The sequence below is a fragment of the Lepidothrix coronata genome, unplaced genomic scaffold (assembly GCF_001604755.1).
Source record: "Lepidothrix coronata isolate B3197 unplaced genomic scaffold, Lepidothrix_coronata-1.0 Scaffold46, whole genome shotgun sequence".
NCBI classification, from domain to species: Eukaryota; Metazoa; Chordata; class Aves; order Passeriformes; family Pipridae; genus Lepidothrix; species Lepidothrix coronata.
The window spans coordinates 4,637,707-4,705,996 of record NW_016690226.1 but is presented as its reverse complement, the minus strand read 5'-3'; the positions used below and the strand labels follow the sequence as shown (position 1 = coordinate 4,705,996).

The window sequence follows — 68,290 nt, the reverse complement described above, 5'->3', positions numbered from 1 at the left end:
TGTGGTTTAGCTTATCAGCTATGGATAGCAAAGTTCATGCTGTGTGGCCAGGCAGAAGTGCATCAGGAAGTGAAAAAGGAGAAGAAGCAAACTGCAGCATGATGTAGAATCAGCCATAGCATTGTAGGGGGTAGCTGTGATTTGGATGAATAAAAAGCCAAAGAGCCTGCCTGGTTCTGTTTTGATTCAAGCTGCTTGCAGGTTTGGTGCCTGGATTGAGACCTCAGCAGTGGCGGCGACCACCAGCCAGCGAGCTTGTGTGCACCCTTGGCTCTTCAGCAGCAGAGAGGTAAGCCAGATGGAAACATCTGGGGAGCTGGATGGTCTGGGCACCTTGGGTGCTGGTCCCCATGAGCTGCTGTGTGTGTGCTGCCAGACCTGACCATGCAGCGCTGGGGAACATCTGCCCCTCTTCAGTTGTCCAGTGGACCTAGAGGCAAATCTCAGTTCAAATGGAGGCTTTCTGTGGGGATTCTGTGATGCCAAAAGCACTGGCAGCCTGAAGAGCTTATTTAACAAAGTGCCCACAATGGAAGCCCATATGGCCCTCAGAAGATGAAAGGGGGGTGACAACTCTAAGGAATAGCCAGTAGTGTGACCAGACCTCATGAGTTAAATACGAAGGTCTCAGTTTTAATATCATGTATCTCTCATTAAGAACAAGGCATCCTAAGTCTTTAATGTCTTTGAGGTTTTAATCATCACAATAATCTAATTGCTTGGGTAGAAAAAAGGCAAAAATCAGGGATTAGATGTCACTGACAACGGGTAAAAAGCATCCATGTTTATGAAAAAAAATATACCTTCAATTTCTAGAGCAAAGCTGAGTGGGGTTTTTTTAGGTTTGGCAAGCTCTTTGTTATTTCCTCTTTGTTTTCAGACTTACTAAGCGACCTTACACAGTTTGCGTTTTCAGCTCTGCACCCCAATGCCACATTTTCTGTCTGCATCCCCATGGCAGCCACAAGGCTCCCATGGGTTCAGTGACAGTCACTGTCAGAAACACTGACCCTTCAGCATGATCAGCAATATATTTCTAGCGCTTTTTTTCCCACCTCAGTTCTCAGCCCCATACTCAGATTCTTCATAATTTTTGTGGTGCTAGGAGGCAGTGACTCCTAGTGAGATAGTGTCAGGAGAGAGGATTCCCAGGACCAGGAAGCAAGACACCAGGCATACATCCCATCTTGGGGCATGCCTGCCCGTTCTGGCCCCTGTCTGCAAGCACATCTAGGGTTTCTCACCCTGCAAAAGAAAAAATTAAGATCCCTTTGGGTTTTGCAAGTCACGGTCTCAGCAGATGATGGTATTCAGGGACTCATATCGAAGAGGCAGAAGGATGCTTCCTCCACCTCTTGGGACCCATAAGGTCAATCACCAAACACAAAGTTCCTTCAGGATTTAAAGACAGCTTCTTGTTGTGAGGAGGAAGATTATTCAGCTGTGGTACCATTGCCTTCTTACACAGCTGATGGCTTGATGGCAGCTTTTGTGCAGGGCAATGAGTACTTGAGGTTCTTTTAGAGGCAGCCACAAAGAACATGCCCTTTGCCTCTCAGACTTTAACCAAGGATATTCCAACCAATTTCAGCTATTCTGTTCCCCTGCTGTCAGCCTGCGTGAGCTACCCATACCTTTCTTTTTCAGTGAGGAACAGTCAAAACAGTACCTCCAGAGCTCTTCAGAGAAACGCTCTGGTCCCACAGTTTCATTGTTCCAATGACTCTGCCTGCATACGTTTCATTTCAGGTATCTGAGGTCTTGATCATAGTATCTGTTACGGCAAGTTTGAAACTATCAGCTTAGTTTCAGTAACATCACCGTAGCATATTCTTTCTTCTGTGTTTCCATCTACCCACAAAAAAATATCCCCTCAAAACCCTCAATCTATTTTCTGCTCTCAGTGATCTTTGCTGCCAATTTGGAACTCTGCTGTTTATTGTCTTAAAGGCTGAAGGGCTAGAGTATGTAAGGAAAGACCTCTTAAAAAAGAAAGAAAAGGTGATGGTGGACAAAAAAAATGGACAGGTTTCTCTCACTGGTGTTCATGACACAAAAGCCTGGGAGATTTTTGCAGCAGAAACTCTCTTTACAGGAAAATTCATCAAAGGACTGTCTCTGATCAAAACAGCAGTAGGAACAGCTATGGAGAAAGATGTACTAAGCAGTGTCTAAAACCATGTGGCTCCTACCCCAGAGGTCTGAAAACAACTGGAGGGTGGAAGACCTGACTAACTGTAGTGTAGAAACATTTGCTTAAAACTGTTTTTAAAGGCTCACTAGCAGACTCAATTTGAGAAAAGGCTCTTGGGGGTTTCTGACCAGGCAGCTTGATGTTTTTGCTGAACAAATTAGTAGAAGCTATAATAAAGGGGGAAAAAAATCAATTGGCATGCAGTCACATTTAATTACTGGGGAAGAATCATCATGGCTTTTCTAAAGAGATGCTGTGTCCCACAGTTCTTCCTTAAAAGAGTCAAGAAGCATGTGAACGGTGGCCCATGTGGATTTCCAAAAGGCTTTCAAAAGGGTTCTCACCAATGGCACTTAAAGCAATTTAGGGAACAGGTTCCTACCTAGATAAAAAGTGCCTAAAAGATGGGAAGGAGAATGAGGGTAGATGGTTGATTTTCCCAGTGGAGTTATAAGACACCAGTGCTGGGGATTGGACTGTTTGACTTATTCATGAGAGATGAATAATAAAATAACAAATCTGTTGGAGACTTAAAATTATTCAAGTTAGAAAAGATGAGGGTTGGCTGAAAAGAACTGCAGAGATTAAGAGAAGCATGAGTGACTGGACTTAAAATAAGAGCTGAAATTTCAGCTAGCTAAGTGATGGGAAAAACCAGACTGGACTGACCATTACCCCTTGCAAATGAGATTTGAGCCTACACAGTTCAGCGCATCCACACCATCAATGTCATGTACATTTTCAGTACCCCACTACAGGGCTCACAAAAGCAGCAGCAGAAGTGGAAGGGTGCTGAGAAGGGCACCAAGGATGCTCAAAAGTGTAGAACGGCTCCTCTGTGGGGAATAAGTATGAAGACAAGGACCCTTTAGCCTCAAAAAAAAAAGTTTACTGAGTGGGAATATGGTAGATGTTTATAATATTATCAGTGATAAAGTGAAGGTGCATAGAGATGTTGTTTCCCTTGTCGCTTCCAGCACTAAAACTAGGAACTGAATCTAGCAGGTGGTGAATAAAAAATGTGTACATGGAAGTGGTTCTTCCCCTGACACGTGATTAAGCCATGTAACTCCTTGGCACTCCCGGCACTGGATGCTGTAGATGGTAGATTTTACATCAACTCAAAAAGCAACAGAAAAAAATAGTGAAATAAAAGTTCCCTGAGGACTACTGAATTCAACTTGATTCCCTCTGCCTCAGGAAATCCCTGGGCTGCTGTATGCTGGAATCAGGAAGAGAACTGGAGACAGCATAGCTACACAGTTGCATTGCTCTTAACATTATCCCTTCACCATCCACATTTGAGATGGAATACTAGTTGTAGATAGCCCACCAGTCTCATACACATGGACTGTGCTTACATATTATACTCTCTAGAGTGTTTATCAAATACCTCTCAAAAGCTTGAAAAATAGGTTACCTGTGGAGGTAAGTCCCTTTCTTCTGACATCTATCTGGTCTGAGTACATATGTTAAAGCAGGTCATGGTCTCTCAGTGAGTCTCAGTCTCACTAACTTTGTCTCAGTCAAGACAAAGGTCTCAAATCTATTCAGTCTGCATTAATTGCAGAATTTTGGCTCTAGCAAAAACTGACGTTCTCCTTGAGATTTTTTGAAGCATTCAATCATTTCACTTGAAATCAACAACTTCATACAAAGTTTTCATTCACCAAGAAGGGTGAAGTCCACTCAGATATAGCTTGACAAACCAGTAGAAGCTTCTCTAAGAAACCTGTCTTGGTGGTGGATCTGCCCAATAACACTAAAGGATGGGCAAGTTGGCAGCTGTTTGCTCTCTCGTGTTAGACTTCCACTTTTGTTCAACATATTGCCAGAAAAATATCTGTGAGGTCAGCACATGTTTCTGCCTTCAGTAGATCCTTCCTCTAGATCAGTGCACTGCCCCACAATCCCATCCAGAAGATCTGACATGCTTGTCATACCTGTCAAGTTGTTGAGTAGCTTCCTCTTACGGTAATATCAAACTCACATAAAGGCTTTCTCTAGACAGAAAATTCTACTTTCCTTTTGAACTAAATCACAATTGACGTGGACTCTGTGAGGGAGACCCTACTTAACCCCTGCAAACCGTTGAGCAGAACTGTGTCACACTTACCAACCCCTAGTGTGTGTTTCTTCCATGGGGTGCAGTCCTTCAGGAACAGACTACTCCAGCATGGGTTCATCATGGTCTTCTCCAGGGGCAACATGGAAATCCCTGCTCTGGCACCTGGAGCACCTCCTCCCCCTCCTTCTTCACTGACCTTGTGTCTGCAGAGCTATTTCTATCACATATTCTCACTTCTCTCCTCTGGCTGCAGTTGCTGTTCTGTAGTAACTTTTTCCCTTTCTTAACTACATTATCCCAGAGGTGCAACCACTGTTGCTGGTGTGCTCGGCCTTGGCTGGCAGCAAGTCCATCTTGGAGCCAGCTAACACTGGCTCTATTGGACACAGGGAAAACTTCTGGCATGTTCTCACAGAACCTGCAGCCCTGCAGCCCCTGCCACTACTAAAACCTTCCCAGGCAAACCCAATGCAGGGAGGCTGATACCACCTGGAGCCTTCTCTGGTCACAGCTATGTTTGTCCACATGAATCCCATGGCTCTTCCTTTTTTATTGTGTGCTCCCTTACCTGGCTATGTTGGCTGTGTTTGTGGGACATGAGTTGCTTCATGTTTCATGGTGTTATAAGCAGCAGAATGACCTGAAGACATGCAATACATATAAACACCACTGGTCCCATGCAAGGGATTGTAGGAATGTAAGCAACATAAGGAACTTGAAGTCACTGGGACTAAGGTTTGCATGTGTTGTTTCACATACGAAAAGGAGCGAGGGTGGAGTCAGATCTAACTGTGGTATAATTTTTTTTTATCTGAAATGGATGTACAAAGTCCTGTTTCTCTGATATAAAACAGTACCATGCAGTTTTTATTTTAAGTTCCTTCCAGTCAGCATTTTTCCTTCAAAATGCTGCTCTCTTCCTTTTCTTTCTCTTTCGCTAGAGCCACCTCAACTACTTTCCCTGTGTGCTCCTGCTGTCCCTTTGTTGTACGCATGTGCTCTCAGTAGTGATCAAAGAAATGTGCATTTTCTGGGGCTGAGTGATAAATACAACCACCTTCTCCATGCTCTGTCTTCTTCTGCCCTGCAATTACTCACTCTTCTAGTGTCCATTTTTTTTAGTCTTTCGATTTCTTTGTGAGTTCTTGCTGCAGAAGCCATCGGGGTGGTATTTTAACATTTCAAGAGATTTTCTCCTCTAACTTAAACACTTCTGTCTTGGTCTTCCACTCTGACCAGGAATTGTGCTGACAACTGGCAATGATCCTCCATCGCATCAGCACCCCCATAACCACTGGAAAGAATTGCTGAACTAGAGGCAGAAGCTGATGTGATTACAGTACCATCCCTGCCAGATGACCACAGACCAGCAATCCAACACAGCATCAGCCAAGAGAGAGATGTGCTCATCTACCTCCCATCTGCAGATGAGAGGAATGACCTGTCTGTAGCTTCTTAGAGGGGAATGACTTCCCTCATTGCTTTTCTTTGTGCCTCCTTAGCTCATCAGCAGGCTCAGCCATCTCAGTGAGACCATCCCCTGATCCCCACTGGGCATGTCAGATTCCAATACGTCTCAGACGTGCAAGGATTATACCTTCAACCACCACCTCCTCCTGCCTGGCTATATCCTGATATTCATTACAGGCTTGATACTGAATGTGGTAGCCCTATGGATATTCATCCGATACCTGCGCCTGAAGTCTGTAGTCATGATCTACATGTTCAACCTGGCCATAAGCGACCTCACCTTCACACTCCCTCTGCCACTGCGACTCTACTACTATTCCAACCACCACTGGCCCTTTGGCAGCACCCTGTGCCAGGTCTCTGGCTCTGTCTTCCAGATCAACATGTATGGTAGCTGCCTCTTCCTCATGTGCATCAACCTGGATCGCTACATTGCCATTGTTCATCCACTTCGCTGGCGGCACCTGCGGCGTCCCAAGGTGGCCAAGCTCCTTTGCCTGATGGTCTGGGTTGTGATCTTCCTGGGTTCCATCCCCACAGCCATAGTCCACAAGCGCAACCATTGTAAGGTACAGAACCAGAACCAGACCATCTATCTCTGCTTTGAAAGCTTTAGCGACAACATATGGCAGAATAACCTCTTCCCTCTAGTAATCCTGGCTGAAATCTTGGGGTTTCTCCTGCCTCTCAGCTGTGTGACGTACTGCTCGATTCGGATCTTTCAGGAGCTATGCCAGTCCAGCCAGCCAAAGACCCTGCGACAACGGAAGACTGTCCGTCTCCTCCTGGTCAATCTAGTCATCTTCATCATCTGCTTTGTGCCTTACAACACTAGCCTGGCAGTTTATGGGATGATAAAGGCCCGGGTGATTGAGGTTGAGAAAGAAACTCAGGCCTCGGTGCGCCAAGTGTTAATTTTAACAATGATGATGGCCAGCATGAACTGCACGCTGGACCCCTTGATCTATTACTTTAGTACTGAGGGTTTCCGTAACACCTTCAAGAAATTACGGCGGGGACAAGCCTGGGACTCAGAGATGGGGACGCTTAAGCATCAGGTTGTGGAGAATAAGTCAATCCGAGACCAGACTGTCTCAAAAGTAAAACTGTTCCAATCTGAAAACTTTGTCCATCCCAATGAATCTTCACCGTCACTTCCTACAGCAGTATTTTTGAATGGCCCTATTGAGGACTCAGAAGTTTAACCACAGAAAAGCCATTGCAGAGTCAGCCATGTAATAACTACAGCAAGCCTGCGGGAAACTGCTCAGGGTAACCTAGCAAACTGTTTGAGGGAGCAGAGCAGACTGTAAGTGGGTGAACATGATGATGCAAAGCTAAAGGATGAAAGGTTGTTTTGAATAAACAGAGGTGCCTTGGTGACATGGTCACAACTGATTCTTTTGGTACAGGAAACAGTAGGGTGGAACAAGGACTTGAAACAAACCTAGCATGTCTGGGGGTGGCCAGCGTAAATTCCTATAGCAAGTCCATTCTGTCTGAGTACCATCTGCTGCACTGTAGCTTGAAGCAGTTCTGGGGATCATCAGAACACAGATATGGTACTCACTGCTGACAAAGTGTATTTAGTAGCAATGGCTGAGGGAAACTTTTGACTAGATGTTTAAATTTGAGTCATAGGTCCAGCTCAGGGCACCTAAATAAATATCTTAATTTTCCCAAAGAATTGAAGCATTTAGCAACCCTTATGGGGGTCAAGGAGAAGAGCTGAGTTTTCAGTACTCTTGCAGGAAATATGTTCCTAATTGTATAGAAAGTCACAGACCTTAGCAAAACAATCTTCAGGAGATATGTCAAATGTGCTTATGCAGCTGTACACACATGCAGCACAATGGCTATACGTTTACCTAAAGCAAAATGGCTTGGGAAATACTAGCATATTTAAAAATAAAACCGACATTCCTAATGGCCCCAGAAAAAAAGAGAGGATACCAATATTGGTATCATGTCTGAAGCTCATGTTAATGTTAGTTCTTTGCACTCTCCTGTTGCTGGGCCCCTATATAGGATGATTGATTTCAGGTCTGAGTAATTTCCACTGTTGAAAAGAAATGATGTCACAGGATCTGGCTGTGGTGAAATATAGTTTGTACTGTTTGTACATGTTTTTTCAGCCTGCACTGTATGTGAAAGCCCTATAAATCTCCTGAAAAGTGAGAGATCCAGCTGTATACAGGCAGTGCCAGAGGCCCCAGTTATTCACTCCTGCTAGTGACCAAGGGTTGCCTTTCCAATTGCACTGCAAAACAGCCTCTCTGTGGCTTCCAGCAGGTTTCAGACTATCCCACAGTGGATCCATTATAGTGGTTGGTTTGGGTTTTTTTTAATGTTAAGGGAAAGGTCAGGAAAAGTGACAAGAAATGCAGTTCAAAGTCCTGGTTTTTAGACGTCTAAATAATCAATGAATCTGTTTTCAAGTCCCTACCTCATGACTGCTGTGGGAATAAATGTATCGTAAGGCATCATGGGTTTGTGTTAGGAGATACAGGGGTTTAAATCCATTTTTCAAGTCTCCCTTGAAGACCCTTAGATGCAGGCCTTCAAGAAGACCTATAGAAGATGATGAACCTCTCCACAGAGACATCCTTGTGTTACAGCCTGCCTTGGGAGACATATGCCCTTGGTAGGCCAGCTCTGTCCCCTTGCTCAGCCCATGCATCACCAGCAGACCAACCCTGAAATCTATCTGCAGATGAAGGACCTTTAATGATGCCTGAGAGACGCAGGGAGAGAGATGGAGGAGGGTTTGCAGGGCAGTAGGTATTTCTATTTTGAAAATTCAGGACTGCCATGTGAATGTGAATCATTTGTGACACTGTGAAGCTGGAAAGGAAACAGAGCTGTGTGCATGTCTTCTGCTAGGGTCTGATGCTACCCTTTTGTCCTGGGATTTACGGGATAGTGAAGTGATATTACATCAGATGCACTTCTGTCCATTTCCACATCCTCCTCCACCTTCCTCCTTCCTAGACCCTTTTCCTTGTCCCTGTCCCTCTGAGCCTTTCTCCTTTCCCCAGATCTAATGCTCCATGCACCTAAACACCGACACAATGCCTTCACACTGTGTTTTCTTCCCTGTCCAGAGAAGTTGATTTTTTCTTTCTTTTTAACTTGGCTAGAGTGGTGTCATAAATTCACAGAAAGATTTGGGTGGGAAGGAACATCTCAAGATCTCTACCCCAACTCCCTGATCACAGCAGGTTGTTGGGGGCAGTGAGGGCTGGCTGCTCCCTAAAGGAACACAACAGCTGAGAGCCAGGCAGAGGAAGAAGCTTACCCAGCAAGGGGAAAGAACCTGAGCAAGTTCTGCAAGGCAGGCATGGGCAGATAGCTGGGTTCAACTGAGAATCCAGATCATCAGACAAGCTTGTGGTGATGAGGCATGTCCAAGGTCAAAATAAGAAGTCATGTCAGCATCACGTTCAGCTCTGGAGGCGGTAACCAGAGTGAGCCACAGTCCAGAGATTGCCAGGCAAGTCCATTGTGACATGGCAGGTCTCGGGTCAAGCCAGGAAACCTATCCATGGGTCTAGATCAACACAAGGCATGGTCAGGCAGAGGCAAGACTGCTGAGACAGGAGCCAAGGACAAGAGCACCAGCTTAAAAACAGCTCCTGGGGCAGGGGGTCAGCCCTGGCTGAGGCTCCAGCAGAGCTTTCTAGAAACTGTCCCTCCACCAGAGGGAAGAGGCAGCCCTCTACTACTACAGCTACACTATCTCTGTCTCTGACTTGTCCCCAGGCCCATACAGCCAAAGCCCCAGAGCCAGAGAGGATGCACTTGGGACCCCAAGTTAGTTCGGGTTGCTCAGAGCCTTGTCCAGGTGTCTTCTGAGCACCTCCAAGGATGGTATTTCCTCAGCCTTCTGAGGTATCCACGCCAGTGCTGAAACATGCCCTGGGGAGAGGCTTTTCCTAACTCTCACCAGGATTGTTGCAAGTCATGGCTGCTGCCTCTTGTGCTTTCTCAGGGCCACTATGAGCAGAGTCTGGCCCCATCTTCTCTTGGTAAGCTTGCCAAGTATGAATGAAATATCAGGTGGCAGATGTGACTCCTCTGGAAGAGGCTGCTCCTCTGCTGAAGTTACAGTATCCTCCCCAACACACAACACATAACTTCTCAAAAAGCACATCAGAAAACATAATCTTTACTTATAGTTTCATTCCTGAAAATAGTGGAACTATTTTTACCTGGAACATTTCATAAATATTCCACCACCTTCAGAGGAAATTTTAGCTCAAATATTTTGACAAAATTATAAATAAATGAAAAGCTGATCTCTTAATGAATCTTATCAACCAGTTTAACAATAAAGAGGGCTGCTGGTCATGCTATACGCAGCAGAAAAAGTTCCTGACTTTGGGTTTCTGAAGGCTTTTCTTAATTGTTATATATAGGCAATGGTGTGCCCAGTGTGGGCTGTTGTGTTTTGTCCTTTGGGCATTCAATCTTTTTCAGCTTGCATTAATTTTCTTTTATTTTTGAGGATTCCAGTCAAATTTAATCGCTTTGGATTCTGGAGGGGATTTGAGATATTTTTCATGTCTGATAGATAGAATTGGTGTTAGCTAGCTCTTCCGCTTCTGTGTTTTTGCCATTGTAAGCCTGATTTTTTTTATTCCATCACGTGGTGATAAAGAAGAGCACGTGTACATGCTGTCTTTCAGTGAAATGAGTCACTCACCCTGTCTAGCTTTATATGTTCTGTTTAATAACTATGTATAAAAAAAAGCTAAACAAATCTGTAAGTCCTAGGGCATGATGGTGTTCAAGAACACAAAACAGAACCACTTTAAAACTTGTGCTTAGAACAACAGGAACTACGTGAAGCAGTGGTACTCAAGAAAGGAAAGTTAAATAGTAATATAAGCTTAGCAAAGCCTTTTCAACCTGTCTAAGTGACCCTCTGTATCCTACTGAGATTATTCTTGAATTAGTATTCTTGCCAAGTATATCAGGGGTAAAAGATGCCATTCGCTGCCTCCCTGCACTTTGTGTCATTTGCAGATGTGAACATTAAACAAATGACTTCTTATCAAGTAAGACTAAACAAATGAAAGGTCAGAGAGATGGTAAAGGCACACAGATCCCTTATTCTGTATGGACCAGACAGGGTGTATGCAAAAATGCACACATCCATTAGGATTTCAAGTCTTGACTTTCAGAACGGACATGTCAGATGCTTCGGGAAATGGTTCCCTACTTGGATGATATATAAACGTACTGTTATGACTATTAATCATAATCTTAAATGTATTTTATACTTTCCAGAAACCCTCTGATGTTCTGAGTGCTGTAAGTCAGCTTGAAAAGATGTTCCAGAAGTCCCAGAAAAAGCCAGACTTTATCTTCAAATTGCTTTTATTACTGTTTGTATTCCTTCCACCACATACTGGCTGGGTGCTTCCCAACGCTTGATGTATTCCTCCAATAAAACATGTATTTTGTATTACAAAATGCCCTGAGCAACTTAAGCAGTGCCTGCTCTGAGTTTGGGAGGTTAACCCCTGCATTCCGCTCTCCCCCAGTCACTGGGAGCTGAAATGGATGTCCTCCAGAGGTCCTTCCAACCTAAATAATTGTATGGTTCTCTGACCTTGTGTTTTAGATGCTGATCTCATACCCCAATCATTTTTTCAGCTTCTTCATTATCTTTCCCCCCTGGAGTTGTTCTCACTTGGATTACACTTTACATGCCCTGCCTGCCTTCCAGCTGCAGAGTCCTTGATCCCGTGGCTGAGCGCCGTAAAAGCTCCACATTTCATGCACTGCTTTTGAAGCCTTTCTTGCAAACTCGTGTATTCTGCAATGCTCACAGCATCTCGGCAGAGGCCAGGCTGCCACTGTGCTGATATACATCCCGCTGACCAAAACCATCTCAGGGCTTCCTTGCAGTTTCCCACGTTTCTGTGTCATACGCTGTCTCTGCTCTTATGCTGGGAGATATCTTTGGGTGTGGATCGCTTTTTTGTTTGGCTTGCGTAGCACCCTGCACAGCAAGACAGCGATCACTAAGGGCTCACAAAGAAAACAAGAAGAAATAGTGTAATGTCATGGAAGAACCTGATATGCTGATTTTGTTTGTGGTTGTTAGACAGTTTGGACGTGCTAAAGCCAGACATAGCTACCACTGCTTTAGCTATTTGGCTCAGGCAGCGACAAGGCTTCCACACTAGCTGTAAAACCTCCCTGCCCCTCAAACACTGCCGCCTGAAGCACGGGCATCACTCTCCACTTCAGCCCCTAAAATATGAGGGAACAAGGAAGTACTTTTCACTCAGGAGGGTAAGGGGTGTGGGGAGAAGATCAAACTCTTCACCTCAAAGTGATGATGAAAGAGCGTTTCTGACTGTGGGAAGTAAAAAAAAAAAAAAAAAAAAAAAGGGGGGGGCGGTGCTGAGTCGGGCAAAGGAGGCTCCGCTCCCGCCCCGCTGCCGCTGTCGCTCCCCGCGCTCTCCGCGGCCAACAGCGGCCCCCGGCGGTGCCTCGGGGCCGGACCGGCGGGACCCCTGTCGGGGGGCTCCGGGAACGCGGCCCTCGGCGCCTTCGGGGAGGACCCGGGGCTCCGCTCCCTTCAGCACTGGCCCCCTCCGAGATGCACCGGGGCAAAGCAGCTCCTTTCAGCCTTTGGGGGGAAAAAAAAAAAGGTAATTTGGAAAGAAGAAAAGAGAATGGTAATAACTGAAGGAAATAAAGGTGTGAGTGCTTCTTCCTTGGGAGTGGGGGGAGAGAGGGAGTTAATTTTGTAGCCAGGATAGCAACATCCCGGTACGAGGTCGGAGAAGCAACGACAATAAATGGATTTGGAAGTAATCTTGCCCATTACATGGCTCTGTGTTTACCTGTTTGGAGCCTGGTAAATGCTGAACTCACACATTCAGGGCAGCACTGCGATAAATGAAAACACACCCCCACCGAAGGTGTCGCAGCCCTGCTCTCTGAGTTCAGAAATGCCAGACTTATTTTTCTCCTTGTGGGCTCCTTGTGCATAGGTGCCACGGTTGTCCTTGGTTACGCAATGACAGATTGTTTTCCTGACAAAGTCCTTTCTTTGTTCCCGGTGTAGGAAGAGCATCGCTCACAGAAAGAGAAAAAAAAGTAGCTATTTGCTATTTTTCCTCCTTTTTTTTTTTTTTCTGCGTGCCGTATAACAAATCCATCAGCTATCTACTGCACATATCTGAACTCCATTCTGCAAACAGGGCTACTGATCTTCAGCTTTTCTGTAGTATTTATCATCCCTGCATCCAATGGCTTCATAAATTTGAATTAACTTCTTCCTCAAGAGGCCCATTAGCCGACACTGTTACTGCTATTTTATAGGCAGGAAACTTAGTAGCTCAGATGTATGTTCTGAACTACTTCGGACGTCACTTTTCAGAGTGCTACATAACACATATCCATTGTGTCGGTCCTGCTGATGTCAGTCACAAATACAAGACCTAAGCAATTCGGTGAACCAAACACCAAAGACTCACGACAAGAGCCTCTATAGGAAGGACCAAATGAGTGGTGGTTTTTGGTGACAATTTCTTGCATGTGCTGGTGCCCAGGATCACCTGGGACAGAGGCAGGGGTTGCAAAGGTGGTGGCAAGGGGTTCACAAACACTGTGTTGTGATCAGATTAAGTTTTTTAGATGTTTCTATATCAGCATGTGACATCTAAATAATGAGCAAGGAGAATTAGACATTCTCATTGATGAGCATGCATTTGATATAATTAGCATTACAAAAACCCGGTGGGACAATTTGCATAATTTCAGCATGCTTGAGTCCCCAGTTACAGCCTATTCAGAGGGGACAGAGAGGTTAAAAAACCAAACCAAACAAAAAAAAGAACTGTTGGGGAAATGTTCCCCTATGGCTGAGGGACAGCAGACCCTGCAGTACACCTGCTGAAAGCATCACACTCTGCCCAGAAGGATGCAGAGCCAGAGGGTGGCAGGGGAACACACACACTATGGGAGACCTGCATCTGGGTGCTATGAGAGACCTTGCAACTGGGAGATGTGTGGGAGACATCCTGCAGTAAGGATGCCTCATTAGCACTTGCCAAAATTACTGGTGAGAATTTTTAGGCAGGGAAAGGATCGGCACTGTCACAAACCAGCTTGGTTTGGAGGCATTTTGCAAAGGGTGGCCTGGGAATTGGAGGTTGTCTTCTTGACCTGGTTGCCTTATTTGCACATCTGGAGCTTAACATGAACCACCAACAAGCACACTTGGTGCTTTTGGTCCGAAAGGGAGGGAAGTGATGTAGGGAGTTAGTTGGGAAGAAACACAAGTGATAGAAAATTACTAGTGGATCTGGTGTTTGGTGGCATGAAGTTTATTACCTAGACAAACAGCCCAGGGCTGTAATCAACAGGAAAATGACATCTTAGTCAGAGGTAATATGAATGAGAAATTTAGAAAGTAAAAGGGTAAGACAGACAAAAAAGTGACATAGGTCATTCTGTCATTCTGCACTTTGTACTTTCTAGTGGTGAGGGAAAGGTATAGCCATGGGTGAGACAACGTCACTTACTGGACAAGGAAGAATTAAATATAGGAGAAGCAATAGGAAAATTGCCTGGCTACTTAATTTAGAAATGGTATTTATTGACTTTAACTGTTTCAGAGTAACTGCCAGTACAATATATCGTCGGTCTGGTAAGTGGATCATTGCCACAGGCAGGGTGACATCAGTGTTTCAAAGGGCTCATCACTTGAGCTATTTTTGAAGCTTTTGAGGGCCCATCATAGATACCATTCCCTGTTTTGCTTTCTTCAGACCTGACCCTGTGCTACTCTGCTCCCTCCATGCTATCCTTCCTCATGTCATTTTCTGGACATGCAATCTGAAAGTACTAAGAAAAATTACTCTCTTCCAAAAACCTGAAGCACTTTGCACCAAAAATGCAATTCATCTGGGAGAGCAATTTCCCAGGACACCAAAACATGGGATGAAGCTGATTGTGCCTGCCTTTCTTCCCACTTCAGCTTTTGTCCTTGGGTTGACTTCCATATTCCTCTGTAGGGGGTGGTCTTCACTAATTTAAAAAAGTAAAAAGTAATTTTTTTAAAAAAAGTTTCCCATTGGCTTGTATTTTGCACAGAGATAGTGTTAGTGGTCCTGAGAAATAACCTCCTTAGCGCTGACGGTTTGATCTGTCTGAGCTTTGTACTGCTTTTCCTGCCTGTCAGGGTGAGCGGGGTGGTGGGTGGGGAATCTCAGAGCTTGACAGACAGCTCTTACCCATGCAGAACTTCTGGAAGCAGCCGAGTGCTGTGGAGGGTAGTTGTCCTGCCTTATGTTTCAAATTGTCAGGGCTGCCTATAAGACGTCAGGCTGCAACAACACCTGAAAGAAACAGGAAAGGCTCTGAGACCTCCTGGAGGAAATGCCTGTGCTTCTCCTCACCAGAGGAATATTTCAAGTTGTCTGCAGCACAGTGACCCAACCAATAACACAGGATGTTCATAGCACTGGCTCTGTGCTTGGATGCCAGGGAAAATGTCCAGAATGGCCTTTTGTTTCAGCTCTTTGGACTCATGCCACAGTGATGGATGCTTTTGGAAGCTGAGATGGGGCTTTGCTTGTGTCTGAACCTGCAGCCATTTGGAGCTTGCAGCTTGCTGATCTCACGTAACTCGCGAGTGCCAGTTGATACTCCTTGTCCTGCACCAAGCCTGCATCAAATACATCTCAAGTTCCTTCCCCAAATAGATTAGGGAATTATTTCCATGCTATAATTTTGAAGAGAAATCTGGTCAAGGAAAGTCAGCATCTCTTTCTTATATTTTGTTGCTTCCACACTTCTCCGGGGCAGGGGGAGGGGGGAGGGGAAGCATCCATAAAAGGGGTCAGATTACAAAAAGAGATATTCCACTTGCCTGTGCATGTAACTACTGCAGGGTAAACTAGAAACTTTGTTGGAAAGGTGCGATATCCTTGTTTTGGGTATCTGGTGGAGTTTATTTGGCTACTGACTAAAGAATTGTTTTTAAAAATATGGTAAAACTTGAAGACTAACTTTAACATCTGACATTGTCCCTATGTGCTGCTCTGGGGAGTTTCTTAATGCCATCCTTGTTTCTACTTCAAGTCTCGGGGGACTGCATCTGTCAGCAAACATACCAGGTATTGCTGTAGAAAGAGACAAATGTTTGGGAATGGCACACCACATATGGGCCCAGTCACTCTTAGCCTGTTCCACTTCACCCTCCATGGCTTCACAGATTCTGAAGAGGATGGGTAAAGGAGAAGAATCACAGCTTCCAACAGGTTTTGGATGGACCACGTCCAGATCTGGCATCCCTGTTTCCTGCCCCATCAGCAGTTCTGGTGAAAGCCCCTACAGCCTGGGCAGCAAGTATGAAGGGCAGGTATGGTAACCATAAGGGGAAGTAGGCAGAGAACATAGGAATTAGGAAGAGGTACAGCACAGATCTTGGGAGCAACTTTCCCTTTTTATATATGAAGAGCTTTCTATCTGGCCTGCTAACTCCACATCCCCCTCCAAAACCAAAAAAAAAAAGCACACACACTTGAAAATCAAGATTTGTTAGCCACAGACTTCAAAATAGACAGCCTTCATTCACTTTTGTCCAGTCTCTGTGAAATTATCAAGGAGTCTGGAAAGGGAATGAATGAGGATGTGAGGATCAGGAGGGATGGGTTTTTTGCCCATAAGATGGTCTCAGGATGTCATGTATGAGCCGGTGAAGGAGATAGACCTTTTTTAAGAGCAACTCATTTGTGGTTTTTTTTCATGTGAAGAATGGCAGCTCAGAAGCTGTTGTAGAATTCCCTCCCTCTTATTCTGTTTTTTTTCTTTCTCTTCCTCTCTTTTAGCACTTCAGGATAGCAGTGCTACCAGTCTCAGCATTCCTGAATCATGACTCAAGAATGATGAGATGCAGGAACCTGCAGGTCTGCTTGTGCCCCCAGAACAAGTGTAAGGACCGGATCTGAACAGGTAGACGTTATTGCTTAGTCGGCTCCTTGCCTACCCTCCTGCCTCAAGACTTCTTGCTCAGTTATCTGAGTGCTCTTCCGGCTCTTTGGTTCCTCAATGAGACTAGCACAGTTTGTTCTTTCCTTTCTCTGGGTCCAGTGTTGTTATACCCCTCCTATCACTTTTAGCTCTCCTTTTTCTCTTCATTGCACTGGCTCAAATACTCCTGCTTTCTCCACAGCTCCCAAGACTAACTGCTTGCTTGTTTAACTTGTCCTAGTGTTCCCTCTCCCTAGGCCCCACTTCCACTACAGCTATCACTCTTCACTTTCATAACCCCATGCTCCAATTTTCAATCTAGTTGTGTTATGCAGACAGTCAAGGTTCTTTTCTCCCATTTCCATCCCTTTGTTTTCCAGTAAATCCTTCTGTCTTTTTTCCCACACCAGTTCTGGTATCATTACGCTCCTTGCCCTAATCTATCCTTTGGGCTTTCCTTCCTCAAGTGATTTGCTGTCCTCCTTTCCCTCAGCTGCTCCTCCTTTCCCCTGCCTGGCCCAGAGCAGTCAGCAGTAGCTGGGTGCTTGCAGAAGATGGCTGGCATTCCCACATCCCTACAGTATGCACACAACCTTATCCCACCTTTGTGAGGCAGTGGTGACAGTAGATCTTGGAAGAACTGCACAGTGAAAGTCTCCAGTGTCCCTCTAGAGCATGTGTGAAATAGATTTTTTTTTTTAATCATTTATCAAAATTTGGCATGGATTTTTCTGGGAATAGTGAGTAGTGAGTAGTGTAGCTCTGACGCATGGACAGCTCTCCTTCGTAGGCTTCAGCTTCCTCCTCCAAAGCAGTTGGGCAAAAGACTGTTCTTTTTAACATACACGTTAATGTTCAAAACCAAAATGTTTTCCTCTGCCTTTTTTTTCCCCCCCTGAATAGATTCAATATTCAGGCTGAAACCATATTTAAAGAGAAAAGAAAAATTAGAAAAAAGTCAGACATAGGCAGACAGCCAGAACGGAAAATTTCAGCTCCAATCATAAAAACTATAAGCAAATGAATGGTTTAGAGTCTAATTCCAGCTCTGCTGGTAACTTTCTCCTTGTAAAAACCTCCAGTTTGAAATTGCCACTCTGTGATCAGTCACATCACTGTCCCTAGTGGCTTCAGAATAAGGCAGGAATATAGCACTTGCTTTGCTACAGATCATGCCTTTTCAGAAGCTTTGTCTGAATTGCAAGGCAGATGCAGAAATGAGGCCTGATAGCTGGAAACAGCAATTCACACATAAAGCCTGCAATATTTCTTTGGAAAGAGAGAGTAAAAAGTGAAACCTGGAGTTTTCCAGAATATAGTTGTTCTGTTAGCAGGGTCACCAGTGGTAAATCCATTTAAAACAGTCTTGTCACACCTCTATACACAGCTAATGTGGACATGTTCAAAGCCTCACCTAAGATGGAACATCTTTTGATATACACTTTTGAAGTGGTATAATTAAATCTGGTGTGTTCTTAAAGTAGAGGATGAGGCACCTGTTCACTGCGTGCAATCAAACTGAGAGCCTGCAGGCTGACGTGGCTCGCTGCCCAGGAGCTCCTGTGCCCGCTCACAGCACGCAGGCGCCAAGTGGCAGCTATTGCTCCTGCAGAAATACTGCTCCTGCAGAAATATGGCTCCTGCTCTCTGGGACAGCAGCCTGGCTGCAGCAGTCGCCCTGTTTTGCCTGTGAAAGGTGCAAGATGACAGAGGCTGCACGGTACAGGACCTGCCATGGTGGCTGAGGAGAACAGGAGGAGAGGAGGAAATGGCTGCTGGCAGGGCAGGCAGGCCCTGAAATGTGGGATGTCCCAGTTGGGTTCACCCACAGCTGCTGAGGTCAGACCACCTCCCTTAGGTCAGCCTTCCTCCTACAGCTGTTGTGGCGTGAAGTGCTGGACTTCACACTGGAACAGGCAGCAAGCAGCCACATCTACTCTGTCACCAGAGCCTAGAGAGGAGTAACATCTACTGCAGGAGGTCAGTAGTGAATGACCAGGGGACAGGAGTACCCAAACTGTGATGGATTTCCACTAAGCACATGCCCAAATCACAGGTCTATCCAATTAAAACCAGACTTGGAGCAGTTTAAGTTCCTCCTCTGCATTAGGCATTCTTCATGTTTTACTAAACAGGTGTAACATTGCTTTAAACACGTCACTGCAGATGGTACAGTACGAATCATACGCTGCAAAGTAGCTCTACACTACCTCAGCCTGGCATGATCTCACTTGGCCCTTCAGCTACTCTCTATGTAAAAGAGAAGACAAACAGGTATCTTCCCGAGGACACAGGCTGCAGATCTACTTAGTGGCTGCCTAAGTGCACAGAAACCTGAAAAACAGTGAGTGGGAAGAACTGTCAAAAGTGCTTCCAGGCTCTGAGTCCAGAGCTCCTTCTCCCAGCCAGCAGAGTGCTGTGTATGTTCTCTTGGTTGTTTCTCCCCAGTGCCAGAAGATCATCCGCAAACAAAATGTTTGACAGGCAGAATGAAACGGCACTTTGCAGGCTCCATTCTCCGACGCCTTGCACTCCCCTGCAGATGCCTTCCCTGTTAAACAGATCTGCCACAGGGGGACTCCCTGTGAAACACGAAGTTTGCAAAGAGGGCTCCTCCATCCGCTGCCAGAAAGCCATCAGACAAAGGGACCACACCTCGCCAGTAGTGACAGTGACCACTGCTGGGGCTGCCGGCGGACACACAGCCACGGGCTGTGCTCCTGGAACATCCCTTCTCTAGCTTCACCAGGATGAGGTGCGATGGAGAGCCTTCCACCTGGAAACAGCAGCAGCCGTGGGTTTCTTGCAGGGAAAACAGAATGCTTCCCGCCCTTCCTTGCAGCAGTGCCCAAACTTGCTGCTGCTTCTCTGAAACCTCATCCTTTTGCATGTTCTGCCGGGATCTGACTGAACAGATGCAAGTGTCTTTGCTGCATCCCGCCCTACAAGGAAACACCTCATTCCCTTGTCACCATGTATTACTATTTCCCAGCCCACCTTTTAATCCACGAAGTCTATCATCTTGTAGCTTCCATTCAGAGTGTGGGAAATTATGGGGGTTTTGGTTCTTTTCTGCATATCAGCCTTTTACACGTTAGTTCTGCTTCTGGGGCTTACACTTTCTATTCTTCCCTTAGAAATCGGACACTTTTGCTGGGTTAAACAAGAAATAAACATTGCAAGTGCTGAGCTGTAATTGCAAGGACGGGTAGTGAAACAACCGAGCAGCTCAGAAAGGCTCCCAAGAGCCAATAATTAGCACTAAATCCAATCGGGGCACAAAAGCAGGGATGAGAATGAAAGCAAAACCCAAAGACAATGGTAAAAATTGCCTTCAAACGTAAAATAACTGCACTCATGTGAGCGGAGGGCAAGATGCAAAGTTATCTTCCATAGCAGACGGGCGATAACGCAGATGCAAGCAGATAGCAAAGCTTCCCGTGAGCCGATCGGAACACAGCACACGGTGGCTGCAGGCGAGGAGCAGGAGGCCTTCCCAACGGCAAACTAGGTCAGGGCTCAGTGGTCACGAAGGCCATGCCAGTGCGGCCCTGGGCCCCCTGGCAGCAGGGGCTCAGTCTGCACCAGGCACGTGACCGTGGTTGGGCACCACAATGCAGCGCTTGCTCCGGCTTTGTGCTTCTCTGCTGACTAAACAGTGGCTGGGCCGGTGGGCAGCACCCAGGCTGGGGGGTGGACACCGAGGGACGAGCGGGGAAGGCGCCAGGGCTCTGGGGGTGCGGGGCTGAGGCTGGCAGCTGGGGCGGCAGTGCTGGCAGTGCTGTCAGGTGAGGATGAAGCCATCCCAGAGCTGGATGGCGAAGCCTGGGCAGGGCAGCTTGGTGGCAGCGGAGGGCAGGCAGGAAAGAGGAGGTGGAGATGTGTGGGTGCTGGTGGGGAGCACGGACTAGCAGAAGCCATGCCCAGACAAGCAGGGCCTGCCACACTGAGCCCAGCTGAGCCTGAGCCCAGCCCAGTCAAACCCAACCAAGCCCAGCTGAGCTGAGCCCAGCTGAAACCAACAGAAACCAGCCGAGCCATGCCAAACTGAGCCCAGCTGGGCCGACAGGGGCCAAACTCAGCCGAGCCGAGCAGAGCCAAGCCAAGCCCCAGCGAGCAAGGCCATCTAGGTCTGGCCCACAGGGTCAGGTCTGAGCCGTGGCTATTATGGGATGGCAAGCGGCAGGTATTATGGGATGGCGAGGCCCTTCTGCGGCGGGGGAGGGGAGGGAGTGAGGGCGAGCCTTAACTATTATGGGATGGCGAGGCCTCCCGCGACCGGAGGGGGGCAGGTGGGTGGCAGGGCATATTATGGGATGGCAGGCGCTCCTGCCGCCGGGAGGAGTATTATGGGATGAGGAGGATGCCCCACAAGGGAGGGGGGGTGGGAGCGGGCAGATATTATGGGATGGCAGGGCCCGCAGCAGCCGGCGTGAGGCGAGAGCATTATGGGATGGCACCATTCCCAGCGTGGTGTGACCGGGCAACTATTATGGGATGGCTCTACCTTACAGCTGGGCTCCCTCCCTGGGAAATATTATGGGATGCAGCGGGCGAAAGGAGGGGGGGAGGGGGAGCTGTTATGGGATGTCGGGTGGGAGGCTGTAGCCCCAGCCAGGCTTCCAGCGGTGCCCGCCGGGACCTCCCCGCGGTGCCCCCGTCCGGCCCCAGCCCCCCCTGCCCGCAGCAGTCGGGACCAATAAAGCCGGCAGGATATTATGGGATGGCGCGGGGGTGGAGTGGGGGGTGGTTGCCATGGAGCGTTTCCCGTGGGTGGCTATTATGGGATGGAGTCGTCTTTGTGAACTATTATGGGATGCGGGGTGGGGCCGCCCGAGCCCCGCCGCCCCCCGGGGCAGCGCGGCGGGAGGATGGGAAGGGGTGAGGCACCGGGCACGGGGGTACAAACCGGGGGAAGGGTTCTTGGCTGCCAACCGCACGTGGGTTCCATAGGAACCCTCGGCTGGATCCCCAGCATGGCGAGGCTGCAGGCTCCTGCTCGCACTCGCACTAAATTCTGTCCCCAAAGTAGTTGATGAAGGGGAAAAAAAAGTCCTTCAGACTGGGGCTGTCATCCCAACGACTCGCCTAAACATTGGTCCCAAGTGTATCTTTTTTGGGAAGAAACTTGCCGTCTAAGTCGAAGTGCCACAAAGCTCTGAGCTGGCGACTTCAGGTTCAAGAAACATGCACGCAGATGGCACAAAGCAAGACCCATCCCTGCACGGTCCATCCCAGAGCAGGGGATACGCGATCATTGGTTTCTGCTCCGGGGACACAGACCCAAAGTACCCGTCTGGTGGTTGTCTGAGGTGAGAGAAAACCTCCACACAGGTGACTGCGGCAGCTCTGCAAACCTCTGCCCGGTTTGGAGCCCAAGGTGACTTAGTAGGTTTCACCATCGAGATTTAAGTCTCCTCTGGTCCAGCCAACCCAAGTCCATCAGCTCTGCTCAGTAGCAGGGGGGTTCACACCCAACAGAATGGGGAATGCAACCTCCAGGCTAATTAGCACTGTTCCCTGGGGTTGTTGCTGGGTGCAGCACTGGAAACGCCTCTCCCAGATCCAGCTGGAGGCAGGAGATGAAGGAGAGTTCTGTCCCAGCTTGTTTTTTCAGTATTTCTGCTAACTGAACCCAAGAGATGTGTTTTGGTGTTAGTGATTTTTGCTGGCATGCACCAGCTTTGATACAGGGAGTAAAAATAGGTACATAGGTGTCACAGAATTGCAGTCCAGGCAGCTCAACCCACTGGGTCGTTGTTGCAGCCCCTTTGAGACCACTGGCTCCTTCCCTGGCTGAATCCAACTGTTTGTTTCATGGAGAGGGGAGGGGAACAGGACATCTCTAGAGCGCTTAAGGGAAATGGGAATGTAAAAATGATAACTAATAAGCATTCTTAACTCTCAGGTATTGCTTCCAGCTTTTGTTATTTATTATATATATAATTCTAAGTTAAAAGACTGGTAATGTGTCAAAGTCAAAATTTTATAATTTCAAAATAACATTTGTTTTTTTATCTTACTAAGTGCCTCCATCTTCAGGGGGAAAAAAAGGTGAAAATAAACATGGAAAATTCAAATCTGAATATCTGATGACTGGCAAAGTTCTGAGTAACTGAAAACAGACTTGTGATGGAAAATATCAAGTAACCTTAACTATAGGTGTCAGTACCAAGTATGTGATGTTTTTTAAAGCAAGCAAACCAGCGAAGCACACAGAGATAGAGATCAGCCGTTCTGATTTCCAGGGGGCTGAGCAACCCCCAATCTTCTCTATCTCACCCCCCAGCCTCCCCGCCTGCCTCAGTTCTCTGCTGCTAGCTCTGCCTCCTGCACCGTTCACGTCTGGCTGACGCGGTGCGGCTCTGGCTGCACGGCCACGACACTCACCCTGCCCCCTCCTTCCCCAGGCAAAACAGGAGACGAGGCTCATGACGAGTGCCGAGCGAAGTCTGAACTGCTGTTCCTCTAACGGGAAGTAGATGCAGAGTCACGCTGGCATATGGGCAGCCCTCACCTAGGTGGCTGCCTAGAGACTCGATCCTCCATTGACAGTAGAATGTTGTTCTCAAAAAAGAAGCACACATGGTCTCTTCAGTGATTCTTGATCTTATTCTGATTGTATGCTCCCAAATTCTCTGTGTGCGAGTCTCTCTCTGTCTCTTGTTCCAGTGGTGTTTGTTTGCTGCAGGAGCAGTTCCTTGCACCTGACAGGAGGGGCTCTTGTCTCTTCTTGTGTCATTTTCTTCCATGTCTGACACCAAGGTAATGATACTGCCATTGTGCTAAATAAGCCTCTTCTCTGTGGAAGAAAGAAAAATACTAAATAATTAAAAAAAAAAATAGAAGGGGAGACCATTGAAGAAAGGAACAATGAAAATGAATCATTTAGATTTCCTTAGCTTGCCATGAAGACTTTGTGGAAGTGGAGTGGAGAAGAGTATCCTGGGCAGAGGAAAGAGCTTTGTAGTGTTGGGGAAGACATGCAGAATTCAGGACAGTTGCTGGTGCTGGGGTTTCTCACACTAGCCAAATTCTCACAAGATAGTTTAAAATGGGGGAGGGTGGCATGGGTGTTGAAGAGGCACAGACTGGGACAATAATCAGATATCGAGTGATATCTGGACCAGTTTCTTACTAATTTAAAAGTTACTTATCTCAGAGTTTGATACTCCTCCCCTCTCAAAAATTGTCTAGGGCAACATTTTCTGTGTTGCCAAAGGAAAAAAACAGAAGGGCAAGACTTCTCAGAAATCCTGGGATCTTCAGGATTCTTCGACAGAAGCGGTAAAACCCGAGTTCAGAGTCAATACCATCCAGAGAGCCTACAGGGCTGCTGAATGGAAAACACAAGGGGTGAGTCCATTCACATTAACTATAAATGGTCAAAACCAGGTTAAAGGAAGAGGTGAAATGTACCTGGAGCCTTTGCAGAACAGCATGACATTCAGGGATACTTCAGGTGATACCAGTTTTGCACAGGTGCTGAAAGATATTTTTCATGTTACTAGTTGTGTGTAACTTGACAGAATGGATATAACAGCCAGTCTAGAGCAACCCTCAGCAGGAGAACAGCAAAAATGAGGAGAACAGAAGTACATCTGTATCCCAGCATCCAAAAGAAGCAATACAGTGTAGCATCACAGAGCCCCGTGTCAAAATCCATTAGCACCTGTCCGTCCTTATTGAACGTAAGAGTAGCAGACAAAAAATAACCTGGGACCATAAACCGACCATTCAGATCACATTATCTGCAGCACCAGCACGTCATGCTTATAGTCTGTTATCTGTGTCCTACATATGAACAGTTCACACTAGTCTGGAAAGCCTCCCCTCTTTCCAAAATGCTCTGGAGTTTCTTCCCCACCCCCCACCCCCCATTGCCTCCCACACTGGGCAGCACTGAAACACACTGTAAGGATGTCACTGGCCTCCATCCACTAGTTCCAGAGTGAAACAATGTCACAAACTTTGTTCTTCTTCTTACCTTGGAGAAACATGTTTCTATCAAAAATGAAACTGAGAAAAGAGCTGTGAGCCTGATAAAAGCCTGGGCAGGGGTGGCTGCCCGTGAGGAGGAGGAAGACAGGGCAGAACTCTCCTGGGTCCCCAGGCAGGGACCTGACCCCTGGCTAACTCAGACCATGCACAAAAGTACAGAAATAATTTAGAGGCCACCTCAGCATGCTGCTGTGGAATACAGAGTCCACGTCACCTGCTTGTCATTGGAAGCAGAGCTGGGCAGGGGTGTGTGGAAGGCCCTCTGGTTAGTTTGGATTTTCTTAACACAGGTGCAGCACCAAAGCAAGGGATGTTGCACGCATTTTCCCCAAGGGAAGTGTGCTACAGGGTTGTTTGGGCCATTGACACCCACCAGCACAGGTATGGAAGATCATATTTTGCAGATCTTGCTGCAATTGTTTCCAAAGTCAAGTGCTGTAAACTGAAAAGCTTCAATTAAACCAGGTAAGTAATCAAAACACAGTAAGGTACAGCAACTTCCAGGTTTAAAGCAGCCAAATAAATCTATCTCACAGTGTTATCATCAAAGGAAAACATTTAGAAGTCTCTTTTTTTTTTGAATCTATGTAATCTGCTCAGCCCCTATAAACAATAAAAACACCCTAAATCATGATCATGTTTGGGGGTTTTTTTGCAGAAAAAATTAAGGCTTCTGCTGAGTAAGAAACTTAGTTACAAACTAAAAAGCCTGATAAAAAGGTGTTCAGGTGCGTGCAGGGAAAGATTTCAGGGAAGTGGTGGTTCATTTGGAAGCTTGGTGCTTTAGTGACCGAGGCACTGGGGTACGCATTGCCTAACCAGTAACAACAGCTCTCTCCAGACCGTAACCTTGCCAGCAGTAGTGTTGGAAATCACCTTCAGAGATAGCTCCAGCAACTAACTCCCTTTGCGGGATCTTCACTCACATCGTACCTCTCACCCTGTGGCCAAGCCACTGGAAAAAAGAGGCATACGTGGAGTCTGCGGGCACCGATTGGGGCTGGACTGCTCAGCATGGGAATTTGCCGTGGCTGTCCGCCTGGCTCCTATTAGAGAGGATTACGAACAAAAAGTTCAATGCACAAAAGAGGGAGTGAAAAGTCCTGCAGAGGTCCACGTGAGTTTGGTGGTGGTGTTATCCACCCCACGTTTCTGTAGCACTGGATAGCCTGCTTGATCAGTCCAGAGGATGGATAGCGTGTGTGGAAGAGTAGCACGTCTCTTTTTCTACTGCTTTTCCTCCATGCAGCTGACAGCATTGTCATCATTCAGGCAAAAATATGTACAGGGATAGCATGGTGTGTGTGCTGTTGATGACTGGAAGAGTAGTTGGATTTCTATATGTGCAAGAAGGTGGATAACACAACAGCCTCTTGAGACGTATTGGTCTCGTCTTTGCTGGCAAGGCAGGAATGAGGGCACGGAAGTGCTGTGGGGTGGCTGCACATGGATTTTGTGTTGCAGAACCACACTGGAGCACACCGCGGAGATAGGAACACGAACGAGATGGTGGAGCCTGATGGTATCTCAGCAGAGAGGTGCTGGTGTGAGGAGGTGGGTGGTCAGGGCCTACACATACAGGTGTGGGAGATTTTGCCAGAAATTAGAGACACTTCAGCACACAGCCAAGGTGATGGGATGGTGTTATGGAATACCTGCATGAGCAGTGTACGTGTGGACACATTTTCAGTGTGATTTAGCAGACAAAGCACAGGTTGTGTTACAGGATCTGTAAATAACTTGTTGCAGTCTGTAACAGTAAATCTTCCACTCATGTTCCAGGATGTTTCACTGTGGTGGGATGAAATGTGCACATGCACCACCAGGTGCAGGACAGAGCAGGGTTTGAGGAACAATCAGTGCAGTTGTGGAGACCCAAGTGTTTACCGGGAGAGATGGATAGTACTGTGCCTCTTTGTTAAGATTAATAGAGTTAAGAGAGATGCTCAACACAGGATAGGCAGTATTATGGGATGTGATTTTGTTTAATGGGAAATTAATGATACAGTTGCATGTGCATAATCGGGGTATACTTATACCTATGGACCGTTCATGTCTGTGCAAAGCAACGATGAGTTTCCTGGTAGAGGGCCACCACGGGGAGCTGAGTGAGAAGGAGCAATGGAATACAGGGACATGCTGCGTATCACAGAATCAATTAGGTTGGAAAAGACCTCTGAGATCAAGTCCAACCCATGACGGAACACCACCATGTCAACTAGACATGGCACTAAGTCCCATGCCTAGTCCTTCCTTGAACAGCTCCAGGGGTGGTGACTCCACCACCTCCCCGGCCACTCCATTCCAATATCTGATCACCCTTTCTGTGAAGAAATTCCTCCCGATGCCCAGTCACTTGTCACTAGTTGCCTGGGAGAATGTGTATCCCTGGGGTACGAATAGTTCTGCAGGTACCAGCAGCCAGGAGAGGAGGAGGCCTTGTGTTGCAGGAGGGGCACTGAAGTCACCGCGGGCTCCCCACACATAGGCTGGCAGTGGCAGTGCCCACGCCGGGCACGAACAGCTCTAGAGGGGTCCTGCGGCCCCGCGGGCAGAACGTGCGGGACAGGCACGGTGGGCCGGGGCAGGGGAGCGAGCGGGGCCAGAGCCCCGGGGCTGGGGGGGAGGGAGGGCGGTGCCCAGAGCCTGTGCCCGGGGCTGGTGCCAGCGCGCGGTGCCACGGCCGGCCCCGCTCCCCGGGACCCCAGGCGGGGCGGGCAGGGCCGGGGGGCGGCGGCGCAGCCCCGCGGGTGCGGGGCGGGCGGCCGCGAGTATTATGGGATGCCGGGCTGGACGGTGGCTCCCGGCGACTATTATGGGATGCCTGCTTGGGCGCGGGGGGTGTGGTGTGGTGTGGTGTGAGTGACTATTATGGGATGTGCGCGCCCGGGGTGTGACTATTATGGGATGTTCTGAGGGGGGGTCTTCACACTGTGCCCTCCCGCCCCCCCCACCGCGCGCTCCCCGCGGGAGGAGGACCCGCCTATTATGGGATGGCAGCCCCGGGGGGCGCGCGCGCAGGGTCGCGCCGCCGGGGGGCGCCCTGCCCCGGCGCGCAGGGTCCCGCGCGGGGCGGGGGGGGAAGGGGCAGTATTATGGGATGTGGGGGGGGCAAGTATTATGGGATGTCGGAGCGAAAGGGTGCGAGCATGGGGGACTATTATGGGATGTTTCTCGGGGGGGGGGGAACAGTATTATGGGATGTTCCCGGCGGGAGGGGTGGGTATTATTATGGGATGCCGGCCGGGCAGTGAGTGGGAAGTTCTGAAGGGAGGGTGAGTATTATGGGATGTCTCGGGGGGGGGTGTTTGCCGGGGAGACGGGGGCGGGGCCTGTTGCCGGGGTCCCGGGGCATATTATGGGATGTGGGCGGGAGGGGGCGGGGCCTAGCCGGATTTTTTTTTTTCCCCTTTAAGAGGCGGTGCCGCGGTCGGAGCCATTTTCCCTTCAGCGGCAGCGGCGGCGAGCGAGGAGCTGGGGTCCGGAGCCGGGTGAGGAACCGGAAGGGAACGAGGGCGGGCAAGGCCGTCTGTCGCCTCGCGGGGCGTCCCCGCCGGCAGGCACCCCTCTCCGCCGGGCGCCCCGTCGGTCCCGGCCGCAGCTGCCCCGGGGACACGCCGTCCCCGTGCCCGGGCGGCCGCAGGACGGGTCCGGCCCCTCCGCCGCCGCCCCGGCGGTGCCGCAGCCCCGGCCCGCGGCGGCCCCCGGGGAGCGGTGGCCTCTCGGCGCTCGGCAGCCGGACTTCCCCGGCCCCGCCCCGCGCCCCCCCCCCGGGAGATGGTGCCCCCCGCCCCCGCCCTGCGCCGCGCAGCCCCGCTCCGGGCGGGGGCGGCGGAGCGGGGCTGCAGAGCCCGCCCGGCCTTTTGTGTGCGGCCGACGGCGGGGCAGGGCAGGGCAGGGCCGGCACTGCGGTGCCAACTCGGGGCTACCGGGCCAGGCACCGCGCTGACAGCCGGCCCCGGGGCTCCCGTGGGAGCCCGACTGCCTCGCCTGCACCGCTGCCTTCTCCCAGCCTAAGGCAGAAATAACCGAGGGCACCCGGCTGCAGAGGACGGGAGAGTTTTCCTTTAGGACAGCTGTTTTGGCTTCCTCGCCAGAGATGAGTTGCTGACTCAGTTTAATATCTGGTGTCCTCAAAGCCTTCTCCATCACAACTCTAAGCTGGTACTTGCTGCCAGTGTTTCTGTTTTGCATGGGCTCTAAATCCAGTAAAGTTGCTGTCTAAGCTTTCTCACGGATCCTCTTGGTAGCACTATTGCTTGGAAAAACGGAGTTCGGATCTGCTGTAACTTTCTCTTTTTCTCTTCAATGAAGTACTGGCCGGACTGGCAAGAAGACGACACTCTGTGTAAGCCCAGGCCTCCCCCAGCTTGGAGGACATGGCATCGGGCATTGGATCTCCGTCACCGTGCTCGGGGGGCAGCGATGATGATGAGATGGAGATCCTGTTGAACAACGCTATCCCCCAGCATCTAGGTATGGCGAGCCTGCAGGGCATGCATGTGGAATGGGGAGAATGCTGGTCTCAGGTTGAATGTGTGAAATACGTGATTCGTTGGGGAATGTAATTTTTCTTTTTACTGCAAGCCATGTGTATGTCTTTGATATCCAAGTCCCAGGGTTACTTCAAAGCACGAGGCTCAGGGCTTTGTGTCAGGTGGAACCGACTTTGTTCCAAGGCATTGCAGGTTGTCGGGGCCTGTGCTTTGAGGAGGTGTAGAGGGTGGAGGCAGTATGTCCAATTCTGATGGGGTACCAAAATGCCTGGGAATTTGATATTTCATGAATGGGGAGGGGGAAGAGCGGTAATATGTGAAAGGGCAGGTTGCCTGGCTTGCTTTCATCTGGGAACTCAGACCGGCTGACGTCCAGAGAAAACTGCCCTGGGCTGTTGCGTGACCCACTTTCCTTCATCACCACACCCAATTATTGAGGTTTCTTGTGATTCTTGCTCTGTGCTGCTTGCTCACCTTTCCTTTTCTTGTAGTCCTTGTATCTTTTCCCTCGTTTGCATCCTCATCATCAACGTGAGGCTTGAGTTAGAGCCCTGGGAACTCATGTGGTATGGGGTTTTTTTTTTATTGCTATTGTTGATGACCTGCTCTGTGGCCACGTACCTGGATTCTTCATTTCCTTGTGGAAAGGAATAATATATAAACAGATGTGTTGGATTGTAAGGCAAGTTTGAGTTTTCATACTAACTCATGCTGTAATGTTGTAGCGTCATATAAGAGAAGTGTTGTAACTGGAAAGGGAAGATGGTGGTGTGGGTTTTGGGATTTTTGTTCGTTTGGCATTTTTTCTTAAGCTTTGACTCTAGGGTTTTCTGGCATCTCTGAAATCTTGGGCAGAAGGGGACTGTCAGTAAGGAAAATCTTGATGAAGAAAAACTGTTAAATCCCCTACAAAGTAGAGAGTATATGTAGTACCTTGGTGGGTCACCAAAGGCTCTAAGTCAGAACTTGGAGTAGAAGAAGAGGTGTGATCCCTGAAGGACCTGGTGTTATAGGACCATGGGAGTGAAGAGACATCCACTGGTAATACGGCAGGAGGCAGGTGTGGGACCCCAGGTTCTGAGAGCTTGTCCTCTGCTGTTTCACCCCTGGCTGCAGTAGCTCCTCTGACCTGTGGTTTCCTTCATCCTGTCCAGCTCCGGTGGTCAGGAGGCCATTTTCCCTTGGAGGGAGAAGGAGTGACTCTGGCTGTGTTCGGTGGGCGGGGCGGCGGGGGAGGGCGGGTGGCCGCGCTGCTCCGGCAGCCTGCTGCCACAAAGGGAAGGGCTGCCTGGCTGCCCGTGCCCCTCAGGCTGGGGGCGGCCATGGAAGGGGGCACACAGATGGGAGTGTGCAGTGGTGGTGGGGAACTGGCATGTGTTCTTCTGGTCAGGCAGTGAGCTTGCTAGCTGTTGGGGCTGGGGAAGATTCTGTCAAATCTGGATCAGAATAGAGTTGCTGAGTAACAACTTTGCTGTGGAGGAGGAGAAGTAGTGGCTTACCGACCTGTATTTTGCATGCAGCTGCAGCGTGCTCTGTACAGCTGAAGGGGCTAGATGATTTCTTTCCTGAAGACCCATGAACTGAAACAGTATCCTAGTCAGGTTCTCATGTGGCTACCTGTTTTACACTCTTTCCTCTTCTTGTTGGGTTATGGCAAACTTCTTGTCCTTAAGTTCTGAGTGTAACTCTGCTTGGAGAAGGAATATTGTGTAAATAGGAGGTGTTAGGAGGGGGAAAACTCTGTTCAGTGGTACCTTAGGATAACAATTTTGGAGTATCTGTTGTGAACAGTAAGAGTTATAACTAGTTCTGTTTGTATGGAGCAAGTTTGTATGGACAAGTTGATCTCTGTGAAGTGGGCTATACTGTAGTGCACAGGTGTGGTTTGAATGAGACATGTTGCCTCTTCACATCCAGAACCTGAAGAAGAGGCAGAAGAAGAGCTTCTGTCAGAGGCTGACACCCCCAAAATCAAGAAGAAGAAGAAGCCCAAGAAACTAAAGGAACCCAAAGTACCCAAGCTCAGCAAGCGTCAGAAGAAGGAGGTAAGGAAAAGGATGCCTAAGGTCACACTGAAATATGCATATGTAGGGGGGTGCTTACTGACGTTGGTCTATGGCAGCAGTCCTTTGTATGAGTCCTCTAGAGCATGGGGAGAGAGCGATGTTTAGTGCTTCTCCAGGGTGTTTTCTCACAGCTGCCTGATCTTCTCCCTCCCTCCCCAGCTAGGGGACAGCTCTGGTGAGGGGAATGAGTTTGTGGAGGAAGAAGAGGAGGTTCTGCGTTCTGACAGTGAGGGCAGTGATTATACCCCTGGGAAAAAGAAAAAGAAGAAATTAGGACCTAAGAAGGAAAAGAAAAACAAAGCCAAGCGCAAGGAGGAGGAGGAAGAAGAGGAAGAAGATGATGACTCAAAGGTGAGAAGCTACCCTGCTGACTTAGTGCTTGCTCTTCATTCCCAGGTATCTGATTTGGGGGATCATTGTGCTCTCCATTTGCGATGGCAGAGGGAGTTGGGGCTGTTTAGTTTCTTCTTCCTCCACTAGACCTGCTTGACTTGACCTTTTTCCCACCTTGCATTCCTTCCTGTCTTTTACTTTAAACACACATGGAATTTACATTGGATCCAAAGATTTTTCCCACCTTCACTGTCTTCTGTTGAGACTGTGTCTTATGGTGATAAGTGGATGTGTGTGGGGGGAAATTCCCTGGGTCATCTGTGGAATATGGAAGATGTGTGGAAGTTCTACTCTTCCCTAGAGCAGAACCAGAACATTTTCTCTGTAATTCTCTCTTCATAGGAGCCAAAGTCATCTGCTCAGCTCCTGGAAGATTGGGGCATGGAGGATATTGATCACATCTTCACAGAAGAGGATTACCGCACACTCACCAACTACAAAGCTTTCAGCCAGTTTGTCAGGTGAGCTGCAAGCCTATGCCTGAAAGGACTCTGGAACAAAAAAAAAAAAAGAGATGGGACAAAAACTAGATTCCTTGATTTTTAGAACCTCAGGTGCACATTAGAGACACTGGTGTCATACCTAGAGCAAAAACTGAAGTAACAGTAAAATAGTTGATCCACAGCTTTTTTGTTGCTAGTCATCGAGATGATGCAAGTCCTCACTCCCAGTCCACTTTCTTCCCTACTATGCTGAATTCTGTTTCGTTTTCCAAGCCCCTGAGTATTTGCATCTTCCCCATAGAGTGAAGGATGGGAGTGGAAAGATTCATTGACTGTTGAGATCAGAGATTAGAAAGGAAGGTAGTTTGAGATAGATGTGCTGATGGGGGTGGCAGCAGGGAGAAATAATGTAGATTTCAGGGTGGTTCAGTAACCCTTCCTTCCTTCCTGCCTTCCTTAACTGCACACAGGCCACTTATCGCAGCCAAGAACCCAAAAATAGCAGTGTCGAAGATGATGATGGTACTGGGAGCCAAATGGAGGGAGTTTAGCACAAACAACCCCTTCAAGGGAAGTTCAGGTGCATCTGTGGCAGCTGCTGCAGCTGCAGCTGTTGCAGTAGTGGAGAGTATGGTGACAAACGTGGATGCTGTCCTGCCGCAGCCCCCCGTAGATGTGCCACTCAGGAAAGCCAAGACAAAGGAAGGCAAAGGTGAGATGAAGAGTCTGGCAGGATGATTGAGCGTGAGTGGTGTGAAGGCAGTAGCCCTTCTGACTCTGTCTCCTGTGTTCTCAGGACCCAATGCCCGGCGGAAGCCTAAGGCAAGTCCTCGTATTCCTGATATCAAGAAACCCAAAACAAAGAAGGTGGCACCTCTGAAAATCAAACTGGGAGGATTTGGTTCCAAGCGTAAAAGATCATCAGTAAGTGATGCTCCTACCTTGACTTTCTGAGGAGGAGGTGATGATGTACTAGGAATGCTGGGGGGGGATATCTGCTGCCCCCCAGCACGTGTGTCTGAGTGACACAGCTTTTCTCTTACCTCAGAGTGAAGATGATGATCTGGATATAGAGTCAGACTTCGATGATGCCAGTATCAACAGCTACTCTGTTTCAGATGGATCTACAAGCCGTAGTAGCCGCAGTCGCAAAAAACTCAAAGCTGGGAAAAAGAAAAAGAAAGGTATTGATACTTGCTGACAATGGGAGGCAGCACAGCTAAGTGTGTGGAAAAATTGGAGAACGTCTGTGCAGAGTTTGGATATTTAACAGTATACAAGAGTTTTGGATTCTGGGTCTCTGCATTGTTATGTGGGCTGTTGGGAGAGTACCCTTGCTGTACGAAGCCTGTACCTGTGACTTGTACTACTATAACTCCTCACCACCCCTCTGCAGGTGAGGAGGACTCCACAGTGGCTGTGGATGGCTATGAGACTGATCACCAGGACTACTGTGAGGTGTGCCAGCAGGGAGGAGAAATTATACTGTGTGATACCTGCCCGCGTGCCTACCACATGGTTTGCCTGGACCCAGATATGGAGAAAGCTCCAGAGGGCAAATGGAGCTGCCCACACTGTGTGAGTAATGAATTCCCCAAACAGTGCAAGAGACCATAGAGGAGGGGGATGTCAAGTCACTTGGGGCTGCTCTTCTGTGGTAATAAAATAACCACAAATACATGACTTTGTTTTTCTGATTTCCCTCTCCTATAGGAAAAAGAGGGCATTCAGTGGGAAGCAAAGGAGGATAACTCTGAAGGTGAGGAAATCCTGGAGGATGTAGTGGGGGATGCTGAGGAAGAGGATGACCACCATATGGAGTTCTGTAGAGTCTGCAAGGATGGAGGAGAGCTGCTGTGCTGTGATGCCTGTCCTTCATCCTATCACATCCACTGTCTGAATCCCCCATTGCCTGAGATTCCCAATGGAGAGTGGCTGTGTCCTCGCTGCACTGTGAGTTTCTGCTAGTAGCATTCTCCTATTGCTACGAGAGTTGATTGATCTAATCCCTTCAGTTTATCATGTTTTCCTGGAAATGATTGTTCCTTCGAAGACTCTTACCTCCTCTCACACTTTTGTCATAAAACATAAAGGCCTGGCTTTTTGTGGCTGTATTGCGCCTTGTTGACTGGCTGCCTTCTCCAGACAGTGGGAAGGACCAGATTGACAGCCTTTGGGTCTCATGAAGTTTGCCCATGTACAGAGTTGTTGGGTGATTTTTAGTCCAGGATGCCAAGGCTCACTTTTCTTGGCTCATGTGTCTGTGTAGAAGCAGAAGAACAATTACAAGAAAATTCAGTGCTGAAAGTGTTTTAAACTGATGCTGAAACAAACTTGGTTTTTATTTTGCAGTGTAAGCTCTGTAATGCCAAGCCCTTTTTTAGTAGATGGTTAGGAGAAATATCACACTTATCTAGAAAGTTCTTGAAATAATTAATGTAAGTGGTGTTAGTTGCTTTCATTAGTTGATATGGACTTACAAGATGATGAACAAAAAAGCCGTTTCAGGACATAGCCCTATGCTGGGCCCTTAGTTCTACAGCAGAATATTTTCTGCACAAACTTTAAATGAAGTTGTGGTTGGACAGACTACTGGGCTCATCAAGCCTAGCAAATTCTATCTGCATAGTAAAGCTGTGGAAGTGACTCTGTGTTTCTGCTCAGTGCTTCTGTGTTGAAGTACCTACACTCTGATGCATCAACCTCTGTTTAACTTTCCAGTGCCCAGCTCTGAAAGGAAAAGTGCAGAAGATCTTGATCTGGAAGTGGGGTCAGCCCCCAGTTGGCCCCGCACCACCACGTCCACCTGATGCGGACCCCAACGCTCCACCCCCTAAACCTCTGGAGGGTCGACCTGAAAGGCAGTTCTTTGTCAAATGGCAGGGCATGTCCTACTGGCACTGCTCTTGGGTGTCAGAGCTGCAGGTGAGTGGAGGACTCTAACCATGTTAGAAGGATGGATAGCTGAGGGTAAAACACCTACTAACTGCTTGTGTCCTGACTTCAGCTGGAGCTGCACTGCCAGGTCATGTTTCGTAACTACCAACGCAAAAATGATATGGATGAGCCACCCTCAGGGGACTTTGGAGGAGAAGAAGAAAAGAGCCGAAAGAGAAAAAACAAGGACCCCAAGTATGCTGAGATGGAGGAGCGATTCTATCGATACGGGATCAAGCCAGAGTGGATGATGATCCACAGGATCCTTAATCATAGGTAGGTGGGGGTAACAAAGAGGATTTTCAACAAAGACCTTAAGCAGGGCTAAGGGAGAATGGAAGAGCTAATCTGCAATATGACTGGGAGAAACAGTGGGAGTTTTTTTTTGTTGGTATGACAAATATAGTTGTTCTGTTTCTGTTGCTTCACTAAGACCTCCTTCCCTTCTCTTGCATTTGAGTAGATTGGGTGAGTTGTGCCATTTCACTGTGCTTAAGACTTACTGGTTTCTTCCGCAGTGTGGATAAGAAGGGGAATGTCCACTATTTGATTAAATGGAGAGACCTACCCTATGACCAGGCTTCCTGGGAAAGTGAAGATGTGGATATTCAAGATTATGACCTCTACAAGCAAGGCTACTGGAATCACAGGTAGGAGGAGTATCTAGAGGTTGTGTTCTCATTTCCCCCAAGAGAAAATACTGGCATATGTCAGTCCCCCTTGTTGCTGACTCCTTATGCCTTTGGGCAGGGGCCTTGTACCTCTCCACCAGTTCATGAAGGCTCCAGCCTCGTTCTCTTGGGCCTATTGAGTTGGGTGATTGCCCTCCTATTCTTTGAAATAGTTTTCTTTTGACCTCTTAACAAAAAACCATTAAACTTAAAAGTTCTTGGGACTGTCTCTGCATAGGGAGCTGATGCGAGGTGAAGAGGGCAGGCCTGGTAAGAAGTTAAAGAAAGTGAAGATGCGGAAACTGGAAAGGCCCCCTGAGACTCCCACAGTAGATGTAAGTTAATGTTTATTGCTTAGAAACCATTTGATCTGCTTATTTTGGGGTGCCAGCAGGTAAATAGAAAACTGAAGAGGAAACAGTATATGGTTTAGAGTTCCTTCATGGCCTAAAGCAAAAATGGCTTATAGAGCCTTCAGACAAAGGTCTACCTTGTCCACTGGATGAGACTCTAACTCTAGGTGAAAGGGTTTTACAAAAATAAGATGGGTACCTTTGGCCGTTTGGGAATTAGGTTTGGTGCTAGTCTGGTTGTCATCTGTGAAGCCTTATCTGTACTAATGAATGTATGGGTGACTGAGAAAGGACTCTTGGTAGCTATCTAGCTAAGGTAAAGGGTCTTAACTCTTCCTTTCCACTGTAGCCAACAGTGAAATATGACCGGCAACCGGAGTACCTCGATGTAACAGGCGGGACCTTGCACCCCTACCAACTGGAAGGACTGAACTGGCTGCGCTTCTCTTGGGCCCAGGGTACAGATACAATCTTGGCTGATGAAATGGGTCTGGGAAAGACTGTGCAGACCGCAGTGTTCTTGTATTCCTTATACAAAGAGGTGAGAGCTGGGAGGTCACTACCCCGTGTATTAGTGCCTGTATTAGTGATTGCAGTCATCTAATGCTCTTACTGACTCTATTTGTAGGGCCACTCCAAGGGTCCCTTCTTGGTGAGTGCTCCCCTGTCCACAATCATCAACTGGGAACGAGAGTTCGAGATGTGGGCCCCAGATATGTACGTAGTGACCTATGTTGGGGACAAAGACAGCCGGGCCATCATCCGTGAGAATGAGTTTACTTTTGAGGATAATGCCATACGTGGAGGCAAAAAAGCATCCAGAATGAAGGTAAGGAACTCTGCTGTAACACAAGCCTGAATTAAGAGATGCACTTAGACTGGCTTTCAGTAGCTGAGGTTCAGATACTCTGATGTCCCTGGGAACTGATTATGCTTTTAGTTTCCAAGGGGAAATAACTGCAAATTGATGACAAGTGGGCGTTTAGACTCCTGCTGTAGACTGTTTAAACACTTGACTAGTCTGAACTAATTCAGTACTGAAAAAAGAAAGCTAAGATAATACTGACCATAGGCAAGTCCCTGTGTCTTTCCTACTTAACCTGTGAAGTTGTGTATCGTTTCTACAGATGTAAGTCCATTGTATGTAAAAGACAAATATACAAAAAAAAATTTGAACTTTTTAATCTTTCTGAGGAACTGGCTGACAGTGAGGCCATGCCCAGACAAGAAGGAAGAGTCTGATATAGGTGGCTAGTTTCTGCAGAATTTTAGTCTTCCTAGTAAAACCAGTATGGAAGCTAAAGCATTTTCATTGGCAGAGGTAGATAGGACTCCCTTCCTTCCCTTGAAATTAAACTACATTAAGTACTAACAGTAATTTAAAATTCCATGGTAAGCTATTTATCTTTTTTAGTCTTAGCTTTTTGATGAACCAGTCTTCTCCGAATCTCATTTTCTTAACATGCCTCTACTCACGACTTAGTTGTTAAACATCTGTGTTGGAGGATTTGGCAGCTGTCCAAAAGTAGCAGGTATTGAGGGGGTTGAGGAGACTTACATGCGTTGAGAGTAACGGGGGATTAAAAGACTAAAATGGTTTGGGCAGCATTTTGAATCTTGTGACAGAAAATTGTCGGTGTGAAAAGTTTTTGATATCCTCATGAGCCGTAGTCAAATAGCACAACACGGAGAAACACTACATCTGTTTTGCATGGGACCATTCCTCTATCCTGTTACATGTTCATCTTTTTCCTTTGCAGAAGGAGGCTGCTGTGAAGTTCCATGTGCTTCTCACTTCCTATGAACTGATCACAATTGATATGGCCATACTAGGCTCTATTGACTGGGCCTGTCTCATTGTGGATGAAGCTCACAGGCTGAAGAACAATCAGTCTAAGGTACAGAGAAGCATAGGTGGTTCATAGGCATGGCATATGTTGTGGGGGGGAATGGGCAGAGGATGTTCACAAGATTCAATAGCTGCTTCTAAGCTCATAAGTTTGTCTGACAAGTCTTAGTCATTTGTTCAGTAATAAATTTCATGTATTATTAAAAAGAAATTTATCAGCCTTTGTCTGGATATCAGTCATCATTGGCAACAACTTTACTTTTGTACAGATCACTGGTTAAAACACGGGTTAAATACAGACCACTGGTCAAAACACCATTTCTTTCCAGGTGAATGGGCAATTGATGTAGACTGGAAAACAGAAAAACCTGGATGTGGTTGTTGCTCTGAAATACAAACTGGCTTCTCTGAAAGCAGGTCATATATCTGCAACACCTTTGTTCTGAAAAGGTTTACCATGCTGAGCATAAAACAAGCTCATGAGCACATTTACCCTGCTTCCAGAGTAGGCTTGCTCTCTGCATTCATCCAGCTTTGAAGCAGAACTAATTAGATGCTATACAAATGGAAGAGGTGGGCAGAGGTGTTCAAAAATGTCTGGGTAGGTGCTGAAAGCCATATAGCTGCTTTTATATGAAGCTGCACCTTAGCTAAGCTTGTTTGAATTTGTAGACTTGACCGTACTTCCTTAATCCAGCCCCTCCATAGGCCTTTGTACCTTAATCAGTTGGGTTCTAGTGCTCAGGATGCTAAAAACAATTGTTATTGGAAATCTGGTTTTAGAGGTTCTTGGAGACTGTAAGACAGTTGCTGCTTGTTTTCTGGTTTTGCATTTAAATGGCTTTAGCTTTTTGGGTCTTGGCATGAGGCATCTTCATGAGGCATCACAGCTGTGCTTGCAATTCAGTTTCTAGATCTTTGTAGGCACCGAGACTGGATGCCATTCTGTGTTTAGCATTGAAACTATTGGGAGTACGAATGAATGCTTACTGTTAATATTCATTAATTGAAAGAGGATGTAGAGGCTCAAGGTTACACTCTGATGCTGTTGGTTATCCACCCAGAACCATTAAATCTACCTTTTCCTAGAGCAGTTTCCTGCTTACAGGTATTTGGCTGCAAGACAGATCAGATGCTTCTTTACAGATTGAGGTTATCTACTAAAGTTTTGCAGATATGATCAGTAACTTCCACATTTTATTCCAAAATGAGAATGTTTTTAACTGTAACTATATAGAAAGATAATTCCCCATGGAGGCCACTAGAAGGATTCTTCTTGTGCGATAACCAAAACATAAGTGATAGTGGGATTTTCTTTGTTTCCTTTGTTTTTTGTTTGCCATCTAGTACAAGCTACTTTCATTAAGTTTGACCTTGTATCATGTTAAGTGTAAGATACACAAAGAAATCGCCAAGCTTGTAAGTAAAATAGTGCTCTATTGTCAGTTCGTGCTGCTGAACATGGTACACTTGTGCTTTTTTGTGCAGTACTTTAACTGCTCGCTACATCTGTCTGGAATTAACTTCATTGTTGTGAAAACCAGCACAAATTACCTTGAAGACACGTTGGCAAACTCTTAGCTCTCTTTCTCCTCTGCTTGTTCAGATCTCTGGAATATTGCCAGGATTGATATGAATAGGAAGAGTGACTTAGCTATTTCTAGAATTCTCAAGGCAGAGTAGTTGTAGGAACGTGGAACACAAATTTAAGAAGAAAAGGTACATAGTACTTTAAGAAGAAAAAGCACATACAGTCTAGAAGTGATTGGTGGTCTGAAGGAGCTTGTAACTTGTAAGAGCAAAGGAAACCTTACCAGCACCTGATAACTTGTAGGAGTTGCTGCAGTCATGTTTTAGCTATGCACAACAATGATCCAAATGAGATCAGTCTAGTGACCCTGATTGGAATGTGAACTACTTGGAGCTCTTGTCCAAACAGCTGATGTGATCTAAATTGAAACCTAGCTTGGTGTCAACTTTTTTTTTTCCTAGGAGATTTATTTTTTGTAGGCCTATGACTTGATAAGCCTTTAATATGTTTGTGTTTGGTTTTTGTTTGTTTAATTTTCTCACCATTTCTTCCCTCCTCTCTACTTTCCAGTTCTTCCGTGTGCTGAATGGTTACTCCCTCCAGCACAAGCTGCTGCTTACAGGAACTCCCCTGCAGAACAACCTGGAAGAGCTGTTCCACCTGCTGAACTTCCTGACACCTGAGAGATTCCAGTATGTCTTGCAGCACAAGTCAGCCTGCCTGCCTTGTCACTCCTATCCCCTTCCTTGCTCTTTTTCTCTTTTTCCTTTGTGGCATTTGCTGAGTGTCTATTTCTCTGCAGTAACTTGGAGGGCTTCCTAGAAGAGTTTGCAGATATTGCCAAGGAAGATCAGATCAAGAAGCTGCATGACATGCTGGGCCCGCATATGCTGAGGCGTCTCAAAGCTGATGTTTTCAAGAATATGCCATCTAAGACTGAACTCATTGTCAGAGTGGAGCTGAGCCCTATGCAGAAGTGAGTGTGAGAATGAAGCACCTGCTGTCGAGTTGCTGTTTCTTTGTTCTGCAGTTTCAAAGAGGATGCTGAAACAGCCTTATCCTCATTATAGGGCTTTCTGCACAGTGGATGAGAGGAAAATTTCCTGCTTCCACTATAGCAGAGGAAGGACTGATCCTGTGCACTGATGTAAGGGATAAAGAAATAGTGAATGTCACTGGCAGAGTCTGGGTAGCTGGCAGGTAGTGCCACAAGCTGTGCAGAATCTAGCAAGAGAAGAGCATGTTAGTCATTCTCACGAGGTGTGTCTGAGTTGTACCTTCTTTTTTGTTTCAGGAAATATTACAAATACATTTTGACAAGAAACTTTGAGGCACTGAATGCACGAGGTGGTGGTAACCAAGTCTCGTTGCTCAATGTTGTTATGGATCTGAAGAAGTGCTGTAACCACCCCTACCTCTTTCCTGTGGCTGCTATGGTATGTCCAGTCACTTACTCTGTATAAGCAAATTCCCTGCTGGCTGTTATCAAGGAGCCAGTTAACTCCCTAGCTGAAGCATGGAGGGGTTCCCATTCCTCTCTTTTTGCCTCTGTTTTTTTCATTTTGTCTGTATTTAGACCTAACATGCTGGAAGGCCTTTTTTTTCAGCATATTTTTATGACAGGTAGGAGCTATCTCATGACTCCTGCAAGATGGTGAAGAGTAGGGACTAAGTAAGAAAAGAGGGTGGTGTCTAGAAGTCAAATTGCAAGAGAAAAGGCACAGGGTAGCACTGATGTTTTATACAAGCAGTGTACTACCTTGTGGTTGTGCCAAGGTAAATGACCAGGTGTGACCCAGCATCTGATGAACACAGCTGGGGACTAAGGCCAAGTTACATCCCTTCAAGCTGTTTTTTGTCCCTTACCCCTTATTCCCTCTTTCTCTTTTTCTTCTCAGGAAGCTCCAAAAATGCCAAATGGCATGTATGATGGTAGTGCACTTATTCGAGCCTCTGGAAAGCTGTTGTTGCTCCAGAAGATGTTAAAGAACCTGAAGGAAGGGGGTCACAGGGTGCTCATATTCTCTCAGGTATATGGGGAAAAACCTTAGGCTCGGAATTCTTTTTCTGAGAAAGAACTCTGTTGATCTGGTATCCCCTTGTCCCTCACTCTTTCGTGGTGGTGTTTTTCTGGTGTGCAGATGACTAAAATGTTGGACCTTCTAGAAGATTTTCTGGAACATGAAGGGTACAAATATGAGCGGATCGATGGAGGAATCACAGGGAACATGCGTCAGGAGGCTATTGATCGCTTCAATGGTATGGAGTCTCCTTTTTTCCTGTAAAATGAAAACTGTCGCCTTGGATGTGCATAGTGGTCAACATGGGATTGTTGTGGTCCAAGCTTTCCATTGCTTTCCTGGAATGTTAAGTTAGTAGTAATTCCCTGTCAAGTGATGTGGGTCAGATAAAAATCCTTGTTCGAGTGTTACACTGTCCCTTGATTAGTTTTATTCTCTTTTATCTAAGCTCCTGGAGCTCAGCAGTTCTGCTTTCTGCTTTCAACTCGAGCCGGGGGTCTTGGTATTAACTTGGCCACAGCAGACACTGTGATTATCTACGATTCAGACTGGAACCCCCACAATGATATCCAGGTGAGTCTGAATGAGCCCACTCACTGTGGAGTAATCCTGAGGAAGAGGGGGAATTAAATTGTCAGGAGGAGGGAAGGAATGTGAGACTTCCCATCTAGAAATATGCAAAATTAGAGCAGTGAGGATTGGTAGAGATGGGCAGTGAAATAGTGAAGGGTTCCTCCAGGGTACAGCCTTCACTAATGTTAAGAGCCAAAATGAAGGCAACCAGGTAGGTGGGGTGTATCAGACCTGTGTAGCTCTAGATTATTTTGAGCACATCTCTTTTCTAGGCCTTCAGTCGTGCACACAGAATTGGACAGAACAAGAAAGTGATGATATACCGCTTTGTGACAAGGGCCTCAGTGGAGGAGCGTATCACTCAGGTGGCCAAGAAGAAAATGATGCTAACTCATCTGGTAGTGAGACCAGGGTTGGGCTCCAAGACAGGCTCCATGTCCAAACAGGAACTTGATGACATTCTCAAATTTGGCACTGAAGAGCTCTTCAAGGATGAGGCTACTGAGGGGGGTGAGTGCCTGGGAGTAGAACCGAAAGGGGTGGGGAGATCTGTCTCCTTATGTAGTGAGAGACTGGGGACACAGTGCTGATTATAGCTCAACAGAGAGGTCTAGGCTGGCATTCCCTTTCCTACTCCCTCGAGATCCACACAGCAACTGTGCCTGTGCTCTTCCTTCAGGGGATAACAAAGAAGGTGAGGACAGCAGTGTCATCCACTATGATGACAAAGCAATTGAGCGTCTGTTGGATCGGAACCAGGATGAGACAGAAGATACAGAACTTCAGGGCATGAATGAGTATCTCAGCTCCTTCAAGGTGGCCCAGTATGTGGTTCGTGAGGAGGAGATGGGGGTGAGTAGAAGTTGGATGTCAGCTAGTATGTTCTGCGGAATGATGGACGATCAATTAAGTAAATTGAGCTCTGATGCTTTTAAGGACAAGCAGGCATATATCTGCTATGACAGGTTGGGACTTGGAGCATAGAGCCCTAAGTTTGTTACCTTTCTGGCAGGAGGAAGAGGAGGTTGAACGGGAGATCATTAAGCAGGAGGAGTCAGTGGATCCTGATTACTGGGAGAAACTGCTGCGTCACCACTATGAACAACAACAGGAGGATCTGGCCAGGAATCTGGGCAAGGGCAAACGTATCCGCAAGCAAGTTAACTACAATGATGGCTCTCAGGAGGACAGAGGTACAAATCCACAGGACCCTGAGGGAAAAATGGGTGTAAGTATATCTTGCTGGGAAGTAACGGAGTAGCGTCTCAGGCTCACGTGCTGTTTTTCTTTCAGACTGGCAGGATGACCAGTCAGATAATCAGTCAGATTATTCAGTTGCTTCTGAGGAAGGAGATGAGGACTTCGATGAGAGGTCTGAAGGTAAGTTCTGGTGAAGCTAGACTTCTTGCATCACTTTCTCTGAGTGTAAAAACAGCTGGGACTCGGTTTGGGAGATTTATACATTTTGCGGTGCTGTTCTGCCAGGGAAATATTCACACAACGGTGTGCTGTGCATTGTCCCTCCTCCTTAGCTGCATTTCTCTCTCTTCAGCAGCTCGTCGGCCTAGCCGCAAAGGCCTGAGAAATGATAAGGATAAGCCTCTGCCTCCCTTACTTGCCCGTGTGGGGGGGAACATCGAGGTAAGTAGTACCAGGAGTAGGCATTTGCATCCTATCTGCTTCTGTATGGCTCTTGCCATGTCTGCCTGTCTCCTCCTCCATTCTAGGTTTTGGGTTTCAATGCTCGCCAGCGGAAAGCCTTCCTCAATGCCATCATGCGCTATGGAATGCCACCTCAGGATGCCTTCACCACTCAATGGCTTGTTCGGGACCTCCGTGGCAAGTCAGAGAAAGAGTTTAAGTGAGTCTGCATTAGGCAGGGATGGAAGACAGGCAGCATCTAGTCCCTTTGGGAAAGAATGAGAGTGGGGCCTTAGAAACTACACTTCCTTAATGTAATAGTTGATTCTTCGTGGGAGGATGAAGTATAAGCTGGGAGAGATGAGGGGGTTGTTCCAAGCTCTTACTTGAACTCAACTCATCAGTCACCAAAAGCAAATGCTTTCAGAGGAGTAAGCATGTAATGAATACTCTCCCTGAGTCTTTCCTAGGCTAACGGTTGCTTCTGGCTCAAGTCTCTTTGAGTCAGCTTTATGTCCTTTATATAGTAATTCTGTCAGGAAATTCTCCCTTGAAAGAGCCTGGAGCCCCAGAACTTGTGTTACTATGGGTTAGGAATCCTGGGGTAATTTCCCTTATGTGCTAGAAGGTGTCTGATGATGTGTGTCTCCAGCCAACTTGATTTATGGACTAATTGCTTTTTTCAATTGTTTCAGGGCCTATGTTTCGCTGTTCATGCGCCATTTGTGTGAACCTGGAGCTGATGGTGCAGAGACCTTTGCAGATGGGGTCCCACGGGAAGGTCTTTCTCGACAGCACGTCCTTACTCGCATTGGGGTCATGTCACTTATACGCAAAAAGGTAGGTGCCTGGCAGAGCAATGTGGCCTTTGCTGTCCATACAGCTGTAGTCACACTGTAGTCAGTGAGCTAGGGAGTTACCTCTCCTTTCACACCTACTTTTGTCATATGCTGAGTGATCCGCCTCTGCTGGTTTGAGGATGAGCTTTGTATGACTCTCCAATGATATGTCTTTCCCTCTCATGCAGGTGCAGGAATTTGAGCATGTGAACGGCCGCTGGAGTATGCCAGAACTGGCAGAGATAGAGGAGAACAAGAAACTTTCACAGCCAAGCTCTCCCTCTCCAAAAACTCCAACTCCTTCAACACCAGGGGATACACAGCCGAATACACCTGCCCCTGTTCCTCCACCTGGTGAGGGCTCCCCCCTTGTACAGCCCTGCGTCCTGACCTCATCCTGACTGTTCCCCTCACCGGAACTGTGGTGGTGGGGTCTGGAGGTGGACGCAGATCAACTTACTCTCGTGTTAGGAGGGCTGCCAAAGACATGTGCAAACCCTTAAAGGCAAGAGAGGACACTAGCTTTCCTTGGATAAGCTGACATCAGTGAGAAGTCCAGCATTTGTAGTGGGCAGGAAAGGGGTGGGGGGTGGTAGTGTTGAGCGATGTTGGTTCCATTTTGATGGGTCTGATCTCTGGGAGGAAAGGAGATGTGTGCTTGGTAACTGGGAGGGGAAGACCTTACTGACAGCTTCTCTTCTTTCATGTGCTGTGCTGCTCTGGTGTGGGGAATACATAGAAGAAGGAGTAAAAGTAGAAGAAGGAGCCAGTGCTAAGGAGCAAGGAGAGCCATCTGAATCAGAGAAAGAGCTCAATGCCTCTGCTACTGAAACAGAGGTCCCAATGGAGGTGAGTCTTGGGTGGCTTGTTTGCCTCACAGTATCTCTTGCAAATTTCTCTACTTCTGACCTCTCTTTGTTGTTCAGCTGATAAGACAGAGATGAGTTCTTGGAGTGATATTTAAAGGTAACTCTCAGATCCTCAGAATTGGCCTGACAGTTTTGTGCATCTTTGCTTTCTAAATTGCTGTAGCTGTCTTCTGTTTCCACGGACTGCTTTACCTTGCTTCTCACCGATTGCTGTCCTCTGCAGGGTGCTCAGCCTGTGGAGACACCACCACAGGAAGCAAAATCCCCAGCAAACCCCACGGAAGCAGATGAAAAAAAAGTAGAGGAGCCGGAAGTAAAGGAAAGACCAGATGAACCAATGGAAGTAGAGAGCAAAGGTACAAAACACTTCATCCTAAAAAAACAGGCCTGAATGTAGAAAAACACCGGGGAGTTACAGAACAGTATTGGGTTTCTCTGGTTGAAGAATAAAACTGTGGACTTGCTGTGTTCCTCTACATCTCATGTTCCCTTTCCCTCCTGCAGCTGATGTGGAGAAAGTGGAGGACAGAGCACCTATTGAGAATCCTCCTGAACCTCCTATAATCACTCTGGATGAGAAAGGTGTGAGGAATGATAATTCCCTTCTCTCCCTTAACCTCTCTTCTGCAAGGAGTCCTTGTGGGTCCAGCTTGTGTGGTATCTTGTTTTTCTAATAATTTCCTATGTGTACAGATGAGAAAAAGGATGATGATAAGAGAGACGTGGTGATGCTGCAAAATGGAGAGATGCTGAAAGAGTCAGTAGATGAAAGGCACAAGAAGGCAGTAAAGCAGCGCTTCATGTTCAACATAGCAGATGGTGGTTTCACTGGTATGAGATCTTTATCTGCTTGAACTGGTTTATATGCCCCTGCTTGTGTTTGTGAAATAACTTCCAACCCTTCTGGTGTCTCTTGCCTTTCCAGAACTACACTCCCTCTGGCAGAATGAAGAGCGGGCTGCAACTGTCACAAAGAAGACCTATGAGATCTGGCATCGGCGTCATGACTACTGGCTCCTTGCTGGGATTATCAAGTATCCTTGCCATGATGGATCCATTTTCCTGCCTTGTACATATAATTTGTGAAGGTGACAGTCCTGGGTCTGTCTCGAGTAGGCTGAGTGATAGCGCTTTATCCTCTTTCAGAAGAGTGATAGTGATGGTGGGAGGAGGAGCTTCCTGCCAGCACAGTTAACACTTAGCAGGACATAGTTCTCATTCCTTTTCCCTGGCTCCTGTTCCTCCCCTCTGTGTGCCCCCTTTCCCCACCCCCTCTGAAGAACAGTACTGCCTGGGCTGTGTATTCCCTTGTTCTCACTGCCTTTGTTTGCCTGAGCTCATCCCATCTCAGTCATGGCTATGCCCGTTGGCAGGATATTCAGAATGATCCACGTTACGCCATCCTCAATGAACCCTTCAAGGGTGAGATGAACAGGGGTAACTTCCTGGAAATAAAGAATAAGTTCTTGGCAAGGAGATTTAAGGTAAGAATTTGTCTTCAGTTTGATAACTGGCTGGACCTCTAAAGAACAAAAGCTTCAGTTCTGAGTTCCATTAAGAAAGTAAAAGGTTTCTGCAGTGCCTTTCATTTTAGGGGAAATTAAAAAATGAATCAATATATCTTAGAGTCATGCAGTTGCTCCATGATAGTTCTCTTTTCTCTGGAAATGGTACCAGGGAGCTTGGTTCAGTGCTCTCTATCCAAATGTTTATTCAACAACTGATATGCAGGAGGCTTAAGATTGAAGTGGCTTTGTCTGCTACAGCCTACTCCATGTGCCTAAACAGAACTGTATGGATTGGTGAAAGGGTTGCCTTCAGTCTTTACCTCATCATCTTCAGTAGTGAACATGGCTTAGTTGTGGGAGTGATTTAAGACCAATCCAAATAAAGGCCATGTAGGTCTCAGTCTCTGGGCAAAACATTAATTCATTATAGTCTGGATGGTCAGTTCTGCACTGACAGGATTCTTGTTGATTTCTCCAAATGCTTATAAGATTTCAGATTCTTCCTGTAAGTAGCATGGGACACTTCTCACTTGGATTCAGTGAGAAATCTCCATCCCCTTTGTCTCAAAGGAAGAGTAAAATGGCAAACAACTTGGTCTGTAAAGAGAATCTGAGGAGGAATGAGAATCGTAGAGGATTTGTAGTAGCCTTTTATTAAACCTGATGTAGCCTGGTTTTTTTGCGTACCTGGCTTAGCTTTGTGAAGCCTTTATTGTTTTGGGCTACTCAGTAAAAGAGGCTCAGGTGCAGAATCTCATCTTGTGAGAGGGTGAAGAACTGGAGTAAGACTAGGGGTGCAAACAGGCCCCCCCTTTCAGGCAGCTGCTGAAAGACGCATTCCTCCCCCCTTGCAGCTCCTGGAGCAGGCGCTGGTGATTGAGGAGCAGCTGCGGCGAGCTGCCTATCTGAACATGTCCGAAGACCCATCTCACCCTTCTATGGCTCTGAACACACGTTTTGCAGAGGTGGAATGCCTGGCTGAGAGCCACCAGCATCTATCCAAGGAGTCAATGGCCGGGAATAAACCGGCCAATGCTGTGCTGCACAAAGGTAATGCGGTGTGATAAACAAGGCTGGGGTAGGTGCTTACCATTACTGTCCCCTCTCGTTTTTTCCCTCTGGGGTGTCCCTTTCCCCTCGGAACAGATGTCCCTTTCTCTTCTAGTTCTGAAGCAGCTGGAGGAGCTTTTGAGTGACATGAAGGCAGATGTGACTCGTCTGCCTGCCACCATTGCCCGTATCCCGCCCGTGGCAGTGCGCCTCCAGATGTCCGAGCGCAACATCCTCAGCCGCCTGGCCAACCGCAGCAGTGAGCCCCCGCCACCGCCCCCGCCCCAACAAGTATGTACCCTCTCTGGTCAGTAAGCATTGCTACTGAGGAGGGGGGGCTCCATGGGCAAAGCTGGGCTCTGGTGACCAGCCCTCGAGTCTCAGATCCTCTTCTCTCGCCCTACAGGTGGCCCAGCAGCAGTGAGTCCCTGGCCCAGTGCTGTTGAAGTTTTGGCCAAGCTGAAGTGACCCCACCCCACCCCACCCCTTCACACTCTACCCCTCTGCCTGACATTCCTGACTGGGTGCTGTTTCCCTCCATGGAAGCTGCTGCTCAGGTCTCTGGGAGGAGAAGAAACTCCTTCCTCTGCAGCCAGCCCGTTGGAGCAAGGAGTGTGTTTAGGAGAGAGGGGGATGGATGTATGATGGACTCTGTATATAGTGACTGGAGGCCCCAGCGCCATGTCTGTTACACGGAGAACCTGGCTGTGTTGCTCGTTGCCTCCGCCTGGAATTCCAGTTTTTGTTCTTAATTTTATTTTGAGTTTGTTTACTGAGAAGAGTGCGCAGGCAAGACCAAGTAAAAGCCAGGACAGAGACAAAGCTACCTCCATCAAAATCCTTTTTAATACAAAAACTGACCGGACTCATCCACTAGTAAGCAGCTTGAAGACAAAAGCAAACAACAGTGAAAAAAAAACAACAAAAAAACCAGAGCAAAACGTTGATAAAACTGAAAAATAAAGTTTCCTTGTATTTTATTTTGTTGTCTCTATTTAGCATTAGACCAGTTGGGTAAGTATTTACTCAAGGGCTGGGCTCTGTCCTGTCCCACAGAAGGATTCTGGTTGGAAAAGACCTCCAAAGCTGAATCCAACCTGTAACCGATCACCACCTCCTCCAGTTCCTGAAGTGCCATGTCCTGTTGTTTCTTTAACACCTTCAGGGAGGGGGATTCCACCACCTCCTTGGGCAGCCCATTCCCCTATTAATCAACACCTTTCCACGAAGAAATTCCTCCTGCTGTTCAACTTCCTCTCCGAGAGCAGGTTTTGTGATATCTCCCACCTCTGAATTCTTGTTTTCGCCTTGCCTATGTGCCACTCCCCTTCTCTGCTGCCTGCGTTTTCCGTGTTTACTCAACCAAGCGCGTAAAGCAGCCTGCTGCCACCTGAGTGCCCCGGGAAGGGTGACACTGCGCGGTGCCCCTTCCCGCCGGTGTTGGGATCCCCGCTCCCGGCAGCGCCGGAACCTCCCACGTGTCCCGGGGCCGGCCGGGCGGTGCTGCCGACGTTGCCGTGCGGACCAATCAGCGCGCAGGAGCGGCGGCTCCGGCCAATGGGCGGTGCGGCGGCGTGCGCGTGCGCGGTGCGACGGGGAGCCCCGCACGTGTGGTGGCGGCGGGCGCGGAGCCGCGCGGAGAGCGGGCGCGGCCATGGGGCGGAAGCTCGATCCCACCAGGAAGGAGAAGCGCGGCCCCGGGCGCAAGGCCCGCAAGCAGCGCGGGGCCGAGGTGGAGCTGGCCCGCTTCCTGCCGCCAGGTAAGTCCGACCCGAGCAGGCCCGCGGCCGCCCCACGGCCGCCCCACGGCGCCCGGGGCCGCCTAACCGCTGCGTGTCTTCCCGCAGAGCCGGAGACCGGCAGGAAGAAGCTCTCCAGCCACGGGAGAAAGAGGTGAGAGGGGCGACCCGGCGGGGCGGGGGGAGCTGGGCCGGGCCGGGGCTGATCGCCGCTTCCCCTCCCGATCCAGGGCTGCGAAGAGGCGGCTGGGAGCGGGCAGTGGCCCGGCGGGGAAGAGGCCGCTCGGAGCAAGAGGAGGAGGAGGAGGGCGGGAGCCGGCAGGTGAGTGGGAGCGGGGTCCGAACCGGGGTGACGGGCCCGTAGCCCATCTGTCCTGCTGCTCCACGGGGTATCCCCACCACCACAGTCAGGCTATGACCTCTTACGGCACGGGACAGGTGGAATTTCATTATTTTAAGTCATGAAGTCATAGAATATCCTGAGTTGGAAGGGACCCACAGGGATCATCGAGTACAACTCCTGGCCCGGACCGGACCGTCCCCAAGAATCACATCGTGTGGCTGAGAGCAGTGAACTCTGTAAGGCTTGGTTCTGTGACCACTGCCCTCGGGAGCCTGTTCCCATGCCCAACCACCCTCTGGGTGAAGAACCTTTTCCTAATATCCAACCTAAACCTTCTCTGACACAACTTCAGGCCATTCCACAGAGAAGAGATCAATGCCTGTTTCTCCTCTTCCTCTCACAAGGAAGTTATAACTGCAGTAAAGTCTCCACTCAGTCTCCTCTTCTCCAGGCTGAACAGACCAAGTGATCTCAGCTGCTCCTCATACGGCTTCCCCTCAAGGGCTTCCCCTCAAGGCCCTTCACCATCTTCATGGCCCTCCCTTGGATGCTCTCTAATAGATAATAACAATGAATTCTACCTGATTTCTGGTGGTTGCCATGCCAGGCAGCAGTGCTGTCTGAAGAACTAGTAAAAGGTCTCTCTTCTATGTTTTAAATCCGTTTCTGACTTATCCTCCCTTCACAGCAAGGTTATTGCAGGCTGGTTGTGTAGCTGAGGTTTTTAAATTGCTGTGTTATGCCCTGTGTAGCCCAGGAAGCTGTTGCAGTAGGAAGAAGGAAGGATAGACAAAGATTTGGGAAGGAGGGCACTGTAATATGTCAGAGGAAATACCATAAGAATTTTGTAGCAGTGCTTTAGTTTGGTAGTTCTAGTTAGATTTCCCTAAGGTTTCACTAGGGGAAACATGAGAATATGCCCTTCTTTATGGTTGAGATTTGGAGAGCAAGCAGTCCGTTCTCTTGGACAGGCAGCTCAGGACTCAAATGAAGGCCTTTTTGTATAACAACTGGAAAAACAGAGCAGCTGCTTTTGGGAATAATCCCTAATTTTTACCTGCTTTTTCTGCCCATAGTTAAAGAGCAGGTGTCCACACAGGAGAAATGTGCCGTAAAGGCAGCAGGACAAACCACTCGTGGCCGATCTGGCTTCAGTGATGACAATTCAAAATGGCTGGCTCCAGCCAAAGCCAAGAAAATCCGATCTAAAGGAAACCATGTGGAGTTATCCAGCGATGGTGAGGTGGAAGAGGGCAACTGGGAGATGGAGGAGGAGGAGGAGGATGGAAGCAGCGAGGAGATGGTCGATGATTATGGTGCCTCATCATCAGAAGAAGAAGAGGTAGGAACTTTTGGCTCGTAATTCTACAAGGAATACTTGATGTTGCTGGCTGAAAGGACCCATCAGGCCTGGGGAAAAAGGATGGTTTTACTGGGGGGGGGGCCAGGATGGTGAGGTAGTGGAGAGCTTTCCCCCTTTCAAAAGAACAATTTTAAGTTTAGTAGCATAACATTAAGTGCTTTTGTTTGTTATCCTTTTTAAACAGAGCAAGTAAATTTCACAGATGGTGGGAAATAAGGGGGCAACTGTGGATGCTTCATTAATCTTTTGTCTCTGTTTAGTTGCTGCCTATTGAAAAAGCTGCCCTGAAGCAGAAGCCTGACAGGTGAGGATATGAGAACATCACCAGGCTGCAGAGCCTTCCCTGGCTAGATGAGGAGCCTGTGTTGTTTATTCTTCCACCCTTTCTGCCATCTAAGAAGTGGTAGTTGTGAAGTGTCTGTGTGATTCTCTCCTTGTGTAAAGCATCTGTCCTGTTCTTTGTCCTTAGGGAAGGCCTCAGTGAAGATGACAGTGAAGAAGAAGAGGAAGAGGAGGAGGAAGAGGAGGAGGAAGAGGCAGCAGAGACAATAGGCAGACAGAAAATGGGACAGAAGGAGGAAGAGAACCCAGATCTGCAGCTCAACCTAGATATAGATGAACAATTTAAACTGCCATCTAATGAAGAGATTGAAAAAGAGAATATCCTTTTTATCTGTGACATCCATAAGCCATAGCCATGCAGCACGGGGCCTGGATACAATCAAAGAGCTTCACTTGGACTTTTATCATGCATATTGCTTAGCAAGAGGGTTTGTGCGTGACAATGTATTTTTAGATGAGCTGTCCTAATAAATAGTATATAATGCTGTGCTTCTGTACAGCGCAGTTATGAAATCTGTTACACCCTATATGGAGCTTGCAGCCTGCCCTAATTTCTTTTCTAGTCCTAAATACATATGGATATCTTATCACGTAGTTTGTTCCTCTCTACCCTGATTTGCCTGGCAGGTGTTTGTGTAACCCATTCCTAGAGCCTCTGATGACAGCAATTCCAGCATCCAAAGTGCTTGCTCCTGGACTTTGGTGATTTTAATTTCCTGCCTCCCAGTACAATTTAATCCTGTCTCTTCTCGTTCCCCTCTGTATCCCTTGGTTGCCCTTGGGGAACTTCTAGTCTCCTTTCTGATACAGATAATGTTTTCACTATTAAAAGACTTCTTTTGTTGGATCTTTTTATTTTTCCTATTCTTTTTATCTAAAAGTAACCAACCCAATTCTTTTAAACACCTTGTAGTCCTGCCTTGGGAACTTTTTTGTCCAGTTCCATCCTTTGATTCCCTGCTCTGCTGAGTTCTGATGAGAGGGTGTATTCCCACAAAGCCTTTCTGGCACATGTGTTGTTGTGGTGCGTGAGTCCTGCACGACTCACTGTACTTGTAAAGAGCCTCTGTGAGAGTTTCGTGTCTGTTCATGATTCCTTAATGGTTTTCCTACCTGCTGAGCCGCCCGACCTGCATGTCATTCACCAGCGCATCAAGGGCAACATGGAGGTGCTGCAGGACTTCGTGGTGAAGCGGGAGGAGGGACGCACGCGGCAGGAGTACTTGGCGTTGCTGCGCCGGGACATGGCCGCCTACTATTCCTACAGTGATTTCCTGCTCATGAAGCTCATGGACATCTTCCCACTCCCTGAGGTGGGTTCCTGCCCTTCCCATAGCTTTGCTGACTGGTGAAGATTTGGCTGCCTCCCTGGGTCTTCATTTTTTGTCTGTATTCTCTGCCCCTTCTTTCATCCAGCTGATAAACTTCCTGGAAGCCAATGAGGTTCCCCGCCCTGTGACTATTCGCACCAACACACTGAAGACACGGCGACGGGACCTGGCGCAGGTGAGCAGGAACCAGGGGTTGTCTCCTGCACCTCCTGTCACAGGAAGCGGTGTTTCAGTCCCTTCTCCTTGTCTTGCAGGCTCTGATCAACCGTGGCGTGAATCTTGATCCCTTGGGGAAGTGGTCGAAAACAGGACTTGTTATTTATGACTCCTCTGTGCCCATCGGTGAGATCACCCTTCCAGCTGTAGGGCTGAGCTGACCCGCTCTTGCTTCCCTTTCTGTCACGTGTCGTCTTCTTTTGTTCTGCCTTCCTTGCTCAGGTGCCACCCCTGAGTATCTGGCTGGACACTACATGCTGCAAGGAGCCTCCAGTCTTCTCCCTGTCATGGCTCTGGCTCCACAGGAGAACGAGCGCATCCTGGATATGTGCTGTGCCCCAGGAGGCAAGACCAGCTACATAGGTACCGCCCTGGAGCCTTGGGAGGGATGCTCTGTGATGAGTTTCCACTGGTCTATACAGAAATGGGGAATAGAGGGGGACTGAATTTAAGGAAAGGAGGGGGTAGCGATCCCTACAGACCAAAGCGTGGGAGGTTTGCAGCCCCTTGCTGATGTGTTTTGCCCTCTGTCAGCTCAGCTTATGAAGAACACAGGTATGATCTTGGCCAACGACAGCAATGCCGAGCGGCTGCGCAGTGTGGTGGGGAATCTGCATCGGCTGGGAGTCACCAACACTGTCGTGAGTAACTGCGATGGACGCCAGTTCCCCAAGGTATGCTCCTGCCTGTTTTGAGGTGTCTTTATCATGCTTACCTAGAGCTGTTGTGATGTCCCCTTAGTAAAGCTGTGTTCTCCAAAGCCACTTGTCACAAGAGGATGAGCAGAGCTGCTGGGGAGTGTGTTTGTTATTTGAAACGGAGGCAGGAAGATGGACAGGGAGGAGGGAGGAATCTTTCCTGCCTTCCCAGTCTTCTGGTTCCTGTTCTAGTCTTGGTCTTGTTCTGAGTCCCCACTGTGAGTGTAATTCCAAATGTACCTCTGCCTGTAGGTGCTTGGAGGGTTCGACCGTGTCTTGCTTGATGCTCCTTGTAGCGGAACAGGTGTCATTTCCAAGGATCCTGCTGTCAAAACCAACAAGGTGAGTGACCAGTGGGAACTCAAGGATGAGTCATGAGAGGAAGGACTTTGGGACAGCTTTTTTCTTGAGAGATGCCTGCAATAGAGACACTGACTTTTCCATCTCTTTCCTATTCTGTGTGTCATACCAGAGCTAGTTTTTTGAGATTAGTTTTGCAGAAGATTCTAGAATCTTCTATATCGTGTGTGCTTTGTTCTCCTGTCATGTGTTCCATTCACAGTAGAGGCCTGGGGTTCTTCCTCATGCCTCTGGCATTCTAACCTGTCTTTCTCTTACAGGATGAGAAAGACATCCTGCGCTGTGCTCACCTGCAGAAGGAGCTGATTCTTAGCGCTATAGATTCAGTCAATGCTGCCTCAGAGACAGGGGGCTACATTGTCTACTGCACTTGCTCCATCATGGTAAGTCCCTTCCACGCTCTTCTGCGGTCACCTCGCCCTCAGGGGACTGGTGAGTTTTGGATCCTAATGCTTAGCCCCTGGCAGGTGGAGGAGAATGAGTGGGTTGTGGATTATGCCCTGAAGAAACGCAACGTCCGTTTGGTGGCCACGGGCCTGGACTTTGGCAAGGAAGGCTTCACCAGGTGCGTATCAGTCACAAGCTGCACAGGTGACTGTTCCCTGGTGGCCAGGCTTGAGCAGAAGTATTCTATCAGTTCTCACCCCACTTCCTCCCCCAGGTTCAAGGACCGTCGCTTCCACCCCTCCCTCAAGTCTACGCGGCGTTTTTATCCCCACACACACAATATGGATGGGTTCTTCATTGCCAAATTCAAGAAATTCTCTAATGCCATCCCCCAGGCACAGAAAGGTAACGTAGTGCTGGAACTTGGCTGAGTTGCCCAGGGCTGCTCTCACATGCTCCTTCCCCTGCAAAAGCCATGGGGATGCTTCTTACAGTGCCTTTCTCTCCTTTCAGGTGAAGAACCTGCTGCAGAAGCAGCAACTCTGTCTGCTGTCCCTGAGACCATCGTGGAACCTCCACCAAAAAAGAAGAAACTTGAGGGATCAAAAGCTGACAAAGAGCAGAAGCTGCCACAACCGACTTTGAAGAAGAAACATTCATTGCAGGCACAGAGGAGACCCTTAAAGGCTGTCCGGCCTTCTCCCAAAATGATGCGTCCTAAAATCCCTACCAGGAAGAAGAAACAGAGAGTGAAACCGAATGGACAGTGAAAGGAACTGCTTTTCCAGGTGTTGGTCCCTTCCTCAGAGAGCAAAGGCTGCTGCAGCTATGTGTGTACCACCACTGTGCTACTCTGTGCAGATCATCTCTGCAGCTCTGGACACCTGGGACAGCGATAGCCTCCTTTGCTCCTTTCCCTCTGCATCAAGGACTGATGCACGGACCCATTAAAAGTTTTATATTCTTGCTCAAGTCTTGTCCTTTTCCCTTAAACATGGAATACATTCTGAAACATTCTCTTGAACAGGGAATTCTGCCATGTCCCCCCTTACTCTCCTTCCAGTCCGTGCTGATGCCCTGGCATTTTTGGTGTCTGTCCTTATCCCCTGCGATGTGGATGTTTGTGAAGAAGCAGTGGGAGTTGAAATCCTAGCTCCCTGCAGGAAGGCTGTATTATGTGGTGCCTGTCCAGCTGAGTGTGTTGTCAGGCTGGAGCACTGGTCCTATGCTGTTCCCTAGTTCCCCATTGTCACTAAGTGCTACCAGTTCACTGTTGTGACTGTCCCCATTTCACCCTTTTGCTGGTCCCCAGCAGTCTCTTGGTTCTTGGCCTCCCAGACTGTAGCAGGGATCGCTGTTGGTTCTGGAGCTGTACAGTAATGTTTCTTTTTGCTTGTTTGTTCACACAAATGTGGCTGTTTCTCCTCAAGACATACCAAACAGTGGTCTGGGCTGTTTCTATTTAACCATCACCCTAGGTCCCTTTCTGTTGTCAGTGTTAGGGATATTCTCTTTGGTTCTTGTCTCCAGTGAATAAATCTTTTTCTAGAGGCAATTCCTTAATAGTAAGTTTTCTAAGTGTGCTTAGAAAAGTCTTTTGTTCTACCACAGCGTGCATGGAGTTGGGTGTGTAACAGACCTGAGGCATATCTCTTGTTTCTGTAATTCTCTCACTAGCTCAGCCCACAGAAGGCTTTACCTTGATTTTTTTTTCCTTGCCAAGCTTTGAGTTCATGGGAGAACTTGTGCTGTTTCAGTGTTTGGTGTTAAGGACAGCTGAATGCAGTGGGCTGTAAAACCTAGGGAATTCTTTCTGTCCTTGTCTGCTGTGCTACATGTGACACCGCAGCTTTCCCACGTTACCAGGTTCAGCAAGTGGTTCAGAACCCCTGTCAGACACACACATGCACTACTGATGCAAGCAGGCACAGACCAATGAGCAGAAACTGAGGAAAACTACTGTGGTGAGTACCCAGGGAAACAGCACTCATAAAGCATGAATAACAAAAGAGGCCTAACCCTGTTCTTAATCCCTGGCCCATGAAACTTAGACCATGCCTAGTGGATTGTCTGCCCTCACTTTCATGGGTTGCTGGTAGCTGGTCCTCAGACCTCTTTTCCTGCTTCCAGGCTAGTCCAGGTTGCAGTGAGCTAACACATCACCAACGTGCATACGTGCAGAGGAAACAGCTGGGATTAGTTTAATACAAGGCCAGGACAGATGGTGGTAATCGGGAGCAGGGCTCAGCCAGAGGGGCACGCTGACCAGCAGCCATTCTCTGTGTGACTGGCTCCTTCTATTTATTCCTTGTCTCCATTTCCCATTTCCCATATTCACTTCTCCCTGATTTAGCTTGATGCCTCCCTTTCCCCTCCTTCAATCCTTCCCCAAAACATCCCATAGTAAGTTTTCCTCCTATAATCTTCCTTAACACATTGCATGATAAAGTTTACACAGTCACACACCCTCAAACATCCCATCATAAATTTGCTCCTTCCCACGAAGCTCATGATAAAACTGCCTTTTTATCAGTTGCAAAGTTTCTGGCTGAAGCTCTTCAAGGTTGCATTTGAGTGGTTCCTGTAATGGTTCAATCTCTGTGTCTCAGGAGTCCTGGTCTTTGTTGCAGCCCTGGTTATCTTCCGCTTTTTAGGGTTTGTCTATCTGTGTATTTCATTTACTATAACTCTGGTTGGGGGGGTGGGGCTGACTGTCGTTTTGTATTGAATAGCCATTAACCAAATATCTTTGTAGTTGAAAATTACTTTTTTCCCATGCTTCCCATTGAATTAGGGCAGAGAGGAGCCTCTGAATGCAACTGTCTCAATCCAGGTTTGTGTGGTGAGGTCTGGGTTGCCAGATATATGGGACCTGAGGGAAGTTTTCTGGTGTCTTTCAGAATAATTAAATAAATGCTGGGTGCAATAGCACCCAAGAGAAGAAATTATTGCTTCAGTACTGCATTTCTAGTGCCCCCCATCTGAATAAAGATTGTAAAACTGGGAAATGTTCAGAGAGGGCAAATACGTCCTAAGTTATGGAATGGTTTCAGTGGAAGAAACAGCTAGAGCCTCTTAGAGCCTGGAAAGGAGACCATGTGGAAAGAAGTGATATTACAGTGTGTAAAGTTGTTAGTGGCATGGAGAAGATGCACAGAGAACAACTGCTTGCTCTTTTCCAACGAACACAAAAAATGAAAACCCTAGGGTCCATCAAATGCTCCAAAAGTATAGGTAGCCATGAAACTCCTTTCTGCAGGATACAGTGGATGTTAGCAACTTATACAGGTTGAAAACCCAGCTGTATGCACAAGGAAAAATGGTTTTTGTAATGGTTGGTAAACACAACTGACTCAGTACATCCACAAGCTGTGAACTGCTAAAGCCTGGAGAGCGTTGTGAGGAGGGATCACTGCTCACTTACCCTGGTCACAAACTCCTCTGTCCTCATCCTGCACCGGAAACTGGTATCTGGGCTTAGATGGACTATGGGTCTGCCCCAGCTTTGTGGCTCTTGCATCCCTGGGAGGTGGTGTGCCTGCTGTGCCTGCAGGCACTGCTGTGCCTGCTCCTCGGTGCACTCAAGGTTGAGTCCTGAGTGCTGCCTGGCACCTCGTTTCCCTCAGCTGGGCCCTTGCCACAAAAGGCTTTGCACTGCGTGTGGGAACAGGAGCTTCCAGGTAGGCTGAGTCCTGCCTCTTCTCCTCCAACCTTCTTTTCCAGTTCTAGGTTTCCCCTTTTAAGGAGTGATGAAATACAGGATTTTAGCATACAAGTCAAAACTCAAACCATATGGCAATCTTCCAGCTACAGGGCAACGTGTACCTGGAAGGGCTTTTACCTCTGGCCAGCCATGGGTCTGTCCTTTCAGGAGCGATGCTTACCTGTCCCACTTTGCTGCTGCTGCTGCCTGTCAAGATCTCTACGCTAACCTGCAGTCTTGGCTTGAGAATCAGTTTATCTTGATAACCCCAGCAGCAGGGAGAGAATGTTCGTGGTTGGGATCCCAACATAACTGTCTGGTTTCTAGTGGGTCTTCAAATTGTCAATCACCTCTGAAAGGTGGGAATAGCTGCTGGCTTAGTTGTGTCAATAAAACTTCCTTCTTGCTGAGCATCGTTCCATTCTCTTGGCATGCCTTCTTCTGGGAAGAGACAGGGGAGATTTTCAGCTCTCTTTGGTGGTTTGCTCCCCTTCTGTTCTTTATTTCAGCCATTATAGTTATCACTGCTCAGAGAGGTAATGTTGAGTGTGGCATTGAAACGCTGCCATCGAGCTTCAGAGGCGGTACTGGGGAGGCAGCAGCTGGGGATGAAGCTTGGTGGCTTCCCTCTGCTTTCTGGTACAAGGCCGCTGGTCACATTAGACTTGTGTTTGCAGCTGCCTTGTTACTGTCGGAATCTTTTGTTACCTGAAAGCTGAGATTTCTGGAAAACGTGACTGCTGGATCACCTTTCAGTACCTTCCTTTAATGTATTTTAGTATCTGAAAGCTGCTGATAACGTGGCTTGTGAGAGCTGAGGCAGAGCAAAGCAAGAACTGAGGCAGAGCAAAGCAAGAACTGAGGCAAAGCAAAGACTGAAAGCAGATCTGAGGGGTAAAAATGCTGTCATAAATTAAAAGCTGGTTGGGAGAAGTCAGCATAATGTGTCATGATATCTGTTCCACTGTACTGTGCACAATCCTTCTCCCCAAACAGAGAGTCTATTGGAGAAGCCTTATCAGGATACAATGAAGACGGGCAGCTGGCAGCTCCTGCCTGCCAGGCTCCGGAGTGCTGCCAGCTCACCTCTGCAAGACAGGAGGGAGAGGTAGGGCACTGTGCTGCTGTACCTCCGGCATGTTAGAAGGCAAACAAAAACTTCTGGGGACAGTGGTGCATAATGGAAAGAAGAGACTCGAGCAGCATTGTGTGTCAGTCACTAATTCCAGTGATGTCATATGCTGTAATGTCTGTTCTATGCTGGGCAGGCAGCCTGTGGTTGTATTGTCTCGTGTCTGGATGTATCCACGGGAAGGGACTGAAATCCCACACTGCACATTTCAGAGACTTGGGTGTAAAATTTGTATCTCTGAGCACACACTGTATTATACATAACACCCATGGATACATACACTTTTGTAGGGGCTGAATCCACAAATGACCAAGGTCCCATCAGCAGGCTTTGCTCCCCCAGGCTGTCCATCCCTGCTAGGGAGGATACGGAGAGCTCCCAAAGAGGTTGTCTCTAAGTCCCACCTGCGTGATGGAATCAGTGGGGAACTGCTGAGAAGGTAAGGTCAGTTAGGCCCTGGTCTCTTGGCTGTAGCGCCTAGAACTGCCTTTACATGAAGACTTGCCTCCAAAACTCCCTCCTGGACTGGTGGTTTTTAGAAGAAAATCCCTTCCCTCCTTTGCCATTAGACACGTATTTTTCTGTGTGTTGGTAACTGTGGCGATCACCCAGCTGCTGTTGGTAGCTGTTCCTCTGTGCTAATTTTTTCACATTTGCACCCAAATCCAGGCAGCCGACAGGGCTGATGGCTTTGCTAGGCAGCTAGGTACCCAAAAGTTGTGTGTTCATTGCAGCATCTGCCTCTGGTTGTGGATAACCAGAGGGGTTATCCAATTTTAGGGGTCATACTTGGAGAATTTCCACTTAAACGTTCCAGCAGTGTGGTGCAAGGGAGAAGGTACCACTGAGGTACTCAGAGAGAAGGAGAGCAGGGAAATGAGGTATAGACACACTGATGAGATGTAGCCTTAAAAGAAAGAGCCTCCATGAAAGCTGTGGAGCTAATTTGAACAGGTTTCACCTATGAAGCACATTTGCAAGGAGGATGCATTAGCTAGCAAGAGGTTCTGAGATCTGGGAGAGCAGGAGCATTGCAACGTGGCAATGGATGTTATAACTAGGCAAATCCAAATGAGGCATGTGATTTTAATAGGGCATTAGCCACCTGGGGAATCTACCTTCATTTTTCCACAGACACTAATGGTAGAAGCTCAATCTCTTTTTACTGTGCTGTCAGCAATTAGAGACACAGTCCCACACAATTACTTGACCTGAGCTACAAAAATTTCCACTGTCTGTTTTGCACAGGGTCAGAAAAAGCGATGCTTCTTTCTTGGCCTTAAAATCCGTGGAAGTAAGATAAACATCAGCATGTTTGTGAAGAAGTGTATATTTTTACATTGGCTACAGGGATGATTTTAAGAGCTGTGGTGAGGAGCTCTGCATGTCAGCAGGTATGGTCCAGCAGTGCCACTGCTGACCCTGAGCTGATAAAGTGGGGGCAGAAGCTGGAGAGGTGCCTTCTTGGTGAACAAAGAAGGGAAGATGAGGAGAAGGAACTCTTGTGCTGCAGTGAGATTGAGGCCCAGTGGAGGGGTGCTGTGGTCCACTGGGTAGCAGGATTTTCTCTAGGTTCTGGGCTTCCTCAGGAGTAACTAAAGTTGGCCCTTTGCCCTAGCCATCTTCTGTGTCAGTAGGAATCCTTTACTCAGCAAGTATCCCAAGCAAGGGAAGTTAGTTAGAAAAAAAAGGAGGCTCCACACTGCCCTGTCCTTTCCAAGAGACAGCAGGAGTGTTGGTGGGAAGAGGTGCTGTAGGTCTGTAGCTCCATCCCTGCTTGTACACAGGACTGTCCCAGCACTAGGTCACATCGCTGTGGATTTGCATAGCTGAGCCCTGAGAACCACCACGGATGGAGATCCCACCACCTGCTCCAGCACTGTGCTAGCCTCCTGGTGGAAAAGCTTTCCCTGATAGATGGCAATGCCTTCCTCCACTGGCATTTCATTAATCATCTCCGTGTGCCAGGTTTCCCTATCAGGACAGGAGCAGGCCAAGCAGAGCTTGGGAGAGCACTTGCTCCACGGTTTGTGGCATTGCTCTTGCCTGTGCTCCCTGCTGGCTGCATGCAACAGCAGATCACCCCTGCCTGACCCTGCTCACCTGGGTGCAACAGGTATGGAGGGGTAAAATCAGGAGTGTGTGCAAGAGGAGGATGCTGGCAGAAAACGCGGGCTGCCAGGCGTGCAGGCAGGCTGTGGCAGCCTGGGGGGTGGGTGAAGGGATGTCAGTGACTGTTAAACGGGCATGTCCTGGGAGGTCTCCAAGCTGGAGCTGCCACCGCTGCTTCAAAACAAGCTTCTTGACTGGGATCCCTTTTGTCCACCTGTCCTTCTCTTTTCTCTGGCTGTTCATTCAGTAGTATTGCTGCTGGGCATATGGTTCCCTACTGTCTGCTGTTTCAGTGCTGGTGTTTGGAAGACGGGGATCTCTTGTGCCTGTCCGTGAGGAAAGCCCTCCTGCCCTCCTCTCCCTTGACAAAAGCACTGTGTGCCACAGCTCAGCCTCTCTGGTCAGAGGAAGAGCAAGGGAACAGCTACTTAAGAAGAGGAAAAATGTTAAAAAAAGGAGGTGACAGAGAAGGAAAGCTCACTTCATTTCCCAACCTAACCACATCTGGGAGGGACCAAAATCCAGTTATGAGTTCCAGTGGTCATGAGTGCGCCAGGGAGGATGCAGTCAGGTTAGTGGTGGGATAGGAGGTAGTATAAATGCAACTGGGGGCTGCTGTGGGGAGCCTAGAGGCATGGACAGGACAGGGGAGACAGGCAGGTCAGAAGACATAAGTGATACTGGACACAGCAAGTCAGGAGAAGGAAACAAATTTGATTTAGCCTGCTCCCAGGCCAGGAAGGCAGAAGAGTAATGGAGGGATGGAGGAGACCTGTAACCCTGAAGGAGAGGCAGCAGGGAACATGTAATAGGCAGACTCGGTCAAGACTCACAAAGCCAGCCATCTTCAGTGGGGCTGGTAAGTCTCTGGAAGTGTGGATTCAGTCATACCTTGGATGCCAATGGGAGGGCTGTAGCACACCACCATACTGGAGCACGCCCACTCCTTCCACAGAGCTCAATGTAGTGTGGTGCTGGTCATCTCCCTAATTCAAACCCACTGCTCGCTCACCCTTTGCTGATGGCTCAGCTGAGACCTCGGAGGCCACGTAGCTCAAGTGCCACACTCGGCTCAGGTCTGCAGTGGAAGTCTTGGGGCAACTGGCCAGGAGCACACAGACATCAAGGGAACACAGGTGTCCATAAATGGATAACAGGGTGAGGGGCAATGCCAGTGCTTTTCGCAATATTGACCTGGGGTTAGGGTCAGGGAGGGAGAGACTGCAAGGAAAGACCTAAAGAAGGCTAAAATACGGGGCACGATATAAGACCCGAGGCTGTTCATTGAGCAAGGAAGAAGGAAGCCAGTTGCAAGCCAAGCATGATATCTGAGAGGCTGGCTGCCTCCACACAGCCTCCTCTGCCCTCTGGCTCGCCATTATCCAGTGGCAGCTCTCCGTAGGCGGGCTGCTGGCAGAGCAGGGGCAAGGCTGCCTTGTGGGGCTCCAGGAAGCATAAACAGAGGGCTTCGGGAGTGCAGAGGGAAAGTTATGCCCTCTTTAAGGGAAGCAGCCCTGGGGAAAGCACTAAATTCTATGCAATGCGAATAAAAAAAAAATAAAAAGGAAGAGACAGAGGCACGCTGTGCTGTTGCTGGGCTGATGACGGGAATTAGTACCCGGCGGGACTTAGCTAGCGGTGCTGGAGCGGGACTTTCCCCCGGGATCGTGCCCGCCGGATCCTGCCGGACCCCCCGCATCCCTTCGCCCCGGGGCGCCCCGAAACCGTCCGGGGAAGCCGAGCCGCCCCCTCCTTCCGCGGGGCTCGGGGGCCGGGTGAGGAAAGGGAGGTTCTGCCGTGTCCCCTCCTCTGCTCGCTCCGCCCGGGGCCGGCGGCGGGGAGCGGGGGGCGGCTCTCCGCGCCCGCCGCCGCCGCCGCATCCCCGCCGCAGCGGAAGCCGCACCCCCGCCGCCGGGGCCGGCCGGGCGCATCCCCCCGACACCCCCGGAGCTCCCCGCCCCGTCCCGCCGCCGCCATGAACCCGCTCTTCGGTCCCAACCTCTTCCTACTGCCGCAGGAGCAGCAGGGGCTGCCGGGCCCCGAGCTGCCGCCGCCGCCCGCCGCCGAGCCCCTGCCGGGGGAGCCGCCCGCCGGCCCCTTCCCCGCGCCGCCCGCCGCCATGGCCCTCCGCAACGACCTGGGCTCCAACATCAGCGTCCTGAAGACGCTGAACCTGCGGTTCCGCTGCTTCCTGGCCAAGGTCCACGAGCTGGAGCGGCGCAACCGGCAGCTGGAGAAGCAGCTGCAGCAGGCGCTGGAGGAGGGGGCGGGCGGCCGCGGCCGCGGACCCCCGCGCCGGGACCAGGCGGTGCAGACCGGCTTCGTGGGTCCCATCCGCACCCTGGGGCTGGGGCTGGGGCCGGGGCTGGGGCTGGGGCCCGCCCGGGCGCTGGGGTCCCCCGGCTGCCGCCCCGGCGCCCCCGCCCAGCCCTCTGCCTTCTCGGCCGGTTCCCGCTTCATGCCCGGCACCATCTGGTCCTTCTCGCAAGCCCGGCGGCTCGGCCCGGGGCCCGAGACCACCCTGGTGCAGGGACCGGGAGTCTCCTGGGTCCATCCCGACGGGGTGGGCGTGCAGATCGACACCATCACCCCGGAGATCCGGGCCCTCTACAATGTGCTGGCCAAGGTGAAGAGGGAGCGCGACGAGTACAAACGCAGGTGAGAAGGGGCGGCGGGAGCGAGGGGTCCCAGCAGCATCCCCCGAGGGACCGAAACCATCGCCGGGGAGGCTGTAGGGCTCTGCCCGGTGGGCGCTGTGCGGGAGAAACAGGGAGGGAAGGAGACAGCCCTCTTCAGACTTTCCGGGAGCGTGGGCTCCAGGCAGCGAGAGATGGGATTGCAAAGCAAAAATGGGAACGCCTGAAAGCATTTGTCTATGCCTGGGTCTCCTCACTTGCCTCCTCGTTTGTGAACCCTCTCGGGATGCTCGTTGACCCTTTTTCCATCTTATCAACCCGGCATGAGGGACTAGAAATACCTTTCCAAGCAGGGAAGGAATAACATGACTCCAGGAGATGTGTTTTAGAGGGGAGAGAATCTGGAAACAATGGGGAAGGAGGAGCAGCCAGAAAGTAGGTGAGGAAGGTGGGCATGCAGCAGTGAGCGGGTTTGGATTGAAAAAGGCTGCTGGGAAGAGGAGTGTTCTCTGGATATGTCGGAAGATGTCCGGAAGCCCTGCAGCAGGGTAGCTGGCTCCCCCAGGCCCTTTCCCTCCCCAGTGATCTCAAGCTGGCCTTCGCAGCAGAGAGCTGTGCTGGAGCACCACACTCCTCCGGGGCTTTCCTCTGGACCCAAAATAGCTGTGGCTTGGCATGTGCCTTGGAGAAGGATGAAGCAGAATGCAAAGCTAATCTCTTGGCCGGTTCTTCTTTCCCGTGCAGGGTGGCTGCTGCTCTCCCATCGCGCCGGCTGTGCTTTTGTTTCAGGCCAGTTTCCGAGGCTGCTCCCAGAGCTGCACGTAGGATGAGATCAGGCAGGGGCTGGCGTCGCAGGGTCAGGGCACGGCGCCGGGTGAGAGCGTCGCTGCGACTGACACCATCAGACAGACTGATTTTCTTTTTCGGAAGTTATGGTGCTTTAGAACCAGTTCAAAGTAACTGATTATGCACCCAACTACCCACGGGAGCTGTGCTGCTGACCAGTTCTGCACAGCTGTGGGCTCTGGTGCCAAGATCAAGGCTGGGGATCCAAGATGACACCTTACGCTTTTGGCTTTATAAGGCTTTGGCTGAGCAAACTTGACTGTCAGATGCTCTGAAGGCACCAAGCAAGGCACATGGAAAGGAAGAGTTGGCATCTCTTCTTTCCCAATGATTACCGTGTGTACCTTAGGCTTTTTATTATTAAACCAAGGGTCTGGCTCCTTCTCCAGGGGCGAGCTGCGCTCCTTGCCTTGCATTTTCAGATCATATACCAGAGAGCTGGAGCCACCTTTTTGGCCTGGACAGCTTGAGCCACAAAGGGGGTCAGTCAGAGAGGACCAAGTTGGGTTTGTTGATGCTGCTGAAACTTTAGAGAATTGAGAGCTTTTAGGGGTCATCCTGCTCTGGAAAGTGGGCTTTGGGGAAGGCTGCAGAGAGGGTGACAGAGGGACTGCTGAGGGTGAGCAGAGGGAGCACCACAAGCTGCTATGAGCCAATGTTGTTGTTGGGATCTATTTTTGGAGTGTGTTACCAGGAGCTGGGGGAAAGCAGACCCCACCCCCAGACCCTACCCAGCACTGAGAACTTTCTGATGGGAACAGCCAGGTCCCAAACAGGGGAATGGGACAGGAGGATCCCATTTCCACACCCTTTTCCATGCTGAGGCCTGACAGCAACATCCCCAGGGAGCTGAGACTTCCCTGCCATGGTGGGCTGTGATCTGCCACGGGGACAGTGCAGCTGGTGTCATGCCTTTGCCACCTGCCTGGTAGCAGATGGAAGAGACCATATTAACACAGGACTTTCCGGTTTATGACCTGTGGCTTGGGTGCTTGAGCTTGTGCTTTCTTCAGGGCAGCGTTGCTGCTATGCAGCCCGCAGCACTTGGAGCAGTGCAGCAGGAGCTTCTCTCTGGATACACAAGGGCCTGAAATTCAAGTCAGTGATCTAGGAGGGGTGCAGGGGCTATAGGGAGGGATGAGAATAGGTGCAGCAGCAGGAGAGAGGCTTGCAGAAGCTGCACTTGGGGGGAGTGGACTGAGGCTGGGTGGCCTGGAGAGGGGCGAAAGGTGCCTGTGAATATCATACAGACCTGCTAAGTGCTGGGGATCTGGGAGTCTCATCAGGTTTATGTTTTCTGCTACATCTGTATTTACAAGTAGTTTTTATCTTGCGTGTTGCAAGGACATGCTGGAGATGTGGGGTGAGCAGTGTTATAACACAGTGTGTTAGAGTCACTGAATAGTTTGGGTTGGAAAGGACCTTTAAGGATTACCTAGTCCAACCCGCCTGCCATGAGGTTTCACTAGATCAGGTTGCTCAAAGCCCTAACCTTGAACATTTCCAATGATGGGGCATCCACAGCTTCTCTGGGCAACCTGCTCCAGTGTCTCACCACCATGATAAAAAAATTAATCCTTAGGTCTAATCTAAACCTACCTTCTTTCAGTTTAAAACCATTGCCCCTTGTCCTGTCATTGCAGGCCCTGGTAAAAAGTCTCTCTCCATCATTTTTATAAGCCCCCTTGTTTATTAAAAGGCCTCAAGAATGTCTTTCATTGTTGTAATTGCCCTCCAAGGAGCTGTGCCAGGTTACAGGGCCTTCACCACTAAGGTGAAGCTCAGACCTACTTCAGACATGGCAAGAGCAGCCCAAAGCACCAGTGTGCACTAACCGTGGGTAGGGTGAGGCACCCCAGTGCCTCTTGCAGTGAACAGGATTTTTAAAGATGAGGGAGTTGTTTATATTGCTAAGTGAACTTGTTGAGGGGACACACCTGTGTGGGGGGATGCTGTAGGGACAGCACTGCATCTTTTCATGTCACCGGCTTTAGGGGAGGGCTGTTCCATGGCTGGCAAGGAGATGGTCGGGTCTGCCTGCTGCTGGGACCCTCCTGCCCTTGCTCTCTGCCTTCTGCGTTTCAGCCTTTGGGCAGGTTGTTGCTTTGCAGTGGTGCAGGAAGGACCCACATCTTCCCTTGGCATGCACTGGTGGCCATGGGGTTGCGTGGGGCAGCCTTGCTTCCAGCTGGCAGCAACCTGGCACGGCCGCCGGCCGCACTGGGCTACGGGTGCAGTGCTGCAGGCAGGTTATTATTAGGAGTGGTGCATTGCAGGAGGGAGCAGGGAAGGAGCCAGGCAGAAGAGGAGAGGGTGAGAGGTTCATAATGGATGGGTGCATAGATTTGTCTCTTGTGGGGTGAATCGCTGTCTCCTTCTGCCTTTAAATTGCTGTTTATCTGATCTGAACTCATCTTCCATACCACTGGTATGAAGTGAACTCTTACCAGGATTTGCAGCTGTGCTTTACTCTCCCAGTGAGTCTGGGATATATAGAGATTTGGAGGGAGGCGGGGACCAAAAAAGAGGAAGTGCCTCACAGAGAAAGATGCTGCAAATTTTTTTCTTGTGGTGGAAGGCATTTTTGTCCCTGGCGAGGAAGGCCTTGTTTGAGCAGCTCCCATATAAGGGCAATTCTACCTTTTAACTTTCTTCTTTCTTTTCCCTTTATCTCTCTCTTTCCCCAAAGGGATGGGAACCCCCTTTGATTCCCCTTCTGGAGCTGTGGTATGGATCCAACATCAATAGGAGGAGTGTACACTTTGTCCTTGTTTGAGTAAGGAGCAGCATTGGTAGCTTTAAGAGCTTAGAAATTCATAAGCCAGGGCTCTCCCATGTTGTCAGATTGTCCAGATACCCTGAGATAACAAGTGTGAGGGCTTCTCATATACTTTCTGATTTCCTAGACCTTAGGATTTATTGTTCAAACTTGGTGTAAGTGAGAAGAGAGATTTTTCATGTCCTCATGCAGAGTCACAGTGTCTGTGTTGGTGCTTGCAAGCATTAAATAGAAACCAGAGATCACTGCACCAGGAAGGGTCCAGCTCTGGTTGCTTTCCCAGAGTAGTCTTACTTTCTGGGAAAAATCTGGTGCTCCCAGAGAAGCCA

At 48.7% G+C, this 68,290-nt stretch overlaps 4 protein-coding genes across 16 annotated transcripts in view; all 4 read left to right on the top strand.

Annotated features, from left to right (window-relative positions):
* Window positions 1–77: 77 nt before the first annotated feature.
* On the top strand, window positions 78–7,149 carry LPAR5 (lysophosphatidic acid receptor 5). Its single transcript, XM_017814656.1, has 2 exons — window positions 78–289; window positions 5,502–7,149. The coding sequence occupies exon 2, from the start codon at window positions 5,819–5,821 to the stop codon at window positions 6,935–6,937; it is 1,119 nt and encodes a 372-aa protein (XP_017670145.1). The 5' UTR covers window positions 78–289; window positions 5,502–5,818; the 3' UTR covers window positions 6,938–7,149.
* A 20,709-nt stretch (window positions 7,150–27,858) lies between these two features.
* CHD4 (chromodomain helicase DNA binding protein 4) lies at window positions 27,859–48,954 on the top strand. Of its 10 annotated transcripts, none has more exons than XM_017814611.1 (41): window positions 27,859–27,875; window positions 28,151–28,225; window positions 29,049–29,210; window positions 31,148–31,275; window positions 31,456–31,647; window positions 32,032–32,150; window positions 32,603–32,844; window positions 32,929–33,056; window positions 33,181–33,316; window positions 33,529–33,710; window positions 33,846–34,085; window positions 34,854–35,057; window positions 35,140–35,345; window positions 35,588–35,719; window positions 35,979–36,075; window positions 36,443–36,634; window positions 36,722–36,922; window positions 37,854–37,991; window positions 40,044–40,165; window positions 40,276–40,449; window positions 40,768–40,909; window positions 41,372–41,503; window positions 41,615–41,732; window positions 41,943–42,067; window positions 42,340–42,577; window positions 42,747–42,919; window positions 43,080–43,260; window positions 43,337–43,447; window positions 43,620–43,708; window positions 43,795–43,928; window positions 44,404–44,548; window positions 44,736–44,901; window positions 45,287–45,396; window positions 45,640–45,772; window positions 45,921–45,998; window positions 46,110–46,247; window positions 46,342–46,450; window positions 46,768–46,900; window positions 47,779–47,974; window positions 48,090–48,281; window positions 48,381–48,954. In XM_017814611.1, exons 3-41 carry the CDS (start codon window positions 29,114–29,116, stop codon window positions 48,440–48,442), a joined length of 5,835 nt encoding a protein of 1,944 aa, XP_017670100.1. In that variant the 5' UTR covers window positions 27,859–27,875; window positions 28,151–28,225; window positions 29,049–29,113; the 3' UTR covers window positions 48,443–48,954. The 10 variants fall into 10 exon arrangements, with proteins under 10 accessions (XP_017670100.1, XP_017670101.1, XP_017670109.1 ...); XM_017814612.1 differs by lacking the exon at window positions 27,859–27,875 and adding an exon at window positions 27,993–28,009; XM_017814620.1 differs by lacking the exon at window positions 27,859–27,875 and having other exon boundaries at window positions 28,123–28,225; window positions 29,049–29,204; window positions 31,142–31,275; window positions 48,090–48,265.
* Window positions 48,955–49,584: 630 nt separating this feature from the next.
* On the top strand, window positions 49,585–55,725 carry NOP2 (NOP2 nucleolar protein). Of its 2 annotated transcripts, none has more exons than XM_017814629.1 (16): window positions 49,585–49,734; window positions 49,822–49,867; window positions 49,944–50,035; window positions 51,133–51,393; window positions 51,678–51,723; window positions 51,889–52,079; window positions 52,875–53,074; window positions 53,178–53,267; window positions 53,347–53,434; window positions 53,531–53,671; window positions 53,843–53,982; window positions 54,259–54,348; window positions 54,627–54,749; window positions 54,834–54,931; window positions 55,028–55,158; window positions 55,267–55,725. In XM_017814629.1, the coding sequence occupies exons 1-16, from the start codon at window positions 49,629–49,631 to the stop codon at window positions 55,521–55,523; spliced, it is 2,100 nt and encodes a 699-aa protein (XP_017670118.1). In that variant the 5' UTR covers window positions 49,585–49,628; the 3' UTR covers window positions 55,524–55,725. The 2 variants fall into 2 exon arrangements, with proteins under 2 accessions (XP_017670118.1, XP_017670117.1); XM_017814628.1 differs by having other exon boundaries at window positions 49,587–49,734; window positions 51,133–51,398; window positions 51,680–51,723.
* A 7,935-nt stretch (window positions 55,726–63,660) lies between these two features.
* The window catches only part of IFFO1 (intermediate filament family orphan 1), a 10,648-nt gene continuing 6,018 nt past the window's right edge, over window positions 63,661–68,290 (top strand). For 2 of the 3 annotated variants that reach the window (XM_017814648.1, XM_017814647.1), the window contains exon 1: window positions 63,661–64,358. In XM_017814648.1, coding sequence (XP_017670137.1) covers window positions 63,676–64,358 — 683 coding nt within the window. In that variant the 5' untranslated portion in view covers window positions 63,661–63,675. The remainder of the gene's footprint in view (window positions 64,359–68,290) is intronic. The other variant, XM_017814649.1, reaches the window with a different exon arrangement.

Coding starts and splice junctions, on each gene's coding strand:
- LPAR5 (XM_017814656.1), top strand. CDS start 5,819: ATGTCAGATTCCAATACGTCTCAGACGTGCAAGGATTATACCTTCAAC.
- CHD4 (XM_017814611.1), top strand. CDS start 29,114: ATGGCATCGGGCATTGGATCTCCGTCACCGTGCTCGGGGGGCAGCGAT. Junction 37,992..40,043: donor TGAAGAACAATCAGTCTAAG/GTACAGAGAAGC, acceptor TCTACTTTCCAG/TTCTTCCGTGTGCTGAATGG. Junction 42,920..43,079: donor TTCGTGAGGAGGAGATGGGG/GTGAGTAGAAGT, acceptor CCTTTCTGGCAG/GAGGAAGAGGAGGTTGAACG.
- NOP2 (XM_017814628.1), top strand. CDS start 49,629: ATGGGGCGGAAGCTCGATCCCACCAGGAAGGAGAAGCGCGGCCCCGGG. Junction 53,435..53,530: donor TGACTCCTCTGTGCCCATCG/GTGAGATCACCC, acceptor TTCCTTGCTCAG/GTGCCACCCCTGAGTATCTG. Junction 54,750..54,833: donor ACTGCACTTGCTCCATCATG/GTAAGTCCCTTC, acceptor AGCCCCTGGCAG/GTGGAGGAGAATGAGTGGGT.